The sequence below is a fragment of the Anas acuta genome, chromosome 13, assembly GCF_963932015.1.
Source record: "Anas acuta chromosome 13, bAnaAcu1.1, whole genome shotgun sequence".
In the NCBI taxonomy this organism is placed as follows: Eukaryota; Metazoa; Chordata; class Aves; order Anseriformes; family Anatidae; genus Anas; species Anas acuta.
The window spans coordinates 10144072-10212981 of NC_088991.1; the positions used below are offsets into that span (position 1 = coordinate 10144072).

General features: G+C 35.3%; 1 long non-coding RNA gene across 1 annotated transcript; it reads right to left on the bottom strand.

Annotated features, from left to right (window-relative positions):
• Positions 1-35948: 35948 nt before the first annotated feature.
• LOC137863872 (uncharacterized) lies at positions 35949-44288 on the bottom strand. The gene is made up of 3 exons (XR_011101200.1): positions 43979-44288; positions 37677-37795; positions 35949-36640 (listed from the first exon to the last, which is right to left on the bottom strand). It is a non-coding gene; the product is annotated as an uncharacterized lncRNA (long non-coding RNA).
• Positions 44289-68910: the final 24622 nt, after the last annotated feature.

The window sequence follows — 68910 nt, forward strand, 5'->3', positions numbered from 1 at the left end:
GTTTGTTTTTTTTGTGTGGTTTTTTTTTTTTTTTTTTTTTTTTCTCATTTAAAGTATTGTTCCCTTGTAGGGGTAGGTGTAAACATAATTTAAGGGCAAATGTTGTGAAATCTTATTCTATAGAAAGAGTGTATTACCATACAACAATTACATAATCATGAGCACAAGCATATGACAAATGTCTTGGAATAAATTGTAGGTAGAAACCACTTTCAAATAAAAAATAACCACTCAGGAGTAGCATGTCTAAATGCTTATCTGCCCCACCAATCTCTATGGAATAGATGGATAGAAAAGAATTATGTAGTCTCAGTTCAGTGCAGCTGGTGAAAAGATTAAATGGAAGGCTGAAAATGAGACAGATAAAAACTGAAGTTCAGTGAAAATACTAAAACATTAGTTCACATATTGTTGGTGACTAGATTCTGACATAACTGCATCCTTAGGATTCTGTTGGATTTAGTTGTAGTGCATGATTCTAAACAATTTTGAAGCTACTTAGTAGTACCTAATCTAGAATAAGGAAGTTACAAAAAAAAAAACAAAAAAACAAATGTATTTGAAAATTCAAGATATGAAGGAACATCTTGTTTGTACCAAAGAAGAACTTCTACAAAAAGACTTCTCTGAATAAATTCTTCAGTGGCCCACAGCAAGGTGGTTCCATGCATTCCAAATACTGATTTAAGTTTTTGTTTATGAAGGTATTGTGTTACAAAAAATTCAAAGGTGAAGTTTCCTCCTTTTCGTTCCTGTCTTGAAATGAAAGTTAAATAAGTAGAAATATCCTCATTAACCATTTTCACTGTCTGTATCCTAGCAGGCAGCTTTTTCTCAGCAACATGCCTGGTGAGATGGAAATGACTTTGGAAAATGATAGAAGGATACTTTAGATACAGAAATTATTAGATTTAACAGCTTAATTTCCAGGACTACACATCATGCAGTGCTTGCACAGGAAGCTCTGATTATAATGATAAGAATGGATGAAACATCAGATCCCTGTCTAGAGGAAAAGACTGATCCTAGGTGAGTGCCCAGCCAACTGAGTCTTCTGTGCCAACTGGACAATAGCAGTAACGGCTCTTTCCCAAAAAGTGATATGGTCACTTTCCAATGTTTCAGCCTTTGGCTGTCTCCCTGCGGGGCCAGCCAATTTTTTCCAGCTGGTCACCACATTGTAGTATTGGAAGTGATAGAAAAGCTAATAACAGTCATCTGTACACAGACAATTGTCTTCTGTATTTTTATTTTTCATTGCAATTTCTCAGTGTTAAACCCATAAGCCTTCTACATCCATATCTGAAAATATTAAAAAAGCTTGGCTGTGTAGTATATAAAATGTCAGAGCTAAAAGGAGTACAGATAAACATGAACATACAGAAGGACAAAAAAGTTCAATTTCTTTCAGTCTTTGTAATATTGGATAAAGAAATTTGGAGTGCAACATATGATTGTAACTTTCAGCTTCCTTGGGATTATTAAAAATATCTGCAATGGGATTATTAAAAATATCTGCAAATGTGTGAGATGTATGAAACGTTAGATGACACTGATTTCCCACCCCACCCCCCTTCTTGATTTCAGTACAATATGTTTCAAGATCCCTGGGTTTTGACTTGGTTTTGGAGGTTGCTTGAATACAAAATCACAATGCAAAATCAATGTGACTACTGAGTCTCACCTGGATTACTTTCAGAGCCTTAGGAAATGGCAAATTTAGTATTTAACTTGCAGGAAGTTAAGATGCAGTTAATAATGTCATAACAGTTTAGGATATTTTATTTTATTAAAACATTTCATGTTTTCAAACTGTAACAATAGGCCTATACTAGCCTGGTCTAGGAAAGGCACTTTCAAAATAGATGTCCTTATCCACATGGTTTTAGCTGAAAGGTATAGCAACACCCAGATCAAATACTATGAACTTCTACTCTTCCACGTTTTTGAAGTCTGGGAACAGGCTAGAAGAAAATAAGTGGAGGCAGTGGTGAGATTTTTAGCCTCGTTGTTTTCTTGCTGCTCACTGACTTTGACTATTTTAGGTGCTATTCAAGAGAACGTTTGTACTGTCAGGTACAAGAGGCAGTTTGCTGCAACACTGGCTGCAACCTGCCATTGCACCATTACTACTATGTCAGTTATACAAGGATTTTTTTTGTAAGCAAGCCTGTAAAGAAGAAGATCCTCTTCCTTAAAGAAAAAGATCCTCTTTTCTGAAATTTAACTTTAAGTTTGATTTATGCACCAGATAGCAGAAAAAATATTAACCTTGTGTGTCTTTATTCTGCTGCAAGCTGTGTTTATTTTAATTGATTGTCTCACTGCATCATTCTGTAAGTAGCTGGCAGTTCCTGTACCCAGCTGAGGTAAAGAAGAATTTAAGCCTGCATTTGTCAGACAAGACTACTAGTGTTTTCTTGAGCCTCTTGTGTACACCTCACATCAACTAAACTAATCTCTGTAATGTGATGGAAATTACTTCACCTGACAAAATCTGCTTTTGGCAAGGTTACCAGAATGAAGTGAGTGAATGTGAAAGTATGAATAGAAGCTGAAAACATGCGTCTCTAAATAGTTAAAGGAGGCTGAGCTGTAAAGCAAAATGAAAAGGAAGGACTACGTGATCCACCAGTAAGAGGAAGCTAGGCAATTTTAGATTAGTATTGTGCCAATTTTGGGGGAGCTTCATAGCAAGGTGCTCAGTTGGAAACAATACGTGCCTGATTTCAAGCAGTGTTCTTTCCTCCAGCACTCAGGAGTCCAAATTAATTCTTTGGTGCAGTACCACCAACAAAGCCAGTCAAAACCAGTGTCATTTTGAAACACTGGCTCTAGGTGTTGTTATATAAACAGCTTGTGAATGATGGGTTTCACAAGAATAAAAGAGAGAAAAGAATAAAGGACAAGAATAAAAATGGCTTAGCGCTTCAGGTTTCAATGTACAAAATTACATCTAAATGCCAAATTAATCCCTATTAAGATGCAAATACTGTGTTTGGACAAAGTGAAGCAACTTATGCTTTCTCAGGGGACAATATGGACCACTTCAATCCATACTGCTGGCCAGAGTAGCTTTGCTAACATGAATGTATGTGCTGTTGAAAGGTGTCATCTGCTGAACACCAGAAAGTCTAGGGAATGAGTAAGCCCTGCTAATACTCGCTTCTGTATCTAGCTTTCAGCTGTCCCAGAATATGCAGTATTATAAGTGCTGTGCGGAAGGGAAAAGAAAAAAAAAAAAAAAAAGCTGGGAAAAGTGTCTTTTCTTGGGGAATGGTAGAGGGAATTCCATTTGTCTACAGAATTCTGCATACAGCGATAGTAGCATGGAGTAAATAGCAACAATTCGTGGAAGTTTTTTGAAAAATAGATTTGCTGGAAGTGTCTGAGTATTGGGTTTACAGGATTAGCCAAAAATATGTTTTTTCATTTTGTTTAACCACCCTCTTTTTAAATGTGCCAGTAAGAAAGACAGGTGGGAGACTGAATTTCATGAGGTGCTATAAATACAAATATGAGTCTCCTAAGAATACTTACACAAGAACTGCTCTACTAGTCCAGCCCTGAGCTCCCTTTTATCCAATAAAATATCTGCAGCTGTGGAAGGTAAGAAGCACTAGAAAACAGAATGTCATATATAGACTACGTATGGAGTGGTTCTCTCCTACTTCCAGTTCTTGCATATCAGTGATCTGGGGAGAGGGCTAACATTTCTGATGCTTGTGATAAAGGAAATCTGATACTAGCCTACCTCTTAAGGACCTATGTATTTTCAGCTTGTTTATAATTTTTGGAGGAAAAGTTCAGAGGTTACATATGAATGGAAACTAAAGATTAAAAAACTGACCTTGAATTAAAAAATAAATAAATAAACAAATACCTCTTTACTGATTATTAATCTAACCATACTACATTTCTTTCTGCTGATGTTCTAAATAAAAATATTGTGCAGAGTGCATAATTCATGGTATTTATACTTAGGTTACTTGAAATCTCTAAATTTTCCTATTAATGATGCCGAATTAAAGGTACATGTATACTAGGTCTTTTATAAGTGTTTATAATTTAACATCACTTACATGCTTGATTTCTGGGTCTTGTGTTACCAACAGTTGTTGATGTAAGTCAATTAAACTCATCTTCTTGTGTTGTTGCTGTCCACTCTTTTGTACTTTTTTCCTGTAATGCTCACATGACTTTTCCAATATATTTCTCAGAGCTCCATGATTCTCTGTGTATTTGATAATGCAAATTGGTCACTTATTTGGAAATACATAGTACATGTGTTTTGTAGATCTGTGCTAACATTACACATTATTCATTTGTCAGTAATCCCAAGGTACTTCTGTAGAAGACCAGAGCCTTTCTGATGCTGTATGCTGCAAAAGTTTAGCAAAACCTGTACATATTTCTATTTGCAGAAATAGAAATTATTTCTAGTTGCAGAAATAATTTATTTACCTTTTTGTTGGTGAATGTCTTAAACTGCAAAGGAATAAATTTTAAAGTATTACGTTGTTATATGACTTAGTATTTCTATTTCTCTTTCTGTAGGACTTTCTCATCTTTTTCTTTTTTACTGCCCAATACAATACAATGTACTTAATTTTGAAGATGAACCTAGAAGAACCATAAGTATTATGATATTTTCTTAGCAGTGTTACTGATTCTTTGTTATTAACTTTCCTATTTGGACAATATAGGGAGACTGGCAAGTATTTTTCATTCAACCTGTTTTTCCACTTTGATCCAAAGGCTTGTTATTGTTCAGGAGTCCTATCTTTGTTCCTCTTTTTCTAGAACTGAATGGATTTTCAAGTTGTGGAAACAGAGGTATAGGGAGATAACGTTGAACATGTGTGACTCAGACCATCTGCCATTCTTTTTAGTTATGCCGATGTCCTTTCCTTTTAGAAAGTGAAGCTATGAAAAGAACATGTGGTATCAGAGGAGAAAAAGAAATGTGCAAAAACACATTTTTGTTGTTTTTCTTTTAAAATGTGAAGAACAAATAAAGCTAAAGTGATATTATTACCAGAGTTTTGATCTTGGGAAATCAGCAGTTTGACACATATTTAAATTAGATTAAAGTATCATCTGCCCTACAAGACCCTATATATCTTTGTAAAGTAACTGTAAAGTAGGTGTGAATCTAAGGGATGTTGCAGCCTTGTATTTCTGTTTAACAATACTATAACAGCAATCATTTTGCATAAAACAGCAGGCAGACATATTGTTGCCTTATATCTCCCCTTTTAGATTGACTGTTTTTCTGAGGTTATAAAACTGAAAAAAACAAACCATCAATTGAAAATAAAATTGTCAAAATTTTCTATTTCTAAAACCAGCTCTTAAATATTATGTATAATTATTAGTTCAAGTCAGTGTTTTAATGCAACAGTAATACCTGGTTCAAAGTAATTTAGAACAGTCTACATGAAACATCTGAACAATCACAGAGAGCTGTGCTTGCATAGGGATCATCTAGCTTACCTGTTAAACTCATTAAATTTAGCTTTCATATCAGCTAACTTGAAATACTTAATGAATGTGGTGTTTGTTTAGCTTTATGATAAGGAATGTTACATACCCTTTAATTTCTTGAACATGCACAAAATATTACTCTTAGAAATATTAGAAATAGTAATATGTACAATGTAGAACGTATTATCCCATGTTCACTGTAAGGGAATAAGCTATATAGATAAACACAAAATTATGATGGTATATGTGCTTCCATAATAGGGGAGCTGTACCAATTTAATTCTGCTGCGTATTTTTTTTGCAGCTCAGGCCTGTGCTAGAATTAATTATTAGTCCATTAAACTGATGTTCAAGATGATTCCAAACGCTATCCTATACAAACTACTTGTGTGTTCTGCCAGCATGTCATCCTAAACATTACTATTCAGCAGAACACTAAAGATGGATTAGGATCAGAGGTGTAAATTTCAGAAAGGGTTAGGAGCCTTAAGTCCCTGTCAGAACACCAAACTCTGTATTGCTGCATCTGGCATGGAAAACTGGTAGTGCTCTTCTGGGGCTAGCCATGCACAGCAGTCCCAGCAGTGTTGTAGCACAGGTCCCTGGGAGGCAGCTGGGATGTTTTTACAGAACCTGCAGCATTCATCCCTCTCAAAGAGGAGGTTCTCCTGTCTTGGATAAGGAAAGAAAGTTAACTCAGTCATGTACCTGAACTGACACAAGGACATTTAGCTCTGCTAATGAACTGACAAAGTATCACAAACTTGGTATGTAATGACCATAGCTACTAGGACTTTTCCAGCAGGCTAACTTCCTAACTTTTAGCCTGTCCTTTGGACATGACTTGGAGGAACCATCTCCTGGCCAGACAGTAATAACTGTCCTCCTGTAATGGGTCTGTCAGCAACTTTTCTACATTTGTGAAAGCAAAATCTTTGTTGGAGGGGAAGGTTAGAGTTTAAATGTCAGAGCATCATTCTTAACTCTGTAAAGTGTGCTAGTTTACAACTGTATTTTATAAAGGCATATAAGGAGAGGAATGCATGTCATTTGTCTCTAGCTCCTGATAGAGCCTAGACATGACAATAGCTGAGTGACTCCAGGGTGATGAAGGGGTTTGGGGAATGAATCTAGCCTCGCTTCCTGAGATTGAAGGAGACCACAAAACATGCCTTATCACTTTCTGAGTGATATGATGCCCTAATGTTGTGTTAATATGTAGGAAAGCATTATTATTCAAGTCACAGTGATTTTGCACTTAGCTGGGTGAAGAGGATTTTGAGAAAAGAGTATCTCTGATGAAGGGTTGATAACAAGACCCATTCCTCCAAGTAAAATTCCTATTAATTGAGCAAAAAAAAAAAATAATCAATATCTTTCATTTTAATCATTCTTTCTTTTTTAATTACATACTAAACCAAGGTTAGATTGAGATCTTCTTTGAATACAAGAGTCTGAACTGCTTTATCTTTTTACTATGTAGGAATAAAAATATGTTTTGCCAGAGGTGTTTTTTTCTTCTTTTGGGTAGCAATTCTTAAGCAGGAGAATGAATCTAAATGCTGAGAAATATTAATGATATATACCAGCATTTTAAAGAAATATAAAATCCTTCTTTGGAAGAAGCACAGAGATATCAGTGGAGATTAATTAATTAATAGCAATTATATTTGGACCACTGAATCTGGAGGGAATAAGTATTCAAAAAGAATATTTTAGTAACCTTAATCTAAGTAGATCAGGGTACAAAATTAAGTTTCATTTTTTTTTATTTATTTTTTTTTGTCCTGAGTTAGAATGAAGAACAAACAAAGCAAAATTTTGTAACAAATTTTAACATGCACATGTATCAACTGAAATATTTTGCATGACTAAAACAAAGTATTTAAGTTTTGTTTTTTTCAAGACTTGTTCTCTTAAAAATTCTAAGAGATATGTTTTCTATGAATAATTCAAAATGAGAAATGAAAATGTTCTAAAAGTACCACTTTTTGTTCTAGATACAATTTCAATAGCATTAATGCATATTTTTATGTTTTATTTTTGGTTAAAATACCATTTCTGATTAGTTTTTGCTTTAAGCTTTTAGAGATTTAGTCCCTGGTTTTGATTACAGAAATTAATCAGGTCTGAACTCTGTGTTAAAGCTTTTAGTTCTGTTTATAGAATCTGTCAAAGAAAAAATGCCCATAAAGTCACACTTTTGGAAATAGAACAATTATTTTAGGAGCCTTGACCTTTGAGATAATAGGCCACGTTTTCAGCTGATGTCAACTGATGTTCCTTTACAAAGACTGTGTCTCTGACCCAGAGTTGATTAGGGTTTGGGATCCTGGAATTTCAACTAAATGTTAGTGGATTTTATGATGAAGGCTTTTTATTGCTCAAGAATTGGTTGTAATTCACATAAATATATGTCTGTCAAAAAAATAAAATGAATGAGTTGGCACAGAATTGCTGTTACAGTAATAAATGTCACAGGCTTCATTCTCAGTGTAAATGGAACTGTGCAATCAATAATGTCTACCACAAAAGTTCTCAGGCTGGTCCAAGGAGTCCTTGCCCGTGGTCTAGGGAGAACCGTCTGGTCAAAGGGGGCTGACTCTCTTGGTTTCAAGATGCCAAAAGACATTAAAACATAATAAAAATAAATTACTCTCATTTTGCTTCTAAGCAGTTGCTACAGTTGCCACACGCTTATTATGCAGTCAGAAACATGAAAAGGGAAAAATATCCATGAGCTTGTGTGTCAACGTTGCTGTCTGGAAGAATGTTTGAGGACTTCTGTACTTGTAGGCCACCTTTGTTTATACTGATGAGATTTCACTAACACTGGTACCCCCAAAAGAAACTGCTGTGTGTTTCTATTAGTTCACTTGACTTTCTTAATAAGCTCATTGCAGAATTGGGCTGCAAGATGCTTCATTTATAAATGTGCATATTTTTTCCCCATTACCTTGTTGCCAGTAGTTTAAGGGTATCTAAACACAAAAAGTTTCTTTAACTAATGAGTTATATTCTTAGTCCTTTACTTTCTGTGTTGTCTGTCTACCCTATAAAGAAGTTTACTCCACTAGTGGGTGAACCTAAGTTATTGATAAACCATCCAATGGGAAGAAGATGTGTTGTTGCCAAAGATGACACCACATTTGCTACCACTGAGAGTATTACCCATCTTCACTGCTTCCAGAAAAGAAAGCACTGGTGTGTGTGTTTGTGGGGGGGGGGGGGGGGGGGGGGGATGGAGGGGGAAAGCTATAGAGGGGAACCTTTTTAATAGAAAGCACACATATTCATGGACTTTGCATCCCCACCCAGCAGCCACAGATGGGAGCTTATGTCTGGACTTTTGAATTTCCAGTGAATACTAAATAAAAGAGCTGTGTTCTCAGCATCTTCACTTTCTATACCCAGATGTATGTATACCCAATATTTTGTTATATCTATTTCCCCTATATTAAACATTTTGACTTTGGCTTCTGCATTTGCATCTTCCCTGCTGTTGTTAGCAGGATTCTGTGAGCATTGGATGCTGTGAATCATTAGATGACCTACTTTTTATCAGGCTTTTATCTGGTGCCTTCTGGCTTCTTCAGAGTATGAGCTTCTCTGTGTATGCGAGCACGTGTCTCTCTGCTTAGTTTTCAAAGATATTTTTCTCCAATGTATTAATGGAAACCAAAGGGACAACAACAACATCAAAGTCAGCATATGTTTCTTCTTTGTTTTGCCAGTTTTAGTTGCCCTTGGGTAATGTTTTGAAATGACTATTTGGTAATAAAGGAAGTTATAAGCGAAATATAATAAAGGAAGTTATTTTAGAAATAGAATTAATTGTGGTTTTAATGCTTCATGGAGTGAATCAATGTACAGCTAGGGGTCAGGCTGTGTTGACTTTGTAGTCTTAGAGCTGACAGTTTATGAAGAGGATAGTCCTTATAAGCTGCCTAGATCTGAAAAGTTTTTTTCCTGAAATAAATAGCTCTGTTGGGATACTGTGTTAGTATTGCTCATACGTATGGTTGCCCAATGCATCCCTTGTAAGAACTGGCTGTCAGGATTTCTTAGCTTTTTAAAACTTCAGTCAGTCTGAAAATTGCAATGTCAGGTATCTGCCCAAGGCTGTATTTTTCAAAGTGTCAACCACAATGATTCAGCTATTTCAGAGAACAAATTTGGAAGAAAATATATTTTCTATCTCAGAAACGTATAGGTTAAGACAAGCTAGACCTACAGGCTTCATAGTAGCCAATGAACATTTAGCTAAAGCATTGCCCAGTTGTCAAAGAAGTACCTTCTCTCTAGTTTAAATATATTAAGTTATAAGTCTTGGAAAAACAAATTAGTACATCCTAGCATCTACTCAGCCTACATAGAGCTTGCACTAGCTTAAGGCACCATCAGTACAGGGCATCCTTTCCTCACTTATTGTAACGTGAGGATCATCATCAGTGGAAGATGACAATGGAAAGAGACTTGGCAAAAAGGTTGAGAATAAAACTGAGAGCTGATGAGGGGATAGAATCTTTTTCTACAATCAACAGATCAGGGAGAGAGGCAGCTTAAAAGAGAAACTAGGATGGAAATCAAGGGGAGGGAAATAGGGTTGGAGGCTGAGAATAAAGGTTAGGAGTCAAACAACAACAAAAACATTTAAGGTGTGAATTATAAGGAATTTGATCGCAAACCTAAGGATAATCCACACAGAGTTATTCTGGAGCTAGATCAAGATCTTGGCACTCAATTGTGTCCGGTGTTACACTTCACATCCCGTCTGTAGCAGAATCCATGCTTGGTTTGCTTCTTGGCCACTTTTCTCTGGCAGCAGCTTCTGCCAAAGGCAGTCTCTTGCAACATCAGCTCTCTGACAGGGAGCTGAGCTGTCACAGCTGAATCCCTGCTGGCTGGGGAAGCCAGGCTTCCCTGGCCTCCCATGCTGCTGTCCCTCCTGTAGGGAGCAGGGAAGGTTGTGGCCCCAGCAGCTGCAGCATCTTCCCACCTGTGTTGCTTGGACTCTGGAGGCAGCAACAACCACTGCCACATCTCAGCTGTGGGTGTTACAGAACAGGAGGCAGGAGAAGCCTTTTTGCCTAATTGAGCAATGCTAGCTGCTGAGCAGTCTTGTCTGCTCTAGGGAAAAGGCTGTGGTCTTGATGGAAGCCTCCAGCAGGCTGGATCCAGCGTCCCTGGACACTCTAGAGCAGTGATTTCTCTGCTTTATTTACTGTGCTTTGCTCAAACCTTAGAGTGATTCCAGAACCCTTTATGTCCTCATGGGATTTTTCTCTGGCTCTCAGCATTACTGTGTCTGATTGCTCGAGCAAAAGAAAGTCAAAGTGAGGTTATGCAGGCTACCTTAGAGACAGTATTTCCTAACTTGTGTGTGCTTGACTTTATAACCTTAATGCTCTTGCAACATAGAGGTTTTTGTGTTACATGCCTAGAGCTGTGGCTGTTTCATATTGATAAATCTCCATAAAAATGGGGAACTGAGTTTATAGAGCTCCTCTTGTGGCCTGTTTTTATAGTACATGTGCTACTTACATGAAGACACTGTTTTCTGAACAAAAAGTTGCACATAGTATATGATTATCTTGGGTACATAATTAATATGTCTGGAAACATACTGCAGAGTGATGAATAGTTATAGTTCCCTTAGCACAAATATTTTAAAAGTGAGATTCTTGCATTTTATCCACAAGAAGGATATTATGGTTCAAAAAAAATAAATCACCTACCTAATGCTCAAATTGAGTTAACACAAATGCAAATGAGCCAAGGATTGGCATATCATAACTATATTTTAATTTTTTTTTTCCCTGTGGTATGGCTAGAAATCACATACACCCACTTGGATCTGCTATTTTAGAATTTTATGTTGTTATTTTTATTTATTTATTTATTTTCTAGTTAAAGATCCAAGTGTAGATCTGTCGAATATTCTGTCACTTTGGGGAAAATATGGTTTTAAGAAGACAGTCAGCTCTTTCAAAACTATCAGCTCTCCAGAGATTTCAGCTGAAAAAGGTGACTACAAGGCAGTAAAGTTTTATTAATTAAAATTTGGTGAAGTTTAGAGCACTAGTTGCCACAGAAACTTAATTCCTGCCCCATAATATTCTGTTAGATGAGAAAAGATGAAGAACTTGGGAGGAAATATGCTCTCTAGCAGAGGTACTCCTGTAAGTTCAATAACAAGATTTTTCGATTTATAACACAACAGTAGAACCTATATAATAAAACTAGCATTGGAATCAGTCCTGAAATAGCATCAGTGTCTGGAAACACTTGACTATCCAGATCATGCACAATGATGCATTTTAAATACTTTTTAATCTTTGTGAATAAAAAGTCTTATTTATTAGTTAAATGTTAAATGTCAGTTATTTGAGTTCTATTTCTAAACTTGCCATTCCTAAAAATCAACATTTTGGAAATATCAAACTCTGAGATTGAGTATTTCAATTTATCTGTAGAGATGTTTTTTTGTATAGCTTTACAGAAGGTATCATAGGCTACCCAGAATAAAGCAATTTTAATAAGGTCTTTTATAAAGATCATAAAGTGACTGGTGATGGTAAGTAACTAGGATAAAGGCTCTGCAATGCTGCCCTGCCTTGTCTCTTCAGTCAGTGAAGGGAAAATTGTAATTGATAAGGGTCACAGTCCCTCTTATCCATGAATGTGAGGCAGTGAATAGCTCTTCAGGCTGAGCATACTAAAGATGCAAAGAAAACCAACCATGTCAGAGATAAAGGCATAATTAGCTTTCTGGAGTTGGGAGAAGGTCTTTATAAATGAATTGGAAAGAAAGCTATGATTTTGGGAAAAAGACCAAAAGAAATGCTATGTTCTGTTGGTGAACAGGTCTATTGGGATCCCAGTGCTGTTCATGCTTCTTTCAGTGGCTGTAGGTTTCCCTTGTAATGTATATATCTACATTGGTGCAAGTTCACAGCATTTTCTCTTTTAAAGTTAATAAATAACATTCAGACTTTACGTGAATTTTTCTTGTTCGTACTGAACTTTTCAATGTGAAATAATAAACAATTAAATGAAATAAGTTTTGTGACTTCTCATAGTGGCTGCAAGCTATCTATGGCTACATGTGCAATACATTTCCTATAACAAAAGCAGACATCCAAAGAATTATTTACCCAAATAACGTCATCTGAAGTGTGTTACCTGTAAAACCAAAGAATCTAAGATTAGCTGGCTGTATCATCATATTTCTTTATAGTCCAGTGTGCACAGCACAGTGCTGTGGAAAGTTACCCTTTGTATTTGAAATGATCAATCTTGCACTCTAAAATACATTAGCTGGGTGGTTCCAGTTAAGCTAATTCAGGCAACTTAGTATAGCATTGAACTGTTATATTGTATAGTTTTAAGAAATGAAATAAGTATTGTGCTGAGAGATGATTGTTAGATGGAGATGAATATTTAAGTAGATAATGGATTTTTTCTGAGGGAAAAAAAAGAGTAAAAATGGAACACTATTTTCATTCACATATTTCATTCATTTAGAACAAGCTCATCTTGTTCTAAACACCTGAGATGTATACAGAAGATTAACATCTTCCAATTTTGGCACCCTTGCTAGAAATAGTATTATAATAAATGAGCCTTAATACTATTGATAATCAATATGATTTTTAGAAGCATGGCTTAGAAATGATTAGACCACTTTTTTCAATTAGCTGTAATCTATAAGATATGAAAGGAGGAGGAAAACATAATTAGGCAGCCTGAGATACTTTGTTCAAATGTCATACTTTTTAAATGGATATATTACAAAACTCTATTGTCTAATGTGCTTTGAAGTCTATCATTTTGCTTAAGCAAATATACTCGTAGGAATCTCTTACAAGATCCAACATTTGGAGAGCTGTGCATGCCAATGTAGATAAGGCATGAGGTATACATTGACTAAAAAGTCTGCTGGGAGCTATCCTTACTTGAAATGGTCTAACTGCAGCTAATGCAATGAATGTCATCTCAGTCATCATGGTTAAACTCAAAACTTATATAAAGAACACAAGAACATCTACTCTACCACCATTAATATATATATATATATATAATGATAATAATAATCCAATGCTGTACAATTTTATGCTAATTTTGTCTGGAATGCTTTTTTTTTTTTTTTTTTTTAATAGAGTCAGAGAACGTATGGGTGTTTGAATGTGTGAGATCAATCTCATGCTTGAAGTTCATATAATTTCTCCAGAAGTGTTATTCAGCCCATAGTCTCTGGGCCACTGTTGGACTGTAAGACAACAGAAGACTGTCCACACAGCTAAATACTGACTGTATCAGCTCATTTATAAGTTGTAAGTCCATGGGTTGTGCTAATGTTTTAATAGTGAATAATTTAAATTAAACATTTTTCATACTAATAATGAAATTATTAACTAATAAATAAAAAAGCACAGTTCTATTTTTCTTTTCTCTCTCTCTCTTTTTTTTTTTTTTTAACTTTTAATTAAGTGGACTTTCAGCTAAAGATTGAAGAACATGGTCTGAAGAATAAAAGGATGAGGGAGGTAGTAATAGCATACATTAGTCTATTTCTGTTAAATTATGTTTGCTAAATTAGGTAAATAGATGCTACTTGAAATTTTGTCTGTATAGTTAAATATATAAAGATAAATTAACGTTGCCTTTAATCCAGTAGTCTCAACCACCAAGGGTATGAACAGCCTTACTTCCGCTGCCAGTAAGGGGAGCAAAAGGGTGAAGATAACAACTAAAGAGCCAGGAACAAATCTAAGGATTTTATTTCAATTAGCCCGTTGTTAGGCTCTACCAGGTTCTCCAAAGTGGAGATTTGCCTGTTTTTATCCTTGTGTAATGAAAGTGAAACTCTCATTGAGAGAGAAGCTCAGTGGTGCTAGAAGTCAGCAAAAGATTTATCACTAAGGGGAGCACAAAAGTTTTCCGTTTGTGCTAGGTTGTGCCATGTTTATGCCCACCAAACAACCTTTTACGAGTCCATGTTTAATGTGTGTTTTATATATATATAGGAATTATATGCATTTGGAAGTCTAAAGTTTCTTCTTCATGACAGAAACAGAGCAGCTGAAAAATTTTGTTGTTTCTATATGTCTAGGGTCAACACAGTGCCATCTTACAATGTCAGAAAACAGAAAATCATAATGCACGAAAACATCTTACAGTAGCAGTTCTATTGATTAGTATGAGACTTTGGCAGAGTTTTGTGAGTCCTGCAGTCGGTACTATGTCCCATTCAAGAATTTCTCTTCTATTCATATAACAAAACAGAGAAATGAACGAACACATTACTAATACAATGTATTTAGAGTAATCTGCAGGGAGATAATAAAGCTTATTAACTGTCACCACCTCCTCCAAAGCAGAATTATTCTATATTTATATTGTCATAAATGAGACAGAATTTGACACAATGAATCTGTGTCATTGAAGTGTTGTGAAATCCGCAGGATATTTTTGCTGATTAAGGATGACTGTAAAATAGTTTGCTCTCTCTATGCAAGGCATTGTGGATAAAATATTTGAGTTCAAAATCGTACTGATTTCTCATCAATAAAGTCAGTAATTTTTGCTGTTTGTCAAGCTGAAAAAAAATCTAAAAAGTTACCTTATTTCCCCGTGTGCATGCAATTATAATACATATATCTCCAAAAAAGAGATTGAGAATTTTGCTGATGTGTATATATGCATTTCACTGCTCTTCTTCAATTATGTATGACATTACAACCACCATTTTCAACTAGTTCACTCTGGTAGTTAGAAGCAGCACAATATTACAGTATCCACATTTTACAGAAATAATCCTTTCCCTGTGTTCTTACTGTTTTCCTTGTATGGATTGCTGCTGTAGCATTTCCTAGCCCCCATCAACAAAATTATTATGAGACTAAGCTGAATTTGGATCTTACCTTAGCAACAAAATATACGGACTATCTTTTTTTTTTTTTTTTTTTAATCTTAATTTTTGGATCAACAGTGTTGTAAACTACTTGTAGGTAAATGTTGGAGAAATAAAGAAACAGGTTTTGTAGCAGTGTTTGATAGGGCAAAAATTATTTTCTGACATTTACTCTTTCAAAGTATATTATCTAGCTTGTCATCTCATTGTGCAATTTTCAAGTGCTTTGCTGTAGTGGGAGTGAAAGAAAAATAAAAGTGGGGGAGTGGTGGGTGGAAAAAAGGAAGGTACAATCAAAGAACTTGCAACATGGTAGCAAAAACATACTTCATTTGAACTAAACAGCCTTTGAATTTTAGCCTTACTAAAGCTATTTAGCCTATTCTTATTGCTGCTAAAAAAAAAAAAAGTCCTTATGTTTAATGGAACATTATTCAGACTGAGGAAAGATACTTTTGCTTCTGGTTGTATAACACTAACTTAGCTAAAGAAGAAAGTTGTATTTATTATTTAAATACAGAGAAATTGATATCTGGTGGCACAATTCATATCCATCTAGAACCAAGCAGATATGTAACAAATTAATTTCTCTGCCTGATTGAATAGATTGGCAGTTTCTGGGAACACGGAGCTGATATAAACACTTAATATAAAATGGTCTCTGAGGTTACTCACAATGCAAAACTGTCGTGCATGTCACTTATTCTATTTCAATAATCTAAAACAAGAGCCTATGAGGAAAAAGGAAGAAGAAAAAAAAAAAAAAAAAACAAACACAGGAACTTTACTTTGAATGCATAGGTTAAAGTCACTGTCCTGCTGCTCTAATAAATTATACTGGTACTCTATTAATATTCCTTTGAGTTTAAATGTAACCAAGACCAAGGCCCCTTTCTTATTTGAAATAAATTGACAGGAGATCTTAAAATCTACAGTACAAGAATAAAGCCAGAACTATGGCTTTCCAGGTACCTTGTTCTATACGGCTTCTCTGCATTTTCATAGATAGTAAACTATATGCTAGCAATTGACAGAAGAATCTGCACCTGGTTTCTTCTCAGTTAATTTTCCAATGCTTTATTTTCTCCTCCCACTATGCCTCTCCTTTAAATATCATCCTAAATGCAAATGGAGGTCTGCATGGGTAGCTTTATCAGGATTTTTATTAGTTTGTTATGAAGAGACACTTTAAAGATAGTATGGAGTAGCAGAAGAGTGAAAGCTAGTACTTTCTCAAAGTTATAAAATGGCAGTATGCCTTTTCTCAATACATCTGATGCCATGATTTTAATATATTGTTAATAAATAGTTAACATGATTTCAGATATTGTTGAGTCTGATTGCAAATAAACTTACTGGCTATGTATGGTGGATCTTGGCTTCCAGTTAGCCTGGAATAGTTTAACTTAATTTTTTTTTACAGACTTGAAACTGAGATCGGTATAGAGATAAAGATCTTTAGCTGTTGGACTTGCTATTTTTGCTGCCCCATTTGATACCTTATAACTGGTAGCAATAGCAATAATATGTTTAGTGTTTAGGGAAGAGTTTTTAAAGTCTTTAATATAGCCTGTGGAGTCTTTCTCATCTATGATCTTTGTCACCTGTACTTCGTTATGTTAAAGTATTGTTTCCCTGGCATTTCTTAATTCATAATATAGATATGTTCAAAGTAGTCAAATATTGCCTATAGTTATAGCATGAGCTACTTCTCCCTTCAATCCAGACTATTTAAATTTCCCAATCTCTTTATTTGCATAGTTGCATGCGGCAACATACTCTAGGAGGCTGTACCAGGTGTTGGTCAAAGATAGGTCAGAAGGGTCTGTCTCATGAGGAGATGGTCATTTTGAAATATTAGTGCACTGTGTGTATGAAACAAACTGTGGCCTGTTTTTCATTTCCAGGCAGTAGAGCTGCATGAAAGATGTTAAATGCTATAGGCCATACTCCATCCTTTTGCACGTGAATAATTTTGCACGTGGCAAACTTTGAGAACAATCTGGTATTTCAGCTCTGTGTTTATCTCCAAAATTAATATCAGGTAAATTTGTTCCCTTGATGGCAGATGGTTAGCTAGCATGCGTGCTTTTTCATTTTAATTAATTGCTTCTCATAAAATTTGTTAGCTCCTAGTCTCAATCTCTTTTGTCTTTTCAAAAATTTATAAAATTCTATCATATTTTTATGCCAGCAACACATTTTTCTTTCTTTTTCCATATAAAAGGATACATTTGTATACATAAAGAGAAAAATGCTTTCATATTTCCTGTTCTATGTCTTATGCTGCTTTAAATATATCCTAAAATGAATTTTCCCAGTATATCTGTAACATATTTAAAAGCACATCTTATTTATATTCAGGAAGGTTGAAATTCCTTGTGGTGAAAGGCATTTGTATCAACCTATATCAAGAGCTAGCAGAGAGCCACATCAAAATGTTATGATAGAGGTGTATTGCACCTGAGCAGCAGTTTGGTGTAGCTGTGGTGTAAACCAACTTTTAGGTACTCAGATTATGGCCTTTTTTTTTTTTTTTTAAATATTGGATTTACTTTCCAGTCCAGTTTCACCTTCAGCATTTTAAGCTCCTTGATCATATATACATATGCTTATGTATATATCAATATCAATTTTAATCTATGCAGGACAGGGGCTTCCGAATGAAAACTTTATTCCAACTAGAGTCTTTATCTTTATTCCAACTGTTATTACTTGGCCAGAATCAAGCCCTTCCCTTTTATGAAAATGTTTTTGGTTTTTGTTTTGCTATTGGGACTGCCATGGCCCAGATCTAAGTGGGTAGAGCAGGGACATGGGCAGCCATCCAGATGGCTGCTGAGAGTCCCCTGAGACTGCAGTAAGCAGTACTGTTGGTGTAATGTAAATAAATAATAAAAAGTTATGTCTGATGTTTGGTTTTTAATCATTCATGATTTAATACAATCAGTTATGTGCTACGTTAATTAAATCAGATTCCAGACACACGTATCTCTAAAAGAGAAACATCAATATGACTGAGAATCTTTGTATGGTTTTGATGTTTTTGTTTTGCATTCAAGAGTGAAATCAGTATGTTTTGCAAAAAAAAAGAACAAATCCTACTTTTAGAGAACTGACAATAGGTTAAATTGAAGTGATATCTGGATTATAAAAAATGCAAGCTCATGAATGAGTCTTGAATATTGATTATCCAAAGTGCTCAGCTTAAAACAAGGTAACCAGTTTTACTGTTTTACTCCTTAGTAATATTTTTAAATCAGCCACCATAACTCTTACAATTACCTTGATTTAACTTACAGTTGAAGTTATTTTCTGGAATATAAAGAAATTATGATTCCTCTAGGGTTAGAGCAAAGAGTATATAAAAAACTGCAGGTGGGCTACTGTCTCCAAGATACAGTAGGTTGTCTCTGCAGTACTGCAATAAGTACACCTTTTTCTCATTTTCACCTGTGTTTAAAAGACAATCCTCTAATTAGGCCAGCAGGAACAAATTACAAACATATGCGGCAGCTGTAGTCTGCAAGTTGCTTTATGCATCCCAAAGCAGGCAGTCAATGGTCCAGTTCTGGAGAAGTTAGTCATTTAGTCACTTGTAGCTCATTTTATGATACTATTTTAAATGACCTTCACTGGCTGGAAAGGCTGTTACATTTTTCAAGACATCCGAGATACGCAGTTCCTCTTATTTCCTAAGGAAATATCTAGGCCCATGCTGAATCTGTTACAGAAAAACATCTGAGAACTCAAGCTCGGTTGCGATTCCCATCAGAACAATCTCACAGGGGACTGATTCCCTTGGAAAAAGGGCAGCTAGACCCTTCCCATCAGAACTGATTAGAGGATAACTGATTAGTGTGGCTTCAGTAAGTTGTAAGTATTCTGTTTGCTTGTTCTTTAAACCAGTTCACCATTAATAAAACCACGCTAATTGCAAACGGGTCACTAAGAAAAAAAAAAGACAACAACAAAACCAACAAACTTTACTTTAGGAAAACTGTATGGAATTTGTTGACATTTTCATGAATCGTCCTTTTTTTTTTTTCCTTTTTTTTTTTTTTTTTTAAGTGAGAGACAACTTTCAAGACAAAACACTTTTTTATTATGAAGGGTTTCTGTGAAATTAGAGACCAGAAATTGTGGTATTTTGGGGGGGGACGGGACAACAACAAAGCCATTCCGAAGTGTCTAAATGAAAGATTTTGTGTAGTCACATTATTCATTATTGGGGCTTACAGTTTACAAAACATTCTGAAATTTCAAGATTTAGCCCAGTACAAGATAGGAAATATTCTGAAATATCCCGTAATTCTCTTAGAGAGTTTGGTTAGGGAGCAAGTAGTGAGCCACATGCTCCAAAAAGCTGTTTTTGCTTTAATACCAGCTTCCATCTCCATTCCTGTATTTTCTGTGTTTCTTCCTTGAGATGTTCTTGGAAACATTGTGACAGGACTTCTGAACTTATTCAGGGCTGTCCGATATGGAGTTAAATTTTTTACAGATGGACTTCAGTCTGGAAATAAAATATAAGAAAGTGTTGTAATAGGGATGATCTGATTTCCTTGCATAGTATGGCACTCGTTTACAGTGATGGGTAGTGCTTGCAGTAATGTAGGCATGCAGGAAGGTGTGCATTCCACACAGATGAACTCTTGTTCATTTACAGCAACTTTAATTATGCTAGTAAGAACTCTAAATATATTGTCAGTAATATAGTACTTTAAATCCATAATATATAAAATATATTAATTCCTGTTAATTTGAATTGCATTATCATTTATTATTAGAAGGTATCTTACAGGAAAGTCTCCAGTTAATTTTAGTTCTATGAGAATTTCCTAAAGACTTAAATCCAGTTGGAGATGCAAAGGAGCAACTAACATACTAGTGATACTATACTGATTACTTATTTAAATTTTATTCTCTATGCAATATGTACTTTCATATATTTCTACTATGGTTCCATTGATTTTTTTCATAATAAAATACAATTGAATTACATATATATATATTTTTTTTTCATAAGAGTAAACCTACATAGTCATAAACCATGGAGGTCATAATAAGTGTGTCAGGGATATTCATCAAAGGTCTGGTCATGTTAGAACACCAAAATTCTACGTTTCTAGGTTGTTCCATAAAAGTTTACCAAAAGTTACTCCAGATTATTCTTCCTAGTAGTAAGTTCTTAATAAATACTATTGTGAATTTTTCAGTTGCCTTCATTTTTCAGTAGAAAATTCAGTTCTAGTCAGTGTTTATGGAATAAAATTTTCCTTGGATGAAATTTCACCTTTGTCAGGAAAACTGATTTTTTCACTATGGGAATCAAATAATTCAAAATTAATGCAGTCATTATTCAGCTATTTGTTATGTACTGACCAGAAATTTGGTTTGCCTGAGTTCCACAAAAAGTATAACTTATTTCTTGGATGTATAGGCCTTTGCACAAGTCATTGAAGATGTAGCGGTTTGTAAGATTTGAAGCAGGTAACTCCTAAAGCACCCAAAAAGAATTAGAAAATTAACAGAATGTACAGCTTACCTCAAGTATTTTTTCTACTAAGTACAGTATTCTAATTTGAAAATATATCATTTTGATTGAAAATAGTAAAGCAGCATTCTTTTGAGGTAGTTTCTGTATTGCATGGGAAATTATAAATTGCTAAATGATTTGAGATGAAAATATCAGAATTTGTGCAGCTTGGAAAACTTTGAATATTACTGTTTCAGTAATTCCTTAGGAGTGTTTTATTGGTGGCACCAAGAACACCCATGATTAGAAATACCTTGTTCCCCTGAGAGTGCGAATGCATAATGCACAGTGAATTGAAAGGTGATGTAACTTCTTTTGAATTATGCAGGAAGTTAGACTCAGGGATGTGAAAAGAATCACCATTGTGCTGTTACTAGAGTCCCTTGTTTCTGAAGTTTTACTGTTTCCTGGGATTTATATAGATTTTCATTCTTAATATCTAAGTAGTATCTACTACCAACATATGTGTATATTTACCTAAAAACATATTTTTAAAATCTTCCAGCAATATCTAGTATGGAAAAAAAAAAAAAATGGTGACAGAATTGTTCAAAAAATTACTTCTGACAAAAACTGATTTTCTGAATATAAAGTGAGAATCTCTTTTTCCCTCTGAAACTTACAGGTCAGACGTTCAGCCAGCACTGGCCCAGAAACAAAACCTATCGTATGTCTTCTATGGAAAAAAAAAATAGTTGCAAAGTTGTGTTTTTTTTTTTTTTGTTTTGTTTTTTGTTTTTTTTTTTTAAGATCTTTGTCTAAGCTTATTTCATAGTAAAATTAAAACTATTTTATTTCCATTGTATTTCACATCTATGATTAGAAGAGTTGACTTCACATAACAAAATGGTGCCAACTACATGCAAAATTATTTAATTAGGGATTTTCATTATTACTGTCTTTTTAATAATTGAAACTTTGTGCAGGAGAGAGAGACAACTCTAGGAATCATTAGTTATCTACTTTCTGTCACTTTAGGGGAAAACTGGAATTGCTAATAAACTCAACATTTCCAAATGAAGGGCCCCAGCACTGATGAACTGATTTACGTAGAAAAGGGCACATTTATAGGTGGAAAACTATAATAAAATAGCAGTCTTTTCTTTTTATTACTTCATTTCTTGAGAGCCCTACTGCATGGGGATGATTATGATAATTATCTTTGCATACTTAAGCTTTATTTATATTGATGTTTAGTGAGTTTCATGGAGTTCAGTTCTGTCTTTTGTTCATCCATTATCTGCAAGATGGTTGTAAATGTAACTCTTCATAATGGGAAGTCTGAGGTATCTTATTCATATCTATAAATGCAGAGGAAGGAAGCATCAGTTACAGAGCAAGAGCTGGACCTTATGACAAAGTAAACCTTTTATACTCAATATATTGTTATTTAAATAACCCAATGTTATCATACCTGCAGTAAATGTTGAGAATATCCTGATTCAGAAATATTAGTCAATTAGACTAAAAGACAGTTGGACTATGTCTTGCTATGCATCTTTGAGTGAAACTTACCTCCACCAAAAAAAAAAAAAAAAAAGTTGTTTTAATTAATCTCTTTCTAAAAAGAAATGTGTGCACTCAAAGCCTGGCCTTTTATTTGGAATTAAATAGATAGGATTTGTGGGATAATCAAAAAAAGTTAGCATGCCATTTTTTCTGTTTCACGGGACCACAGTGGGCATTTTTCTAGCCTTCTTAAGAAAGTAAGTCTTCTGGTCCCCTGGCATACGCAACTGAGATTGGTGCCTGAGACTTTATGGGGAAGTATTTTGTTATCATTCTTTGTGCTTTTAACTGCATGCAGTGAAATTATATATATGAAATGAGAAATTCTTGTTCTTATCTCAAAATACATCCAAAGCAGAAAATGAAGATTTTTGCCCTTCAAGGCAGCAAAAGTAAGAATTTGTGACTTTTTAAACGAATAGGCTTTTTATTATTATGTAATTTACTGGTAGACCTTCTATCCATGTAACTCTAATGCTAAGAAGTGTTGCCGACGGAAGGAAGACCCAGCACATCAATATGAGTGAACAGTGAACTTCAACTTTAATGGATAGCTCAGTCGTCTTTTATCTAGTTCGAACATAGCTCAGTCGTCTTTTATCTAGTTTGAACATAATCAACTCATACATATTGCAGAAACTAAGCTCAGGATTGGTTAACACTTCCCGGGCTTTTCAGTCTGGTATACGTGCCAAGGCTCATGTGAGTTGAGTACGGTGCTTCACCAGCCCATTGTCTCCCAACTGCTCAACATTCACATGTCCTGCCTCACTTAACGATTCCTCCACAAAGAAGCATTCTTAGAAGAATAGAATAATTTAGGTTGGAAAAGACCCTTAAGATCAAGTCCAACCATCACCTAACACTACCATAGAACGGTGGAAGAAGTAGAGTTAGCTAAACAGGGTTAATCTAGGGCTAACCCAGAGTTAGCAGGAAAAGAAGAAGCTCTTAATATGGGTATTCTGAGAAAATTCTGAAATTCATATTGTTTGTGTATACTGTCTAGGTGAGGGTCTGAAAAATGAACATGCTGTTATTGGCTAGTTTCTAAAATTCATTTCTGTCTTATTCCCAGTCTCCATGAATTTTCAAAATAAACATTTCTGTTGATCTTAAAAAATAGTTTTTGCTCTCCAAACATTGAATTTATTAAAGGATCAGGAATTTCAGTGACTTCAACAACATAAATCCATTAGGTACTTCTAACATAACATACATAAAAGTGTATAAACAGGTTGAGTTTTATTTCCAGTGGACCATATATTAATTAACTGGAAAGTCACTTTATTTTCTGTAATTTGGTTATCAAATTCTTCTCTCCCACAAGTATTTCTGAAATGCCAGACTCTCTGCCAAACTATTTCTTATGCTTATTGTACTTCTGGCATTCTTTCTTCCCTGTAGGAGGAAAATATTGTCCTAATCAGTATACTTCATAGATACTGTAAAATCAGTAAAGCAAAGCTTGAATTCTGATCAGACTTGTTTTGTTTGTTTGTTTGTTTGTTTTCCATTGAATGTCCTCCATACATGCAGTTACTTCCAATTTTAGGTAAGAAGGCAAAAGGGATTAATTTTACCCTGGAATTTTACCATTTATATTTACAAAACTTATTACCTGGATAATAGAACAAGACAATACTCTCCAGAAATACCTTTATTAAACAGAAGTGGTCCAGTAATGTATGGGTTATGATATAATTTCATGGAATGAATACAGAATCTCTCTGCCTCTTCAGACCTTTATAAATAAATAAATAAACAATTAAGAAGCAATAATTTTGTCTTAATTTTTCTCCATGGAAATTCCAATAATGAATTATTTACCATGACTATTTTGACTTCAAATTTAGCAGAGTAGATAGTGTAAGTATTAAAAGCATCTATAAATGTATTATGAGCTCATCACCTGGACACTGGCAGGATAAATAATAAGAAATATTCGGTGTCAATCTAGTTTAATACGATTTACCTGAAAATGCTATCACGTCATATTTCTAATACATATGAGATGAATTAAACTCAAATAAAGGGTTGTCAGAACTTATAAAAATGAAAATGAAAAAAAAAGGCACCAACATTCAGTCGCAATCTGATAGAACGTAATGGGCACCACATCAGAAATCTCCTTTTTTACAATTAATTAAAATTCCAGGCTTATAACAGAACTAAGAGCTTCTTTTGTTTAAATCATGGTGTGTAGACTGTTTTGTACAGGAGTATTTAAATCTAAATTGTAAATTCAAAGTGATTGTGCCGTGATTCCATAGTTTTTTTCTTAGAGTGAGCAGAAATAAAAGACAGTATTTAATGTTTTTCCTTTTTCTTCAAGGAGCAAAGGTATACAATGGTAAAGGAAAGGATTTTGCAACCTTGGAAGTGGGGTCATATGACTAAAATGCAATTAGTAGAGCTAAACTTAGTTCTTTTCCCTTTAGTAGCAAAACAGTGTTTAGCATTGTCTGCAGTGGGAGCAGCAAGCAGCTGGTGTGTTAAGACCATTGCCAAAGTAGTCAGATGTATGGCATTATTTTTTAATACGTGGTATCAAGAGCTTTGCTTTCTTGGCCTGAAATATGAGTGTTTCACTATTGAAGTCAATCTGAAAAATGGTGTACTTTTGTAGAAAATGTCAACTTTAGGTTAATAACAATGAAAAGAAAACCATCTCTGAAAACCGCAATTGGTAATTTGAAAGTATCAATTGAGGTGTCTCCAAGTTCTGTCAGACTGGTGCCTCCTACTGGTGCCTTAGTCAGTGGTGGGCTAGTCAGTATCTCTGAGAATTGTTCTGACTTCTCTTGCTGATCTGTCTAGTGTTGTGTTGGTTTTTTTTTTTTGTTTGTTTGTTTTTTTTGTTGTTGTTTGTTTGTTTGTTTTTGTTTGTTTGTTTTTTTCCTGGTTATGATCATCATAGAAGATGTAGATCAGACATGGACATAGGACACTGGAGAAGATGAAATCATCTAAGATGAATTCCCATATAATACACCAAGAGATTTTTTAAATGCTTGTTTGAAAGGAATGAGTAGTTAAAAGGGGAGAAATAGAAAAGGTTGGCAGCATAAAATAGTTCATTTACAGTAAAAATTTACATTTTTACAATGTACATTTATTTGACCAAAAGCATACGCCAATTATGAAAAAATAGAGTTAAAATTGAGATTTTTCCATTAAAGTCAGTTTAAATGAGAACTTTCTCATCAGGGTGGTTACTATGTAGTGTTTAATTTGGCTTACAGTGAAACATGCAGCTGTTGTTGGCGAGCCTTTAGAAATGAGTTTTATTTGAAGTGTTCCTTTCCTTAATTACTGGCATACTCTTCCAAGGAAGACTTTCTGGGTGTTTTGCCATTCATGTCTAAGTATATAAAATAATAAAACAAGTAAAATGAAAATACCAAATTAAAACCAAGACATATACAGACTGGAGCTATTGGAGTCCATGTGCTTTTAACAAGTCTCTTGCAGCTTATTTGCTAACAAGGTTTCTGAAAACTACTAGGATCATTTAAGGGTCAAGGTGTCTCTTCATGTTTGTTTGTTCTTGGGCTTTTGTTTGTTTGTTTGTTTGTTTTTAAGTCTTTAAGAAAACTTAAAGAAGCATGCAGAAGGGAATTGCTCTCATCCTTTGCAGTTCTGATGTTGAAATCATTATGGCAAAACTTCTACTTCAAACTTGCACTGAGGAATTACAATATTTCCTGTGCTTTCATTGTAGCATTGAGGCTAGATTAAACAGAAAAAAAGCTGAGTTAATTCTCACTTCTGCATAACTACAAAGGCCAGGAAGAAATCAAGAAAACAAAATACTAATACGAACCAGTATCTATTTTCCACTGCATATTAGATTGCCAAAGACTTTCACTGTTGCAGAATGCTGTCACAAATAACACATTCCAAAAAACATATTCAAGTTTGTTGGGAAATAATGATTCATTTCTTATTGAGATTCAGCCAGTACTTGACAATTAATGAAACTCTAAGCTTATTTAAAAATTGAATACTTCTTAAACCCAATGTGCTTCCAGATTACAAAGTTCATTAATGTACTGGCTCTTGAAAATCAAAAGGGAAAAATGAGATTACAGGCCAGAGGAAATTTAGCTCCATCCCTTGAAGCTCATAGTAGCCATTGGGATTTATTCATATGCGCAATTTTGTTGTTGTTTTGTTTTCAGGTAATATAAATCGTTATCATGGTCTTTGTACTCTGTGCAAAAATACACACTGAATTAACAGTGCATGTCATTAATGGAGAACTAAACTATATGAGAGGGATAAGAAAAAAATGCTTAGGAGTGACAAAAGAAATAAAGGCTGAAAAATTCAAATGCTGAAGTGTATTCTGGCAGCTTCGTAATATGGACTACACACATTTGTTGTAGGAAGCTGAAGATGTGAGCTTGGACACAGGATCACATGGTGAGGCATCTATAGGGAAAGGAATAATTTGAGGTGAACCATCCTCTTTATATGTCCCTGATATGGCATGGGTTCTGTATTCACAAACACTTTTTAGAAATGAGCACAATTATAGATTAATCTCCCAACTATGTCTTCATGGCCCCCAGAAAATCAGAATATCCCAGCTTGAAGCTTTCTGGCTGAAGTGTTTTGGTACATGTTTGTTGTTCTTACATTTGTAGTTCATTCTCTATCCTTCAAATCCTGCTGCAGGCACCTAATACAACTACTTTTTAAAAGACAATGTTTTATGTGTTTCTATTAATCTCTGTCTCTCTGAGACAATTAAAAAGATTTGTGCAAAAATTAAAAATCACTTCTTAAATCATAGAATTACCCTGTGAAGTGCCCAAACTGAAAACAGAATGGTAAATACCCATTTTACAGGGTTATGGAGTGACAAATACCTTTAAGAGGATACTACCTAATTAATATTATTATTCATATTAAAACATGCATCTGGTTCATTACTGATTTTTATGCACAGTATCAACTTTAACAACCATATATTTTAATTCAATGTATTTTTGGTTTACTTAGCATTAGCACTAAGATTCATTGTAGGCACAAAAAAATTAATAGGCACCTAATTAAACATATAATTCATTGAGACTAATTGTGGGAATTAATCTCAGTAAAATTGAACAACCCAAAATAAGATCTTGTCCCACTGAAGATATACACTATGAAGAATGAGGCAATATATCTTCTTTTATCACATCATCAGATAAATGTAAAACATGGTAATTGTTGTTTGCTATAACATGACATAGTGAAATGAATTTAAAGACAGTAGAATTTACATTATCTTAACAGCAGTATAATTTCATGAATATTTTGTGTTTTAAGATTACAAAATAAATCTTATCACATCCCATGTACACTTTCTAGGAAAGAGTTGCATTATATGAAACATTTAAAGTGGGAAATAGACGTTTGTTGAAGGGTAGATAGGTGAGCATAAATGGAACGGAGCAAGACTGTCTTTTAAGATGCTTTGAGTGTCCTGGACAAATAGGCTTGTCATTGACCATATTCATGCTGAAGCTCACAGTGGTTTAATTAGCCAAGTAAGGCTGATCTTTTTGTCTATGGGTGTATTTGTTTCCCAATTTTTGCTGCTGCTATTTTTGTCATTACTTTGCTGTCTTTTGATTCAGGAGTTCTGTACAGATGAAAAATGTTTTTGCAGTAACAACTCATGGTGTGACCTGAAAGGACTTTCAAAATGTTTTATCAAGTTTCTAAAATGATATTCTAGGTTACCCAGAGTTCAGGCTTGCCCTGGGTCAAGATGTATTGATATTAAGAAACCACTCTCAAATCTCCATGGTAGTGCTTTTCACTGTGAGCTGTAGGGATTATTTCAATCCACGCAGTGTGCACTGTTACTAAGTTGGTAATTCTTTAGTAGTGTGCAGCAGTACTCCAGAAAGGGAACTAAGGAATGCAATAGCTACTTGAAATAGCAATGGGAAATTTAAAAACTCAGAGTGCAACTGTTTGTGACAGGAAGCTTAACCTTGCCTTTTTACTACATATTTAGTAACCTCAGCTGCTGTGAGTCTTTTATGTTTCACCCCAAATGTAAGAACAACTTCTCAAATGTAGCACTTCCCTGCTATTTATGCTGGTGGCTGTTAGAGCCTCGAGGTCAAGCATTTTCAAGTTGAATTTGGTCAACACTTTTCAAATGTCAACATTCTGAAATTATTTTTTCCTCTCTTCTTCACATACATTATAAGAGGAAAAATGATAGATTTACTCACAAGGTCATATGAGAAGCTGGGACAGAGAGAGCAACTTGAATTTAGTTTGTGGGCTACTGGTGGCTTCATAACAATGATTATAAAGCTTAGACATGCATCTTTAAAAAAAATAAAAATTTGGGGATTAGGAAAGGCATCCTGAGAGAGAATTTCGGGAAACATTTTGAAACTAAATACTGTGATCTGTTGAGGATTGTGGCAACAGTTAGAATAAAAAAAAAAAATGGAAATTTGCATGACATACGATAGCTTTATCTGATCTAAAATATTGTTTAAGTTTTTGGCTTCTTAAACAAAAGGCTAAATACAGGAGAGATGAGAGTCTGTGTACAACACTGCTTCTTAACTGTACAGTGAAGGATGAAGGCAACATAGAATTAAAATTTGTCTTGGATGGGAAAGAGAACAGATTACAGTATGAATAATGAGTGAAAAATTGAACTTGGGATAGCTTGGGCATTTGACTGAGAATGAAAGTTGTGTGGAGAATTGAGTCACAAATAACATACACTGCTGCTTTGTGTATTGCAGAGCAGGTCTGCTCCTTGGTTGTCCTGGCTCTCGGCCTTTTTGGTGATAAGCACCTGGTTGAGATGTTCCCTGCACAGTCCTTTCTGCACAGACTTGAAAGAAGCATCATCAGTGAGGGGTTCTCAATGTGCTTCAGCAGGTCTTGGATGTCCATGGGCTCAGGATGGCAGGAGAGCCAATTATGTTTTGTTTGATGTTTTAACCAAAAGAACAGCCTCACTGCAATCTTTCAGAGGCTTTTTACCATTTCTCTTTTAACGATATCTTTAACTGTCACTTGTGGAATCAAAATAGTGAAGTACTTCTGTGAATGAATTATTCCTTACTGAAAGCAACATATAGTACTCCTCAGACAAGGCAATAAAGTCCTATTGGGATGCTGTAATTCTCTTCTATAAGACATTGCTGGCTCATTCTGAAATCATTAAAAATCAGCCACCAAATCAATGAATCTCATTAGAAATCTGTCTTTTTGCTTAATGCCATTGATTTAATCTGTTTTAGAAATCCTTATTAATCACTAGTCAATTAAATTCATGACAGTTATATAAATTAGGTAAACCTGAGTACTGTCTCAGGTAAATAGATAAAGTGATTATTTTGTAAGGTTCTGTTAATTAAAAGACATAGTTTAAATACTTTGTACCCTCTATAGCTTAAATATAGTCTTCAACCAACAGTAATAATCTATTAGTAATATATTTATTAATATGCTAAAATTTAAATAAATGCTGGATTGTTTAAAAAAAAAGTTTGTGCAGTTGATATTGTGTATGACCTGCACAAATCTGAAAGGTAATAATTTGCTGAGGAAATTTATTTCTGTGAGACAAATACATTATCCCTGAGCCTAGCAATCAGGCTTAAATAGGTCAATAGCATGGAGGTATAACTGATGGAGCCAGTGCACCCTTGCAGTCTTCTGAACTTTACAGCATCTGCCCACGTCCTCTGCGTTTATCCTAGTACCTCATCTCTTGATGAGGAAGAAAGGTGAACTGGGAATAACTCCTCTCTCTCCTTTGTAAGGTGGTGCAAATGGTTCTTTGCTTTGCAAAAAGCAGAAATAGGGACCAGGCAGTCTATAAATCCCTCCATCTCCTATTCTGAGATGAGAGGAATTTTCTAGTTAAAAACAGCTGCATCTCAGTGATTTTTTTTCAGAATAAGAACTCAGATAATACCAAACCCAGGACAGAACAGATTTTGGGATAAAATCCCAAGTTTTCTAAACAAATTCAGTGCTGTTCCTTAAGAAACCCATTTTTTACTCACATTTTCATCTGTCTTTTAAGAAAAAGAGAGCTGAATATTCTCTTTACATGTATTCAAATATTAAATAGAAGCCCTTTTTTAATACCATCCTCCCATTCTTTTAATTCGTATTTGTAAAGACTGCAAAATAGAGGAAGAAAAATGTCAGTTCTGGCTTATTTGTGTTTACCACATAATTGTGCTTAATTGTTGATGATTCTCTGTGAAATTCTACTGAATGAAATGCCCTCAAATAGTAGTGTTTGCTTTAAATAGGTTTACTTTTGTGTTTCTTGTTCACTAATAATTTGAAAAGAAGATACTTTACTTGTGTGGTAGGCTTCCTTGGTTCTAAATATTCTTTGTTTTCTTGATGAGTGCTTTTCAAATGTGACAGTATGTGTTTCCATTGCTGAACACAGTGTACTGAGATGCACTGCTGGAAATGAATTAATTAAAAAATAATCTGTTTAGGCTCAGTCTACAAAAAGAATTGGGTGTTGTGTTGTTCAGCACCTAAGCTGATATTTAAATGTATTTTTAAATTCTGTCCTTAGCAAAATAAATCAAGAAAATATCCACTGGCTTCCTTCATGAACTGAAGAGTGACTTTCCCAATTCCTCTCTTCTTTTCAAGGCTTTTTTCTTTCACATCACAAATATTTTAAGTGTAACAAAATTATTCTACAATAATCCTGAAATTAGCAATGCTCATCCACTGTTGTTCCACCTATTCTGAACCATCTATTTTCTTCTAATTTGAAGAGTAATATATCAACATATATATCAACAGCATGAAGTTGTCTCAGGGGAGGTTCAACCTGGATGTTATGAAAAGGCTCTTCATTGAGAGAGCAGCTGGGTACTGGAACAGGGGATTTTGGGGTGGTCCTGTGCAGAGGCAAGAGTTGGACTCAATCTTTGTGGGTCCCTTCCAACTCTGGATATTCTATGATTCTATGAGAACCACAGACACTGTTATCACTGTGATTGTGCAAACCCTTACAGAATCTATCTACCGGTCTTCTTTAAGTGAGTATCTACTGTTGTGATGTAGCCTAAAATTTACAGGCATTTCCTTGAAAAAAGAGTTTATGCTAAATTTTATATGCCTATAACATGTGTTTCATATATCTACATCTAAAGATATGTTATATATATATATATATATGTATGCGTATATACATATATACGCATACATATATATATATATAAAAAACATATATATACATTTGCCCCATCCCTGAAGGTGTTCAAGACCAGGTTTGATGAAGCCCTGAGCAACCTGATCTAGTGGGTGGCATCCATGCATATAGCAGGAACTAGGTGATCTTTGAGGTCCCTTCCAACCAGAGAGAATCCAAATACATGATTCTATAAAGCAGTCATCACAACTCCTGTCAGAGAAGGCAGAGTAGAAGTGGGCAATTCCAGGGATGCTTTGTCTCATCTAAAGATACATTACCAAAATAGTTCAGCAAAAACGTGTTTTAGAAGTGCTTTTTCTTTCTGTTACCTATAAAGGGAGTCTATAATTAGATCATAGATGGTAACATCACAGATGTCTAAAGTTAGATGATATAAATCCCACACTAAAATTTGGTGTCTGCAAATTTTAGATCTAATTCTAAGAAGTGCAGCACACATTTATAAAGAACACTTTGAAGGGGGTTGTTGGACCACAGATATCTATATCGCTTTTACTTTTTCCTGGGATTACCAACAGCTTTGATTTCTCAGCCCAGTTCTTGCCCACAGAGAATTTAGCAGCTACCCTGACAAATGAAATGTATTTTTATGCATGTTAATTTAAGAAATTAACTTTAAAACAAGCTTTTAAAAATAAAACCAAGATATACTCTCTACATTAATCAAAGGAAGCTGAAAATTGACATAATGTCAGTACTTACATGTTTACAGGTCTACTTCTAATCATAACCTCATATGGAGGTTAACCTTATATCCCTTTGGTGTTGTATAAGGTGGAAAGAATCTCTTCATGTTAATAAGTACATCAAAGAAAAAAATAATCTCTGATCAGCAGGAATACCACAGCATAAAGATTTTTGTTACATTCACTCTCTTAGCTGGCTGCTATTCCAAGCTATTTGTATCTTTTTTCCTCCCCCACAAACTACTAAGATGATATCCTGGCTCTACTGAAATCTCTGGAAGCCTCAAACAGTGAAGCTCCTACCTAACCCAAGTGGTACAAAGTACTGGAAACTGATGTTCTTTTCTTGAGTTCTGCTTAACAGGAGACTGAAGGGAAGACCTGTATTGTGGGCTTTCTAGATGAGTCAGGAGGAGTTTGAGGCACTTCATGAAAATGCACGTACATCCCTCCAACTAGTTGCTCTAACTTGATCTGGGCATTTTGAAGAATAAAAGTTTTAAGTTTCTTGTGCTTTATAAGTTGACATCTAGGAAATGTGCAAATACATCTAAGAGTCTTTGATCTTAGTCTCATTCACTAGAAAGATGAAATAAAGATTAAAGCTTACTTAAGCTTTACTTCAAAATCTAGATTTTACTTAAAATCTAGAGAAGAACATATTTTTGACTGTGAAAGTAAAATAAAAAATCTAACAAAACCAGACTGTGACCTTTAGGAATACTTTCCATTATTGAGCATGTCAAGGCAGATGGTGAACCAAATTCTGGAGGCCTTTTCTTTTTTTAGTGTATAAACAATGTATTAATTGTTGTTGATTAAGGCATTACCTGTGACCTGAGGGGACAGTATTCTCATGGAAAGGTTCATAATTACAAAGATGCCGAGGGAGTTTGTGCACTGGACTTCAATCTAGGAAATATAGGATCCAGGCACTGTGTTGCTACAGAGTGACTGAGAAGCCTGGAACACACTTAAATCTTGGACTTCAGTGTTATAATACTGGATCTGAGAAACTTTAAATGTTAGCTAAGTAGAATGTAAGGTAATGTAATTACACCCAGAACGTCTTTATGTAGCCCATAGAGATCTCATCCCCAGATGATAACATAAATATAGAGCTCTAAATCATATTTTCTTATTTAAAGTTCCATAAAAACAAATCCCCACCATCCTTTCTTTATGATTGGAAAATTGCTGTAGGAAGATGGGAAGTGCACCCATGCAACAAAGACTAAAGCCCCATGATTCTGGCATTCTGGATCCCAGCTGGATTGTAGGCACCTCATTCCTTGCTGTGAGTCTCTGCATTTAGCTTCAGAAGGTAACAGCACTTCCCTCTGATGTGAAGGGTGAATATATTAAAGATGGACAGAATAGAATGAAGAGAATGGGAACTATATAAATATTGGGTTGTTTTTATGGTAGTGATAGAATATGTAATTGACATTGTTCAAAACTACAAAACTCATTTTATGTGAGGTCTGTATCTTTGATGTTGTAATTAACTTATGTCTTCTGTGTGCCACTCAGATACTCTAAGGCTTTTACAAGTCTTGTTCATACATGAATATGAAATACAGCATTCTATTTGTTCAGTTTAGTGGTTTTGATTACAAACGGATTATTCACAGGTGTGTCTCAAAACTTCTCTAGTGCAAATTACTTTATTTTCAGTTTATTTATACATAAGTCTGAAGTGTTTAGCAAGAAAATAATAAAAAAAATTGAAGTACTGCGTATTCTTCATTTTGATGTAGCTATGCTTACACTTGTCAAAATATTATTCTTTAATCTGTGCTTGAAATAGGCTAGCGATCATTAAATATGAGATCTAGAGAAGTAGTCGTGGTTAATTAGTAAAGAGCAACTTGTTTATGGATGCTAAAAAAATATTTGAATGTCCTACATCTTAAAGATGCTGGGGAATTAACTGTTAATGTGAAATATCTTGTTAATTCTCATGATTCAGAAGTTAAAACTTAGTTCCAGTTCCTTAAAGTATTTGGGCATGCAATTTTCACTCATCTCAGTAGGATCCTGCTAGTAACTCATACACTTCTATGAATTTGCCTTTCTATTGATGAGGCACATATTCTAGAACCTCTGCTGTCCAGCACATACTGGGAGACCTTTGCATGAGGACTGATGCTGTAACATAGTCTGACTAAATTGGCTGTCATGAACCAGGAGTTTGTGTAGAAGGCACTGGAAGAAGTCATGAATTCTCATGACTGACAAAGCCTTTTACTTATGGCTAAGCACTAACCTGGCAATACCTGGCTTGCCCCATGAGTCTGCTGCTAGGAAGAGTACCAAGGTGCTGAGATCCCAGTGTTGGTTCCACAGGGCTTATTCACTCAGGCTTTCATTGTTCAAGAGAACCAAAATGCTTCTGGACCACATCTTGGCTTGAACAATTAAAATTTTAGATAAACCTAGTGCAGTCCCTCACTGAGGGAATCTGGTCTTCACACCAAGATTACATACTGAAAAAATTGCTTATTATTTAAAGAACTGAATCCAAATCAGAAGAGGTGTGGTCCTTAGACTGAAGTCTCTGGCCAACCTCCAAGTTCCATAATGTTCAAGTATAAACGCTTCTTCTGCTGGATAGAAAAGACTTTTCCTAAAGAAGAGTATAATTGAATATTTAGTCCCTACAGTTCAATCATGATTAGACTTTGTATGTCTTAAGAACCAACATTAGGCTGAATTGTTGCTTCCTTTCATTGAACAATATTAGTTTTGCTACAGAAAACAATATGGGAATGGGGTCCTGGGAGTGCTTAAGAGGAGAAGGTTGAAAAAAAATCCAATGTATAGTGTCAAACTGAGATTTGTTCAGTGAAATCATAGAAAAATTATCACAAGGCTAGAGAAAAATGAAACTCCAAGAACACTCACTGAAAAACACAAAATTCTTGTCATTTCAAGAGAAAAAAAAGAATAATGAGCAGGGTTCCACTGTGTAAGAAGAATACTGTTTGACTCAGGAAAATATCCTCCAGTGATTAAGTCACAGTGTTTTCAAAAGAATTCAGTGTTATGTTGGTCTGGTTCCACAAAAACAGAAGTGGGGGAAATAAGCTCAAGAACATTAGCAAAATACAATGTGCGGGTGTTTTAATTTATTTATGGTCCTTGAAAAAAATGGAGATGGCTAAAATACTGAAAAAAAAAAAAAAAAAACACTGAAAGCCATATTTACGGTAGAGGGTCTGAACTGATTTAATACCAAATTTGCCTTTTAAGTACAGCTTTGCACCTTCTGAAATAAAGGATTAGTTGCTAGGTTTACATAAAAATGGGAGAAAACTGGTTTCTGGACTATGTTTAATTTAAACAGAACTTGATTTTCTTGAAGAGTTTGCTGCAAGTTCCAGAAAGAAAAAAACATTGCAAGCATTTCTGAAAATACTTTTTATTATCAAAGAAAATGGGAATAAGAAATCTGGAGAGAGACACTTAACTCGATATTAATAAAAATAAAAAAAAGTTTACATTGTAGTGCTTAGGAGATAGATGAATACATTCATGGTGTTGTAAACTTTCAAAAAATCCTCAACGTAGTAACAGTTTGTAGTCACAGATATTTATTTAGAACACAATGCTGAACATCTTTACAAGTAACAAGCAAATGCTGCGTGAATCTATCAAATGTCTTCAGCCATTATAATGTTACAAGGCTTTCTAACAATTGATTAGGAAGTAATGTAATGAAGCGCTTTGAAGAATTCATATTATTTTTTCTTTTGTTACTAGTAACATTTTTTCATTTAATATGTTGAAATGGCAGATGTGTATTATCCTCTTCAGTTTTTTGTTTGTAAAAAGTAAGATTGATTATTCTAAAATACATCATGTTAGTGAGTGTTTTAGCATTTGACAATTGGATTTTGATAAATGATATCAAACAGAAAGAGGCTGTTCCTGCACTGTAAAATTGAAATCTGAGCTATCCATTTCCACTACAGTAATGCAGATTAAACTTTCTGCTATTTAACTGATATTTATTTCTTAACTGTGACAATAGTATTTGAAATTAATAATAATTTCAAAACAAAACAACCTCTGGAGAGGAACAATAAATATTTTTGCCGTGTTTTCTCTGCTCTGCGGAAGAACCTAATTTTATTTCTTTTCCCCCTCTTCCCATCTGCTGTAGGGTTCTAGAGGTTCATGGGCCTCCTGTTGTCTTCTCCCTTTGAACCCGCTCTGAAATTTAGTTCTTTCTCTCAGTGAAAGCCAGGCAGGTGTCAGCATTGCTTCTGAAGAGAAAAGAACAGAGGAAAGGTATGTTTTTAGTTTATCTGAACTAAACCTACAACTTTCCTGAATAGCTGTTTACTGTAGAAATTGTACCTATTCTCTCCTTATGTCAGACATTTGTATACCACTTTATGAAAATAAAATTACATACCGCTTTATTTACACTGAAAATAGTTTATCACAACGGTTCCGTGATACAAGGAAAATTATCTCCATTTTACATCTAGGGAAACTGAGTGACAGATATCACTGTATTTTTGGTATGGCCTGAGAATCAATTGCAAGTAAAAGTTGGTGACCATTCTTCTGTCCAATGATATATTTATTTCACTGCTGTTAATTATTTAAGCATTTAGGTCATTTTAGGTACTGAAGTCCATGTCAACCTTCCTGCTGATGGGCTTGTTACCTTGTATTAGAAGAGAAATATCTTGTGAAGGAAAGAGAAAAATCATAGGATTTATGCTGCTGCAAATGTTGACAACTCATGGACTTTTTTTTTTTCTTAATAAAATACAGCACTCTAGGAATGCTGGACCACTAACAGTTATGACTAGTAAGCCCTCTAAATCTGTGGTTTAATACTGCGTGTCTTGAGTGGTTCTGAGTTACTTTTACAGAGAAGGGCAATACGATCTGCAGTTTGTTCCATCAGCACTGTGCAGTGTAGCACATGCAGTCCTACTAGTATGATATGGGAATATATTACAACTTTCCTGTTAATCAGGAGTAGAATCTAAAATGGGTAACTGGCTTTAGAGGAGACACTGAGTTTTGTGCAGTTGCTAACCCAAAAGTATTTAAAAGATCAGACTATGGCAAGGAAATGGAAAAAGAGGTACAGGAAAGTGAGGAATAATTTCAGGAATGATGTTATAAAAAGCAAGAAGCAAAGGAGAGAAGATGAATTTAAAAAAAAGATTTTTTTGAAATGCATGGATCAGAACAGAAAATTAAGGTCATGGGCTAAGTGTGCAGTCTTTAAAATATAGCAAGAAATCTTTAACAGATTCTGGAATGAAAAGTGTGCCAAACCTGTCAGAGTCATTCCAAAAAGGCATGTGTACATTACATTAAAACTGCTCTAAGAGGCATTTTAAGCCTGCTTATGCATGGATGGGCATCTTGTTCTTCTCTTTCAGAGACATATGCCACTAAGAAGAAACAGAAATTAAAAGAATTATTTTATAATATAAACAGTCTCTACAAAGCTCATCTTAAAGGTCAACAAATGGAACACTTACAATGCAGAAAGTGCATGTTTTATTTCAGCAGTTCATGACAATAACAATTGATGTTATAGCTTAATGTCAGTTTAAACTTCTAAATGCCTACCCCCATGTTTTTATACACTAATTCCAGCTAAAAAGAATATAGTAATTGGAAGATGATGACAAATTAACTGAATTCCTAAGAAAGCAGTATCTCTTTCTCTAAAGGCTTAGAGCTAGCACCCAGATCAACAATTATGGAGAGGAAGGGTACACACAGAAATCCTTTGGTTTCGTTCAGACACCTGGGGAGCGATCCCAGACACTCAGCACAGTCCTGTGGAGAGGCACCAAAGGAAGCTCTGTTAGAAGCCCACCAGTGTAGCCACAGTAATCAAGTGTTCTGTGGGGTGTAATTAGTTAAGTTGGGTAATCACCCACACAGAGCCTGTCCTGCCATCAAGTGTTGTGTGCACAGAGCATCTCAGCTGGAAGCAACCAGTCTGTTCCTGCTCAGAGTAGCACTGTATGCCTAGATGTCCTGAAAATATCCATTTGTCCTCAGAAACTCCCATTTTCTACATTTCTTTCTAAACCATACAAATTCACTATATTGTTTATTGTATTTGTTTTGTATTGTATTGTATTGAAGAGTTCTCTTTGCTAGCGTGGAATAATATTAGGTATAGCTTTCAAGCATCTCTTAGGTTGCCATCATGTTTTTTGCTGTTTTGTTTTTTTGTTTGTTTGTTTGTTTCCTTTCTCAGTTTGTCAGAGAAGTAAATGTAATTTGCAGACTGAAATAGCAGTTATGATGTGTGCCTTGGAACTGACATATCAAATCTTCTCATTCACACTTTAGCTTGTGAATTCATGGCATGGACTGTGAAATCTTGTTCATTTAAAAAACCACTGCAAATAGCATAGTAAACAAGCAGAACGTGGAGACAGATCCTTTTATTTCCTGTCTTGCTCTAGTGTCAGTGAGATGTGCTTCCAGCCGTTGTCAGTGGGCTTGATGCTCCATAAACAGCACGGAGACCTGCACATAGAAGTTAAAACTTGATGTTTATGGTAGTAGGCAATACAGGAATAGAAATAAGCAGTTAGTACAGGGAATTTGAAAGGGTTATAAAGAGACAGGGGGAACTTACAGCTGCCAGGCAGCTGCCCCCAAATGTGAAAGTATGTGAGTCTTAGAAATAATAAACCAAGAGACTGATTGGAAGGGAAAGTGAGCATTTCAGTAGTAAATGTGAGTGCATTGCTTGTCAAAGACATGGAGAGTGAAGACAAGCCAGACAAGCAGTGTGTATTTAATGCAATAAAGGGGAGCTCGTAGAATTATCTAAAGCATGGTACCAGAGTCAAAGTGACCAGTTAGGAAAGCAGTCATCACAGTGAGTAGGATGTAAATGTAGTTTGTAAGGCTGAAATTGAGACAGAGGTAACAAGAAACTGTTTGAAAGTTTGGATAGGAAAGACCATAGCTACTATGTAGAATGAAGCAGAAAGATTGTAAGATAGCCTTTATTTGGGTCTCTAGAAAGAGAGTTGTACAAATAGTGAGAGGAGAAAAAAGCTCTAGTAGTGATATCTTCACCATGGTAAACCAAGACCTACAGCTAACACTCTGTAACAAGGTGCTTGCTTGGGAGGAAAACCTAGCTGATGAGCTGAGCCTGAAATCTGCATGAGATTTCATCAAGTTTGGTTGATAGGTTTTGTTTGTTTGTGTGGTTTTTTTTTTTTTTTATGTGTTTAATCAACAAATTTCCATAAAATTTTCCCCTCCAGAAAACTATGGTTTCACAATGTGAGCATTTGAGTTTGAATTTCAGCCACTTCTACAGGAACAGAATGCATGACAAGCATCTTTTGCCAGGACACTAGGCTCTATAGAGACAGGCCAAGATAGTGTTTTGGACAAAATAAAAGTTATGAGTATCCTGATTTACTGCAGCTTTGGAAGTAATTCATTAATCCTAGTGGGAAATAAAAGTCATGATATCTCTGAAATATTTATTGGTCTTTTTTCTTGTTCTTTCTTCTTTAATTATACTGAGGTAGTAAACAACTTTACTCACAATTAAGCAGATTAACTAGTATTTCAAATTTAATTCTCCATTCCTTCGCTCTTGCAGATTTCAGCTAATGGTATGTGTTCATATGCGTGCCTGAAGATTAATCATTGTAACTCTCATTAGTTTTAATAGGGGCCATGTGAATAATTTTTCATGTAACATGTTGAAATCTAACTTTCTTATTAATCTTAGAGAGAGTTACGGGGCTAATTGCTGGCAATCATGAAGGAGATGAATCCCAATATGCTGTTTGTGAGTGGGTTCTTTTGATTTCCCAGACATGTACCAGTATTTCCCTTGGCAGTAACCAAAATAATTTCTAATATAGGTGGTAGCTGTGGCAACTGTTTCAAAATATTTAAACACTTCATAGTGTGTAAGTTACTGCTGGCTTGATATTGCAGTGATTTACATATCCTTTAATGAAAAGTCAGGATTCCAGCATTAATATGTAAAGTGTGTAAAAGAGTTCAGGCACTTTCCGATGAGGTTTCCTTTCTATGATCTTTGCTCACACCAGTGGTCATCTACTAGGAAAATTAATTAAGAAGGGGCAACCTGTCTATGATTTCAATATGCCATTTCGATTCTTAAGACTAGAATAGGACTGTGATAACCTCTGGGGCTGCTTTATCTGGGGTAGCAGGAAACAACTGATAAAATCATTCAGAATTTTTTCTTAACCTTGATATTCTACCATTCTACTGTGTGATTGATACCGTTAGCAGAGATCTGGGAGCTGAACTTTGCCCCTGCCTTCATGCTAGCACTGTCTGGGGTGACTCAGCTTCATGGCACAGAAGCTTGAATGCCAGAAAGCACTACAGGACTGTAGGGCAGCAGATAGTTATCTGGGGCAACACTCTCTACGGGCCCAGCAGTTGCAGGGAGTGACCTGCTGCCTTTGAGTAGGGTTGGAAGCATGTTTCACAAGGGATATGAGGGTGATTAAAGGAGGATGTAGATGATACAGCATCAAAAAAAAATATTGCTGGATTTATTGCCTCTGAGAATGGAAAGCAGAATCTCCAGAGTAGAAGAAAGGAAACTGAGGCAGGAGTTCATAGGAATTATATCTTAAAAAATCTTACTCTAACTACTCTTATGGACTTGTTTTCCCCTTTCTGTGAAGATGGCAACCGTTAGAAAAAAAAAAAAAAAAAAAAAAAGATTCTTGTATCAGAGTTCTGTAATCATTACTTTTAAGGTATAGACTCATAAATGGTTGCTTATTTCTTCTCAGTAAGTGTTTATACCAATACAATGAAGGAAAAGACCAATTACAGTTACAGTAGATGATGCAAGAGTAAACGTAGTCAGGGAGAGTGAATAACATTATAGGCAACATGCATGTATGCAATAAGTTTGGATGTCTTCTATAACTCTGATGGTGCTGATGATTAATAAACAAGCAAAAAGGTAGTAATCCTGCAGGTGCTGTTAAGTGTAAGACCAAGAGACTGTTAGGGTATTTCATTCTTCAGAAAAGGCACAAACTCACTGCATTAATGAGTTAGCAAATGAAGTCCAGTCTGCTTAAATACTAAAGTGAAAAATGGAGGCTTTGCAGTTGCACCAAGCAGATTGGGCAGAAATAGAGACCATGTTGATAATCAACACCTTAAATTAACCTCAACCTTTCAAATCCTGTGTAAATGAGATCAAGCCATGTCCTGGAAAGAGATTTTGAAGACATTCAAGCATTAAACATGTGAAGAGAAATACTCCCACAAAATAATTATAAAAAGCTGCCTTTGCAGCTTGCTAATGTCTTTCTAAATTAATTATTTTAAAAACCTGCCTTCTTGATGATGTCCAGAGATTTCAATATGAAATGCTAAGGCTAAATATTCATACAATACTGTTGATTTTCACCATATTTTACAAATATTGAAATTCATCCAAAGTCCTCTGAAACAAGATTTGTTTTAACGTTATCTTTAATCAGGTGAATTTTTCTATTGGGCTAAGGATCATCCTCAATTATTAAAGCAAAATGGGATTCAGACATCCTTCTGTAGTGCTTTTACTATTAAAGAAAAAAAAAAAAAACCTTCAGAGAATTGGTACATATACGAAGATGCCATCTGTAATTTTGTAGTTTGTAGTCCTGTGTCTATTCTGCTTTATTCCTAACAAGGGTAGCTGTGTTTAGAGGTCTGAAGGGCTCACTATTAAAAGACTGTTAAAGAGTTTTTTTTGGGAAACTAAGTGGAACTATGCAATATGCTATGGATCTGAAGTTCAAGAAAGAAGTTAAAATATCAAGGGAGATAGAAGAATGTGTACAGAGTGAGTAAACTGTAGCAATGATAATCTGGGATGGAGTGAAAATGCTCTGTCTCAGGGGATTATGAATTCTGTGACATGCAAAATATGGTTGAGAATGTCTGTAAGTGCAAAGTAAAGGACTGGATTTTTATTTTTTTTTAGATGATTTGTATTGTAGGAATGTAAGTATCTGCAGTTTTTATCATCTGAAATCCCTGAAGGTCCCTCTTGAAATTTCCTGGTGTATATTCCTATAATTCATAGTCTATTCTACAGGTTAGCTCTGAAAGTTTTTCAAAATTCTGATATATTTAGAAACACTTGTAAGATGCATTTTAAGTAGTGCCTCTTCAGCTTCAGCTTGGATAAATAAATATAGCTAGAAAACACAATATATAAAAGGAACTATTCTAACTTTCAAAATATTTCATAATAGATATATAATAGTTTTGTTGTTTTTGTTGTTGTTGCTTTTAATTGGATGTTACATATATTATACATTTTTTATCTTGTGTCAGGAAAGCTTCTGTTCTCCCATCTGGTTTTCTTTACTCAGAGTTGCTCCTATAAATCCTTAATTCAGTATGTCATTTGCACGTATGCTTTACTCTAAGCATGTGACCATTCCCATTTGAGGGGAGATGAAATAGGGAAAAGATTATATACTTTAGCACTGGGCTGGATTGGGACCCCAACAATGCTTTCATAATAGTTGTTTGTGTTTTTTTTTTTTTTCTTTTTTTTTTTCCTTGGATTTTCTGGAATGTATTCTGTGGCTTCTAGAAGAAAATGATTTACATTTAATCTATAGCCTTATTCTCTTTGTACATAACATCTTGTTCTGAATACCTTATGACTGGTAGTAGTTTTTGCTGAAGAGAAAATTTACTATCAGGGAAAACCATTTGTGTATGGGTTTGTTTTTTAGTTCTGTGTTCAGGAAAAGGGACTGCAAATGTGTTTTTTGCAGCTGCGAATATTTGTTTGTGTAAAACCCATTAACAGAAAACAAAATAAATTACATAACCCACATTTTTTTTTTAATATCAGATCATCTCACACTAAACTCACTTTTGCAGTTGATTACACTAAGTGTACATAGGTAAAAATATTGAAGCTAATCCAAGGGAAAGTGTATAACACAACAGTACTTGTCCAAGCAAATGCCTAATCTTAGGTAGTAATTATATATTTATATACCAGTTTTAATTCATTCTCCTCCTACCAGTTGTGTAGAAAATACATGATTTCCTGTTTAGCTTTACTTAAATCAAACATAAGAGGTGGAAAAATAATTGTGAAGTTATTAAATGTTTTTGCAAATCGAAAGCTATCTTTAGGATGCTTTCCCAGTGGGAGACAACTGGAGAAGAACAATTAGAAAAGTGTTTTACTTCTAGTAAATCAAAGTGACTCATTTAGGACTGAGATTACTCCAAGTTTACATCACCAAAAACCTCCCTTACATGTGACTCAAAGTAATCATGGTCAATTCATGTCTGGCCTGTTCTGAGTATTTGTCGTGGTTTAACCCGGCCGGCAGCTAAACACCACGCAGCCGTTCGCTCACCCTCCCCCCTCCCTCTCTGGGACGGGGGAGAGAAATGGAAAGTAAAGCCCGTGAGTTGAGATAAAGACAGTTTAATAAGACAGGAAAATAATAATAACAAAAATAATGATAACAATAATAATAATAATAATAATACAATGGTGATAATAGGAAAGTAATAATAATATGTACAAACAAGTGATGCACAATGCAATTGCTCACCACTCGCTGACCGATGCCCAGCCTAACCCCGAGCAGTCCGGCCCCCTCCCCCCGGCTAGCCACCCCTATATATTGTTTAGCATGACGTCAGATGGTATGGAATACCCCTTTGGCTAGTTTGGGTCACCTGTCCTGGGTCTGTCCCCTCCCAGCTCTTACTGCACCCCCAGCCTGCCCGTTGGCAGGACAGAGCAAAAGGCTGAGATGTCCTTGGCTTAGTATAAGCAGTGCTCTGCAACAATTAAAGCATCGGGGTGTTATCAGCACTCTTCTCATCCTAAGCCAAAACACAGCATTCCACCAGCTACTAGGAAGAAAATTAATTCTGTTCTAACTGAAACCAGGACAGTATTATTTGCTGAACTTAGTGAAGTAAATTGGTATCAAAACAGTTGGTTTGTGTTGGTTCTGATGTCAGTCCTTTAGCATTGAATATCATTTTCTGTATGATAAAAATGTTAGGGCAGCAAAGTGGTGATGGAATTACTGGAGTGCATGTTTGTAATTCTACATGCTGATGTTCAATGAGAAAATCTTATTTTGCTCCCACTTGATGTTGCTGATTCTCTGGATAACTAAGTTTGGACTGGCTTAATTTCTTTGCCAAAATAATAGCTTCAAGGTAAAGTGAGACTATGAAAACACATCGCATGGAATACCTGTTATGATGGTACCCCAAGGGGAAGCAGCTTGAACTACCTGTTGGTGAGTGGGGTCTTCGAAAACAAGAATAAGAAAGGAGCACTGTGCTTGCCTAGGTCTGCAAAGTCACACTACTGAATCCTTTCATTCTTGACATTACAGCCACATAATTAGATTTCTGATCTTCTCCACTGCTGCAGGTTCCTGGAGAAGAAAGTTATTTGCTCTAATAGGATCCTACTGCATGGGTACAAAAAAGCAGTTTCATTAACTTGCATGTTTCCCTACAAAATTTCTGTCTTTTTTAGAAATGATGGTGCTCTGATTCTGTTGTCTTGCAACTTTCAGTGTTCATACTGAGAAGGAAAGAAACAGTCCTGTTCCACTATACAGATGTAATTTCCTCTAAACATGTTCAAGCCAATAACTTGACTAAGACAGAGGGAGAAAATATGTTCAAATGAAAAGCAGAATTGCATTGCATATGTAATGAAGCTGCTGTGCAGAGAACTTTAATTCTTGTGCCTTCTAGAGACTGATATCTTGTGTTTGCAACAGGTTAATAATATTCAGAAGTGTATATAAATCTTAGCTATAAATAACTAAAATCCACATAGCATGATTTCTAGTTGAAAATGTATTCCCTTTTCCAGGTAGCAGAAAAATCTTATTAACCAGCATGGTTGTTTTTTTTAATAGGTTACTGTATACTGACACACATACACATGCATTTTTGTTACCTGGCTTTTTTAATAAATACTTTAAATGAGTGTCTTGTAGACATGAAGAAGACATCAAGTCACTCAGCAACTGTACATTCTAGGCATAAGCTAGATGGCTGTAAATCATCGTGAACTGAGCTTTGCAGCTTTCACCATGAATAGGTCCATGAACTGCAGTTTAGGTTTTGATACAATTTCAGCTACCACATTCCAGTTGGAATGAAGTGAAAACTAGGAGAATGAAACACATAAAACTGATAAAAATCTTCTCACACAACCTTTTATCCAAGCAGACAAATTGGATTTTTCCACCTTAACGCTTGACAAAATCACACACACACACACAAACACACAAAAAAAGCAATTTTTCTGTTTTCATTTGAAAACCAATATGTTTTATTTAGATATATAACTTTAAATATGTCAATTTAAATTTTTAAAAAACATTTTTATTTACAAGGAATCATTTTATTATTGTTGTTGTTATTTATTATTTTATTATTATATATTTATTATTTATTATATATTTATTATTATATATGTATTTTATTATTATTATTGTAGAGCTTAGGGATATGGTTTAGTGGGGACTGTTAGCATTAGGTCAGAGGTTGGACTCGATGATCTTGAGGTCTCTTCCAACCTAGAAATTCTGTGTGATTCTGTGTGTGATTATTTTTTTTTTTTTTTTTTTTGGTATCTGAAAGCTTTTCTATAGAAGGAGATCATTCTCTCCAACAGGTGTGCAGAGAAATCACCTGTAACCACTTGATTCAGCACGAGGTCAGAGTCCTTAAGGACAGATGTCCTTAAGAAGAATATAGTGTATGTCCTTAAGAAGAATATCGTGTATGTAGCTGTGGTATGCTTGCTACTTATTCAGAGAGGTGCTATCTCTTCTTTTTTAGATTAGCCTCCTGCATCCCTGGCTACCATCCCATGTTGCTTTGTTTTTCTAAGTATGTTTTCTTAAGCGTTATGCTGGCTGAATTTAATGTAATTTGGAAATGCAGTGTGCTGTCAGGACTAAGCTCAGCTCTTCCCAGAGAGTTCAGAGTGCTAGCCTCCAGGTAGAGCTGGTTCAACATCCAAAGTACCAGCATTTCTGTCCTCTCTGTATTACTAGTGCTTACAACTGCATGGGACAAATATTCCTATGCACCACACTTGGGAACAAAGCTGAACTTGAGTTGTGTATCAAAGATACTGCAGGAGGTGTCAAAAGGTACCTCCAGTCATCTCTTTACAGGCCGAAGTGTTTGTCATTGCATAGGTTGCAATCAAAAAGTCAGTATGTGGTGAATAAACACAAAATATTTGCAGTCTTGGAAAAAAAAAAAAAAAAAGAAAAAAAAAGATGTATATTTAAAGTCGAACAATTTACATTAAAATTACGGACCTGGCAGTTTAGTGGTATTCCTAATTCTGCTAAATGTGGATATTTTATCCAAATATAGTCATTTTAAGCTCACTGTCAGGAAAACTGTTAGAGTTATTTATATGTATTTTACTTATATTCATAGGAGGGAAAAAAAGTGTTATAAAAGTAATCAGACCTTGTTTAAATTGTCATTAGGATCTTCTGCCTGCCCTCTTTACCACACAGTGCAGGAAAGAAGTGTCTGTTCTATTGTTGCTACATTCAAGTATCCTCACCTCTTATGGGGTTTATCATATTTAATGACTTTACTCAAAACTGTTCCCAGGCTCTTGTTATTTTGAAAGAATCTAAATTTTCATTAAACCAAAGCCCTATAGCATTTTGATGGCAGAGAGAAGCTGTAAGTGTGCACAGTGTAATTCCAAAGGTTTAAAAATAAAAATCTAGTGGAAAGTCCAGCTAAAGCAAATGCCCTGATTTTGTGAGTACCGGACTGACAAGTTTTTGAACAGTTAGCAATTTTTCAGAAGTTAGCAATCCTATATAAACTTAAGATACTGCTGTGAGTACTGGCATATAAGAATCTTGCAATTTCACAGCTGGAAACTTGAGTAGACTCTAAATGAAACACTTCACAATTAGATGATCCTTCAAGCACCCTTCCTCAGCTTACTGAGTTTTAGATTTTCACTGTGAAGCAAAATCCTGCATTTTTCTTGAAAAAGAAATAAAGATGAGGGGGAGGAGAGAAAAATTAAGATTCAGTCATGACAAGAAATTTAGATAAGTAAATGGGCAGCCTCTTTCTCTTTCCTCATCTTAGTACAAATGCTATTTAATAAGGTACCTACAACATTCAATTAGGACCAATCTATGCAAGATGCTCCAAACATTTATATGAGTTCACACTCATCTAAAGTATTAGAGATGTAATTACCAGCCGGGTGCTACAAAATTACGTTGAACGATACATTTATCTCACAAGCATTCAGAAATGCATCAAGAAAATGTTCCCATCTGCTGTATGATCAGGCTAATCTTTCTTCATACCAGCCTACCCATTAAAACAATCACTTTAGATAAGAAAAAGACATTCCTAACTGTTGCCTTTTTTAATTTGCAGCACACATACTCTAGTGTTTGAGTGATGGTCAATGAGTTACAAGTAAGCATTGCTCTGCTATTCTTGGAATTCACATTTGAACTATTTAGTTGCTTCATGGATTTTTAGTGAGGTTGATTTATGCAACACTGGTAATTGAATAGGAAATAGCAGTACCCAGCAGCTTTGGGAAATTTGGGACATCTAATATGTAGTTGATATGATAAGAAAGTTAGATGATTATTCCAGGCTCAAGGAATAATGTACATGTAGTTTATCAAATTGTAGATGCTGTTTCTAGGAATCTTTACTATCAGTTTATTCTGTATTGGAAATATTGAAGTAACCTTATTAATTTATATGAAATACAATATTGTTTGCATTTGAAACACAAGTAAGGTGTTTAAAACTCTAGCAAATCCCTTTTAGCTGTTATAATAATAATAAAATTCTGTGACTTTTCCATGAGACCATCTCTGTCAACAATTCAAATTCCATAAACATCCAAAGCTTTGCCAAGCTTTAGTTGAGAGAAATTGAAGATATCCATTCCATAAAGTTTACCCTAGTCTCTTTGATTACTACACTCCTGTATTGCGTCTGAGACAAATAACTTTGACCAATTTAAAAACACGTGTTGCTTACTCTGAACTTCACCATTTTGGCAAGCTTTTCCCAAATAAATAAATAAATCAAAAGAAAGTAAAAAAAAAAAAAAAAAAAGTGAAGGTTTAAAACAAAAGAAATGACAGCTGCTACATAGAGTAAGCTGTTTATTGGCCCAGGATCACTGGATAGGTATTTTGGTTTTGGTTTTATTTGTTATCGTGCTTTTGATTAAGGATCACATGAGCAGCATCAGGTTTGCTGTGTTATGATCTAGCCAGTGCATACATTTGATTTTGCCTATGTGTACAACCAGCCTCATCTCCATGTTCTCAGCAGTAGCTTAATCTTGCTGTTACCATTGTCAGAAAGTCAGGAGCTATTCATACATGCATATTTGCTGTGCAACATACACATCTTGCCACAGGATGCAGATCTTTTTTGAATACGTAGATTTCTATAGTTCATAAAATAAACTGTCTTAAAAGACAAACTGTGATATATGCCCTATACAAGAAAATTAAATAGTGGCCTCTGTTATCTACTGCATAACAAACCCTCTTGCTCTCTATCTGCTAACATTCTTGGTCATCTGCTGAATCAATTATTTATAAGGAAAGATGCTATAACCTTTACCTCTTGACCTCTGTATCTCCAGGGTATTTTTTCTACTGCCAAAGAAAGTCACCTCCCTTCCTGGATTCCTCTTCTTGCAAACTGAAGATCAGGAAAATCTGCCTATTCTCTGCATCCTGAAGCACCTTTACTCCTTTATATATTTCTTTCCCATTCCAGTTTTAATCTTTTTTTTTTTCTTTATGTATTCATGGGACTTTGAACTCCAAAAGCGAGAAACATCCTTTTTTAATTCTTTGTTAATTATGTTGGAAATGTTCGAAACATTTGTTATTAATTATGACTCATATTCATATATGAAAATATTAGTGAACAGGCTACCATACATACATTACCACATGTATGTATGTGGGTATCATTCTACCTGGGGACCTTATGGCTTTTGAGTAGGAAACCAAGCCAGACTCAAATCCCGTTTATCAACATAAAAATAACCTCTCCTTAAACCGAGACTTGTTTGGCACAGATTGGATAAAAACAAATTAGAAAAATGAATGGGCAGTGCTGAAGCTTTCTAAAGACTTTTACAGCAAAGACTAAAACTTCTCAAAAACAAAAACTGCTTGTAGGAATTTCTATTGGGAAAGTTTCTCAATGTAAGGATGGAATTCTAATGACAAGAGAGGTTCTCCACAACGTGAGAGCTCTGACTGTAAGAAGAGGAGCTTGGCTCCCACACTGGCCAAAACTGAAAATCTGAAAAATTAGGACAAGCATTACAGGTGACAGGTCTTGAACTGACATGAGGTGGGTGGGTAATGTCAGTCAGAAAGACTTTTAGTGATGTGACAACTCTGTGAACACTCTGTGGTTAAGAAGAAGAAGCTGTTGTTGAGTATAAATGAGGAAAAGTGGCCTGTTAGTGAAGGGCTAGAAAAACAACATCTGCAGCAACACACTGAACAATAAGTGAAGGGACACCCACACATTTATTTTTTTTCAAGGCCAAAGGAAAGAACATTGTAATTAATGAGATGCTAAGTGGTCAAATGGAATGTGTAATGATAATAGCACACACATCATTGTATGCTCAAGGTTATGCAGGAAGAAAGTGCAAAAAGTAGGCAGGCTTCTGGGGAGGATCTGAAAGAGCTGAAACTGAGGAGACTTCCTGGGTATAAAGCCAAGGGCTGACATTATTGCTCTAAGTACCATAGAAAACAGGCAGAAATGGAGCCCTTACTTTGCTCTTATTTATCTTATAATGATGACAGGACCACAGAGAGATGAGTAAGGATTTATTTTTGGATCAGCTAAAATTCTATGGCTCACTGAGTGTTGAGTTCAGTTTTATGGACGATGCTTGACTGCTAGTGGAAAAAAAAAAAAAAAAGGGGGTGGGGGGGGAGAAAGAAAGAAAGAAACTACTAAAAAAAAGAGCCTTAAACAAGTCAGATCCTCTTCTTCCATTTACATATTCCTCCCCAAAAGCGGAAGAGGAAAAAAGAACAAAGATTCTCTGAGAGAGAGGTAAAATAACTTGTTAGTTTCTTAGGAATTTAGTCGTTTAAGTACATTTAGTGTGTTTGTTTTTTAATTTGCAACAAGTAAATATGAATGTGCTACACATTTATCATGAATTAAATTACCTCCTCCACAGACGTGTACAAAATATTATATGCTACTAGAAGGCCTAGTAACTGGCAGTGATATATTTGTATCTCCTTTCTCAATAGTAATATTTGTTTGAATTATTTGAAATTTTATGACTTATTCTTTACAAATACAATCAAGAATATATTTGGTATGCTGCCAGATAGCTATTCTAACTCTGTACAACACTGTAAAGACCAAAGAATTACACTTAAATTATATAGATTGTATACCATGATAAGTTTTGTTGCTTATAACGTTGTATGTTGTGATGAATGGGAATCCCTTTCACTAAACGTATTTGAAGTTGAAAAAGAGTATAAAGGTAAACAGGAGAAACTAAATAATGTAACAAAAATCCAGCTGAGATACGTATCATGCACAATCGCCTCAATTACACATCTCAGCCAGGATGCAGTTAATAGTGATTCACATTCAATTTTGTCTGGCAGAGAAGGAAGAAAGAACAAGGATGGATATTTTGATCTGTTGGTGGAACTTGAGGTTGATATTAAGGTACAGGGTAAAGGCAACTCAAAATCAATGTCATACTAAATCTAACCCATTTAACTTCCTTCCAGTATAGAGTATTTGAAATGTACTTTTTCTGGTAGGCATTGTTTTCTCAGTTATGCACTTACAGTAAACTTAGACTGGGCAGTGCACATGCAGCAGGTCCTAGCCAGTGGGTTCACTGTTGAATGCATGGGTATATGTTGGGCATATATGTTTTTTGTCTATAATGTAATGGGTGATATACCTTCAACCTGCTATTATAATAAGACCTATGCAAGTTTGAAAATTCTGCAAGTTTCAGAATTCAGATGGATATTAGTAAAATATGGTAGAATGTTGCTCTGCAGCAATGGACTAATGAGGTGTGTTCACAGAATCTTCTGTTCTAATATGACAATAGAGTGTTGGCTGTTTCTGTTGTACCTTGCTGTACCTGCATTGCCTGGCCAAACCAGGTTGATTACTAAAAGCCAGAGCTGGCAGATTTGTAAATCACACCTTGGGAAAAGAATATCCTGCTCTTTGCCCTAATAACCTCTTCCTTAGTGTTCAGTAGTGGCACTGAAAAGCGATCAGATGATGCAGTGTTTACCTCTAGGAAAGTCCTATTAGAAAATCATTAATGACAGCACTCAAATGTTCAGGCCTATAGGCCTGAGGGCAATTTCTTGTATATCGTTTATGCTAATAGAGGAAGAAATAAAAAATGTAAGCCAGCTACTTCTTTATCAAGTTTCTCTGCATATTCTGCAGTTAACTGTATTTCAGCATGCAATTCAGCAAAACATAGACACCTTATTTATTGTAATATCTATTAATAGTAGAGACAGATGTCTGAAGCAGAAAGTAAAATATGAATTTGGAATTATTTTAGGTCTACAGTAGACGTAACTGTGAAGTACCCTGTTCAGCAGAACAGATAAAATAGGAAAGAAAAATCCCGAACATTCATTGTCTTTTTATCCATCTTCCTACAGTTATGATTATTTCCTACCCAGCTGCTATACAAACAGCTTCTCCCTTTGTCAGTGATCCGTGGCTTATGCCTACAAATTTCAAAGGAAAAGTGTGAAAAAAAAAGTGAGATCATTATTCTTAGCAGTGTAGTTTGAAATAAAGAATATAATTTCCCACAGCACTGGGGGAGGGTTTTGTTCACTGAGCAAATACCTGTTTGAAAGTAAACCCAAGTTGTTCTTTTACTGGCTAGTGTGCAAAATGGGAGATAAGGTTAATCACCCCTCAGTAAGCCTTTACCTTTGTAGTTCAGGCATCACAAATTTCAAGCATAAATAAACAGTATTCTACATACTTCAGGAACATACAGTAAAATGGAGAAAGACCAAAATAAGTAGGTTTTATTCTCATATTTATATTAGATTGAATCCTGGCTTATTTTCTAGTGGACATGGGACGGTTCTTAACTGCAGTGGATCTTTCTTGTACGTAGAAGTAAATTCTGCAAAGAGAAACATTGCATTACTAACAGATAATAGATATGACAGGGATGGAGGAAGAGGGGGAAACCTGTGTTGGATGGACTTTTTGTGTCCATACCTATATATAGAAATATATCTCATTTGTTGTCAGTTATGGTGCTTATCTTGAAGCCATTTGTATTGTCTGTTGGAAGGGGGCATCCCGAGTAAGAAAGGATCATACAAAAAAAAAAAAAAACCACAGAAGGGAATAAGGAGGTCTAGGGAATGGAAGTGGCAAAGTAGCACAGGTTAAAATATATGAGCTAGGGATGAAAATATGAGTAGCTGTTTTTCCAATCTCTTGAAGGCTGTCACTGATGATGAGTCCCTACTAACCCCTAAATTAAATCTCTCTACATTTGATTCTCCTCCTTTTGTCTGATGTCATGTTAGAGGTTACAGTCATTGGACAGCTTGTTTTCATTTCTTATATGAAATGAAGTTGGGAGTTATGACCTTTTCATTTAAACTTTATATTTAATTTGCTGGCTTATTATGAGCTGGCAGAAAGCATTGTAGTAATTTCCTAGCATCTTGATCACACTTGCAAGCTTTATTTTATAGCAAAATAACCGCAAATGTCCCTGAAGCAGGAAGAAGAATATTTCTTTAAAATATTGAATATGGTTCTTAGACATGTACTCTTTTCTCAATTGAACAATACTTCCCTTTTTATTCTACAAACAACCTCCAGGGGATTTTGAAAACAAACAAACAAAAAAAAAAAAAAAACAATCAGCTTAGTATCCATAAACTCAGCAATCCATCATTGTTTGTGGATTAACCGACCTGCATTATTCTACCTGCATGTTCTTTGAAATGGTCAGTGCTTAAGCATCCTTAGCTCTGGCTATTCATGCTGACATTTAAGTTTTTGTCCTGGTTTAACCCGGCCGGCAGCTAAACACCACGCAGCCGTTCACTCACCCTCCCCCCTCCCTCTCTGGGACGGGGAAGAGAAATGGAAAGTGAAGCCCATGAGTTGAGATAAAGACAGTTTAATAAGACAGGAAAATAATAATAACAAAAAATAATAATAACAATAATAATAATAATAATACAATGGTGATAATAGGAAAGTAATAATAATATGTACAGACAAGTGATGCACAATGCAATTGCTCACCACTCGCTGACCGATGCCCAGCCTAACCCCGAGCAGTCCGGCCCCCTCCCCCCGGCTAGCCACCCCTATATATTGTTTAGCATGACGTCAGATGGTATGGAATACCCCTTTGGCTAGTTTGGGTCACCTGTCCTGGGTCTGTCCCCTCCCAGCTCTTACTGCACCCCCAGCCTGCCCGTTGGCAGGACAGAGCAAAAGGCTGAGATGTCCTTGGCTTAGTATAAGCAGTGCTCTGCAACAATTAAAGCATCGGGGTGTTATCAGCACTCTTCTCATCCTAAGCCAAAACACAGCATTCCACCAGCTACTAGGAAGAAAATTAATTCTGTTCTAACTGAAACCAGGACAGTTTTCAGTTGTAATTGTTTTAGGACAGGCTTTTAAAGAGTTCCAGACTAAACAAACTCAAATAAAAAGAAATAATTGTTCAGCATAGTATTGCAAAGACTTGATTATAAATTTATAAATTAACATGCAGAAAATGAAACATTTATGTTATATGTGTGTCAAGCAACAGCCTGTATCAATTAAAACACTGAAGTGAACAAATAATTTGCCATTTTCCAATTTCACTGAATGTGTTAATTTCTTTTGTACACCTTATTTTGTTGCTTAAGCTCGCTACGTGGTGCAACACTGCCTATTTATTTATTTATTTTTATCCTAACCAAAAGTTTATGAAATTTTCTACCTAATTCTAGCAAAGGTGATTCATAAGCATTTTGTGTTCACTTACTAACTTAAGTCTAAGAGTATAAAGGTAAATTCAAGTGAAGGTTAGTGGAAAAAACCCTACTATCCTTCCACAGTTGTCATGTAGTTTTTCCCGGTGTGATCCTGATCATGCCGATTTAGAGCAAAAGCTGCAATGAAATTGCCACACCAAGTGAGCTAAAAGTACAACACATTAGGTTGTCAAGCACCATGCAAAAAAGATTTTCAACAGATGCCATACTGATCAGTCTTCCCAAAAAGAAAATAATTTCATGCTCAAGAAAAATGGCTACATAAAATCTCTTATGTTTCCCTGGAGGGGCACCATTTCACACATTGAAGTATCACAAATGCAGGCTCCTGCATCAACAAAGGCAGGTTTGCTGACTACAGAGGTGCTAGCTGCACCTTCTGGGCAGTGTGATCGCACTGAAAACAATAGGAGACGTAATACCATTGGCATCTATGAACAGAATAATTTCATTCTACAATGAGACTCTAGAATTTGTTGGTGGTGGGAGAATCTGAAAGAAAGCTTTGCAGAAGAATTGTTCCAACCGAGGCCTCTGCAAGGGAGGCTTTGGACTAGAGTAATGCTGAAAGCCTTGAAAAACATTATTGAGCCTGCGATCTCTGCATTTGAAAGCACGAGTAACTACAGCATTAAGTAAAGCAGCAACACGATAAGGACTATAATCTGACCACTGAAAAGTAAATGAATTTTCCTGTGTACCCAGAACTTTGTTCTGTGACAATCTTTAAGTCAAGCTGACATATTACATCAGGTAGGGCATTGATTCCAAAACGACCACAAACTACACAGTAAAAGAAATTACAGTAGGCTAGATTTTCACAGCTGCATGCAGAAACAGAGCAACACAGCCACTCCAGTTCAAACTGAGACAAAATCTATTTGGGGAAGAGCAGGGAGTACTAATACAGGGTAATTTGCAAAGCTACAAATTGCAGGCTGCTAATTGGGAGCACCTGAAGACATTCTCCAGGAAGTGACAGTAGAGGGAAAAGCAGAAAGTTTAAGAAGTAGGAAACACATCAATTGTAGAATAATTTATTTATTTATTTATTTATTAACCAAATGCAGATAAATGAAAGATAATTGTTGGAGGTAAGTTGTCCAAGGGCAGTTCTTCTTGCTGTGTGGTAAGTTTTTCCTCTTTGGAATTGGTCTCACTCTAGGCTGTAATAGCATACTTAAAGCACAGCACAAATAATTGCTGTAGAGTAAAGCAACACTGTTAGCTAGCAGTATCACACTGCATCAAGGCTGCTGACATAGGCACACTACATACTTTCTTTTCAGCATCAGTCTTTGGGTTAGAGACCATGTGGATAGAAAGGAACATGCATTGTACTAATTTTCTTGGCAAATGTACAACCTGTCTATAACTAATGGAATTAGAGAAAAAATACTGTAGGGAAAAAATAGATTTAGGTGTTTATTATGTATAAAAATAGAGTGATGCTTCCTATCTGTCTGCCTCCTGGGCTCCCAAATTAATGTGCGGCAGGATTAGGGGAAGACAGTGAAAGATTTTAGTGTTCCTTCAGCTTGAACAGTTAAACAGAATCAAAAAGGATCTTCTCTGACTTATTCAAAATCTTTCCTAGATTCCACATCTTCAGTAGTTGTCTGGCCTCTTCTTGGGGGAAGAAAGTGAGTCCCATAAGTCATATATTCATTCAGAATGAGGGGGAGACCCCCAAATGACAATGCTGGCAGAAATGTTTCCACTTCTTGTGACCTACATTTCACTTCAGCAATATAATGAGTATAGCTTTGGGCCTGGAAATGGTTCCTTATCTCATGGGTAGGAATATGTACAGTGGTTTCACTGATTTCCTTGGGATTATTCTTAGAAGTGAAGTTACTCATGCAAATGATTGAAAGCTTATGGTTTGGGGGTCCGTTTTCACACTTTAATGAATCACTGACTGGATTATTTTATCATCATCTTCCTATACTTGAACACATTTTTAGGGCTGTGGCATTGTTTAGGGTGTAAACTCTGTGCATTATGCTCATGTGCTAATGAAGAGTTGATGTTTGTTACTTATACTCTATGTTCCACTTTCACACATTTAATACATAGCTGAACATTCCTGTTGCAGTATAAATATACTACTGATGTGCTTCAGTAGGGATTTCCATGGATCAGCTGTTTTATAGGTCACTGCAAATAAGCATAAAAAAAATTCCTATACTCTACCACACCTATACGCATCCCTCTATGTGACAGTAACTATTTAAATTGTACAGAGCTTTGTTATCCAGCCTGAATTTATTACTTGATCTTCTATGTTAAAACTAGAACATTTCTCTGAAAGACATGTTAGAAAATGTAAACATCGGCCTAGAAATGGTCTTTCAATGACCTTCCAATCATTAACTACATAAACTTATGTAACGTGGTCAGACAGTAGAATAATAATTTTTGAATTCAGAACAAGCAGGAAAAGGCCTTTGGTATTTTCTCTGTTGTGGTATCTGTAAGACTAGTTCTTCAAACCCAGTGGCTTCAGAATACTTCAGGTCCAGTGCCCAAGAATGCCTTTTGGTGGAGATTTTTGAGAATAAAGTTAGAAGATACTCTGTTTAGAAATACAGAGGTGGTATGTTTTTTTGTTGTTGTTGTTGTTTCTTTGTTTTCCCAAGGCTTTGTTTAAATGTGGAGAGTGAGGATTTTCTGGCAAAAGTGGCACTGAGGAATGTAGTTGGTCAAGAAGTAAAATGGCTAAATGTGTTTTGGTGCCACATTAAAAATTGAGTAAAGCTCATTTTTCTATCATGTTATGCTATTACATTTTCTTTCAAAGTCTTCTGCTGTAAAAAGAAAAAAAAAAAAGTAATCCCTTTCATTTTATAATCTCAGATGTTTGGCTTGCTGCATTGCTTTGATTTGGGATGCAATTTTATTTATTTATTAACCTACTGGTCCTTTTAAGTTTTCCAGTTCTCATTTGTTAAAGGTTTGATTTAACTGCATGTTCTGGGGAGGATATCTGAACCCCAGAGTCTTTTGTGTTTAACAAGATTCAAAGCACAGTAAACTGGCATATGTCTCTCTTTTAAAGTGCACTATGTAGTTGCTTGTAATCAAGGCCATCTGTCATTTAATGCGTGCCAAGTACCAGCTGCAACTGTGGCACTGGTTCAGTAGCCTTCAGTACAGTACCTGCTGTGGACAGCTTTGCAGCCATATCTGAGGTCAGAGTTGGGATTGGCAGTCATGAAACACAGAAGGGATGGTATATAGAACCTTTCAGAAGCTCTTTTCTGTCTGTGTTGTCACTAGAGAGACACCTAACAGGCTCAAGTCCTGTAGGGTCAAAATCTTCATCAAAATATCATGTTTCTGAAGAAGTGGAGCTCTTTCTTGACAGTTGGTACACATGTTCAAAGTGTCAGCAGTGTCTATAAGCTGCATAGAAATTTTTTCACTTTTTTTCTCAGACAGCAGACCCAGTTCAGTTGGTATCACAAACTTTTACATTATCTAATAATAAAAAGAGATTGCTTCAACTTGCAAAATAGGTTATAAAGAGTCACACAATATCACAAGCTATGCAGCTCTTGCGATGCTTTAGATGATTTTGTCACTCATAACAACTGTATGTGTATCCTAGAGAGCTCTCTCAGCTGGAGTTGGTAGTAAATTTTGACAGCTATTTTTCTTTTAACAAATATAATCTTTTTTCCATCAGGCCTTGAATAAAAGCATACTAGACAGTGAAAAAGGATGAATAAATAAATAAATAAAAAGCTATCTCAAAAGCTACTGGAGAGGTACCTTTTTTCAAATAGTGGTCAGTTTCTTTGAACTGCTCTGTAAGTGGGGCCTTTCCTCCCCATGACTTTTCCCTTAAAAAATCGTGGTCTTAAAAGTCTTTGCAAACGCCCTGTTCACTTTGGGAAAGATTTTGATATTCAGGGTGGGACTCTGAGAGAGCTCACTGGGACCACGATCTTAGAGGTACCAGCAACCCGCAGGAATTCATCCAGGATGTGGGATAGCTGGATTAACATCATTGCTGTGTCATTTGCCAATTTCAGTTGGGGTCCAGTTGCTCCAATCCATGGGCTAAATTGAATATTCTCTCTACCTCTTGATTCTTCACAGATATCTTCATAGAGTTCTACTTTTACCCTTAGTCAAAGTGGGATGACTTCTTGAAATGTCAATTTCAAATTAAAGCTACTTCTCAGCTAGGTCTAGTTCGAACAACATATAATATTATGTGGTAGAGTTGTCACAAATGGGCACAAATTTAATTTGTTAGTCTATAGCAGCAAACCTTGCACTCATTTTTATGGCAGTTTTGGCTGTAGCCTCCTGAGAGGTAAGTGCAATGATCTGTTAAACTGTGTTGAAATATTCCAGTCATTGTTCTGACTCACAAAAGTAAAACTCTTGCTGTTTTCATGGTACAAAAGATTTCATAATATTCTTGGAGCTTTTATCCTTCCATGGTTCACAGTCTTCAAAATAATCCTAAATGAATGTTTGACTGTGAGAGTTTGACTTACTCTTTCAGAAATTTACCTCATAGTGGATCTTTAGGAAGCTCTTGCTAAGACATCGTCTCATACGTTCTTAACATCAGTAGTGCAAAGACATAGTTTTCAAGCCATCTGGGTGAAAGTCTCTATGTCACTACTGAAATATCCTTTTCAAGATCTAGTCAAATGGGAAGAGTTGAAAGTTGTGACTAAATTGTCTTGTGAAAGCAAAACCAGAGTCTAGCAGGGTCTGAGCATCAGGTAGAAAGTTACATTTTAGAAAAAGGAAATGATGAGGCAGCTTTTAGCTGAACAATTTCACAACTATGACATTTGTTTTTATGACTTCTGGTCCATTGCTAATTTTAAGGACAACCAATAGTGACACTCAAGGCTGCAAGGTATGCTGGAGTGCGTGAAATTAGCTTAGTGTCTGAAAGTGTTTGAATGGTGGCATTCTAAGTCCCTGATCTGAAGTTAGATGCTAAGGACTCAGACACCTAATTGACCTAAATGGATGCAAACTAATGTACCCACAGTATTTGATCCTGGGAGAATCTTGCCCTGTAACTTAATGAAGTGTTTAAGACTAAGTTTTGTTGGACCATAAGTACATAAAAGTTCATAATCTGTACCATGGCAAACTGCTAGCTGTGACCAGCAATATTTAATAAAAATATCTTCTGGGAATAATGACCATGATATCTACCTCCTGTGCAGTCTTCTACAGGGCGCCTCTTGTACTAATTCCTACCAGGCTAGAGAACATATTTTATTTTATATGGCTGATATCATTTAATACTCCAAAGTAGCTATTTGTATCTATACTTATATGTGCGCATTGCAAATTCAGAAAAACATGTTAAGTGCAGTAAGTTGAATTCAAATTGCTATAGAAATGAAGCATTCAGGTTAGATATAAATAGTCCTGTACTATTATTATTGGATGTAGTGTTGTCTGACTTTTAGTTTCCCAATTTGCATTTTTCTCAAATGGTAAAATGCAGGTGAAGTGCTCTATTTGAAGGAATGAGGTCTTTGTTGAGTGTTCTGTAAAACTGGGCATTTCTTTGGATAAATGGCTTAGATATAATGCATATTAAACTGTCTGTAGGAGTTTGATTCAAAGCCTGTTGAAATAATGCTTTTATATGCAGCTCTGTATTCTGTTAGAAATTTGTTTATCTGTTTAATCCCTTTATCATTCAAGGCTGTGAGGTGCAGAGAGGGCAAGGCAGGTGGAAATCATAGACTTTTCTTTCCATTTCCTCTTTTTTCCTTTCCTACAGTTACTCTTGAATATGTGATTAGGTTCAACAATATTTATCATCAGGTAAAATCTTAAGGACAATTATTTCCACAAGACCTGAAGAACATTGATTAGTGGTTTAGATAAAAGGAAGATAACTGCTATGGATAGCGGTGATCTCAGCCGTATACACAGTGCTGACCTATCAGTGTGTTCATGTAGGTTGGTCAGCTGAGTTTTTATGACACAGCCTAGTTTGAAGCTATCCACACAGAAGTTGAAGGATACAGATGGAGAATACAGATGGAGTTTCTGTAAGATTAAAGGTTTATGTTTCAATTAATGCCTTCATTTAGTCATGGATCACGTGTTTTAACTATCTTAAGCCTTGAATATCCCATAGTTTCTTCTGTCCAGGGAACTAGGGAAATTCTGCCTGCAGAATTCTTAGCAGCTAGAAATTCAATGATTTTATGTATTCTATATATTTATATATTTATTTTTTTATTTATTCTATATATTTATATATTCTAATCTCCAACCTTACAGTATTTATCTTTCATCGGATCTAGTATAAAGTTTTTTTCTTTGTTTGTTTTCAAATCCTCTCCTTCCCCACACCAAAAGCACCTCCTAAAATGCACACTTGAAATAACGATGTACGACTGGAAATGCTGATGCTTTATTTACATATATGATTATTTTCTTGTTTTAAATAAAGAAGATAATATGAAGATTCTAACTGATAGGATCATTCAAAGAGCAAAATGACTGCAATTTAACATAAAAGAAAATGCTTTGGCATTTCTTAAGCAAACTGCTATGATATACAGCAAGTTACATTGACGACTTGTGTTTACACACACTTGTGTTTGTGAATACAGTGATTGTGTCAATAGACAGATAAACAAGTAGTGAAAACCTATAATTGAATTTCCATGAAGTAGGGTGCAAAGGCATTGTGTTTTTCTTCAAAATCTTAAAAAAAATAAATAAATAAAAAATTGGCATTGCATTCTTGATGTGCTTATTTTAGACTAAATATTTTTGATACAGTGGTTTTCAAAAAGTTTCAACCAACCTGCAAGCTGCTTGGAAGCACACTGCAGAAATTTAATATTCAAATGTTTGCTTCCTGTGGGTAAAATAAGCTATTAATTGAAATGTAAACCTTTTGACAGGTTTTAAGGCAAAAGACTTTTACATTATTCGAGGATAATAGGCCTGAGGAGAAAACCACAACAGTATGTGTCTGAAAATATGCAAGTTACTTAATGTTATAAAATATACTTGAAAACTTAATACTGCAACTCTTTCTGAGGGCTAATTTTTCCTAATAAAAATAAGCCTCTTTCTGTGAATATTAGTAGAGTGTAAAGCATGATAACATGGAGGGAATGTGTTGGATTTTACAGCTGTGACATTGCTAACTTTTTTTTAATATTATTATTTTTTTTACTGAGTAATAACATCCCTGCTTATGAAGTCTTAAGTTTAATAGAGATCTTTGTGGTGTTTTTTCCTGACCTGCACCTGGAAGTTTTGGCCTTTTGCTTCTTGCCCATAATTATTTCTGCATTATTTGAGAAGCTTTGAACCAGATGATTGGATTCACAAACAGCAATTAGATCAAAAACTTCTGAATGGATGATTTTTATGGCGCTTGGGGATCCCAATTTACAGAGGCAGTAGAATTGTTGTGCCCATGACAGCAACACTTGTTCTTGCTGTGAAGGTTCAGTCTGCATTACCAGTTGCCATTGGCTTAGTAGGTTTTAAGTTATCAGAGTATGTTATCCTGACCTTGGTATGTTTATTCTTCAGCTGACTTGTCTGTGCTACATGCATGGACTTGTTTGCCACTAGAAACAATGACCTGTAGTGGGACTTTACTGGAGCAATCATTAGAAGGGGTCTTTTTTGTTGTAATGCTTTGCTTAGCAAGGGGGAAGAAAGTTTATGTAATCCCTCCTTAGAATCTCTTATTGCTAAAGTATTGTTGGTTATAATTAGCAATGATGGTTTAAAAATAGCTCAGATAGTTTAGATAAGTTTGCTTAAGGGGTCTTTCTCCATTTTTCCCCTATTACATATTTAAGAAACTGCTTTCATCATAGATATGATTCTTAGAAAAGCTTTTAAAAGTTTTAAAGAGTTCTCAATATAGAACATCTGACAGTAAAATTTTTATTTTTTTTTTTTTTGCCAACCTATCTTTTCAATACTTCTATATAATAAATATTCGTCACTTACATGCTCTTTCTTGCATCTGAAGGGACCATGCTTAAATCCTGAGGGACCACTGTCAGGATCTTCTTCCTCATATTCTTCTCCGTTTCTTTTTCTGAATTTCCTTCAGTACCTCACGTCTTCCATCCTTATCCCTAAGAATTTTTCTTATATTATTTTTACATATTATATTTAGCATATCTATATAAATGCCTAATATATGTTCTAACATGTATTCTGTGCATCTTGTACACACTGTGTGAAGTGTACTGCTCAGACGCTGCATTCAGCTTTCATAAAACAAATCGTTTCACAGATAATCAAATAAAATAGATGTCAGGGAGGAAAAGGTATGCCATCACAGATGGGAGTATAAGCATTAAAATGTGAGGAACACTTCTGGACAGGATTTTAGTGCCTTCCGTATGTGGTGGAGAACAGACTGGATTTCTTGTTGGAAGCAGATTGTGAATCTCATTCCATACATGCAGCCCCCAGGGGGTAAGATGCACGTACCTGTGGGAGGGGAAAATGGATATAAATCTCAAACTGTGGGCAGAGGATTGGGTATCATAGAAAATTTTCTGAACTTAGTTATTATACCTTTTCAAAGACTGTTTTGTTCTTTCTGTTTTGCTTATTTTTTGTTTTAATGAAGATCTCAGGCTAAAGAATGATGAACAGAGATCATGCTCATGGCTATGCTGGCGGAAGAAAACTATGTAGAGGAAAAAAAAAAAAGGACAATTCAGGCTTCTGGAAACAAGCTTATGTTTCCAACTGTATGGGAACTGGTCTGAGAATTGTGTATGACAAATTCTGCCAAAAATATGCTTAGTCTTTACTCATTTTAAAGATGTGTGCAGCAAACTGATGGGGGGGGGGGGGGGGGGAAAAAGAGATCACCCGGTAATAAAAAAGATGTACTATACTGAAATTTCTCCTGGAAGAAGAAGAAAAATATGTTATTTTCTTTACCAGTATTTTTAAAATATAGCTTCATGTATATTGATATAGGTGTTTATAAATCACACACAAAAAAATAATGTGATCAGTGTAATTCACTTCTAAGTACAAGATATCTGTGAATGCTGGGTCTAGTCATAGGTACAATTCATTCTTTTCTATTTTTTGTCAAATACAGAGTGTTCATAAACCTTCTCAGTCACCACTCCACAAGAAATGTTTTAGAGGGAAACTTGTTTTGAAAATGGGGAAATGTTAATTATAAATAAATTCCTATACTATTCTATTTATTAGAAAATGGTTTAAAATAAATCTAATTTGAAATTATTAGCTTATTTCCCCATAAATTGTTTCACTTTCAGAAAGGAGATGTCCTTACCTTAACCTTTTTCAGTCCACTGTTTTCTGTTGTCATTGGGCATGCAGATATTGTGAGAAATGCAGTGTTCATAATTTAATACAAAAACACATAGCAATTCACGTAACTTTGGTGCAGGCTGTAATGAAGTTCTAATTCTGCAGTTTACCGCAACTTTAAAAACAATAAATATTAACATTTACCTCTTGAACATCAAATGTCCTCTTATCAGGCTAAACTATAATTATGCTTTCTAGGAATGTCATTTTCCTTCTGATAGATGGACTTATTTGCTTATTTGAAAAACCTGCCTGTAGTCAAATCTGAACTTTGGGAGTTAATACGTAACTTCTGGCAACCTCTTGACCTGAATGCTACTTGTGTACCACAAAGTATGAGAGAAAGGAGACCCTGTTAACATAAATCTTACTTAATTTTTCTACAATATTAAAATTTTTCCAAAGACTGTAAGTAGAAAAAAAAAATTTACATCCAGATTCTGCACTGAACAATAGAGTCTTTGTAAACAGCATCCAAAAGTATTTTTACTTTTAAATATACTTTTAAAAGTATATTTAGAGGCCATTATTTTTCAGCTAGAATATCTGTCCAATAAATTGCACTTAACTGGTAGTAGCTGGTGGAGTAAAGCTACTACCATAGTTGTATGTATGTTGGGCTAGGGCATGCAAAAGATAAGACCAGCTTTTTTTTATATCTGAAAAATTCTTAGGCCCTGGATTAGGATTCTCACAGGTCCTGTCTACATTAAGGTGGACAGATAAATTACAGTAATCTTGACGCTACTTCCATGTAGCCTAAAATCTGGATTAGATCTGAGCTTGCAGGAAAGCCATATGAAGAGGAACTAGATCATTAGACTAGCATGTGGGAAATGTGGGTTTAGGTCCTGTTTAGGTCCCCGTTCTAGCATACTAAATGCCAGTAAGTAAATCTGTTCCTTCACATTGTCTCTATTTTCTCATCTGTAAAGTCCGGATTTCTCTTGTGGAGTGCTTTGAGATCCAGAGATGATACCTAGTATTTAGACTGAGGTAACTATTACTAGCCTTAATTAACAGTCCTGGATTGCTTGTCCAAAGAGTAGGAACTGAGTAATATTTGGCCTGTGATTTTTTATGTCTTGAAAAAACTGTGATCTTTTCCTGCTATTGAAAGAGTAATTGAGGTTAGGACCTAGCTGTCACATACTGCTTGTGATAATTTTCAATATCTGTGTCTGACTTGTAAAATTTTTCTGAAAATGATATGCAGTATATTTAAATGAGCTCCAATCAAAAGCTTCACTTACAACTAATGCTCCTTCAGCATGAGGGATACTCATTTCAAAGTCTTTAAATAATATTCATGCCATTAGGAATTGTAAAGGGAATGGACATCCATATTATTTAAATTGTTGTGTTTTTCTCTGCTATGCCTCTGTGGGAGTGTTGAATGCCACACAAGAGCTATAATTGAGAAATCCCTTGCTCTCTGTGACTCTGATTGCTATTATAATTGGAATAATTTGCATTTTTATGAAGACACCATTCTGTCTTCAGGCATCCATGACAATGTTTTGTGTTTTGAAGATCATTTTGAAATATACACAGAAATTATTTGTTTTTAGTAGAATGGCTCTTAACTTGCAAGCAAATGCAAATTATTTGGGGCCAAAGGAAATAAAAAAGTCATAAGTATCTGAAGAAGAAGCTGTTAATAAACAATATCTCCAGAAATTGACTCAACTGCCTTGTTATGCAAGGACACTTTACTAAAACATGTTCTTACAGACACAGTGAGAAGATTTCTTGTAATCTTACCAATATATAAAATTACTGCTAGGGTTAAACCTCCCAGCAGGTCACTTCATTTTCCCTGCAAATGCCTATCACAGAACTTGTTGGTTTTTTCACTGTGGGAGCCTGAGGATCTTACTATGTGTCTTCCAGTTCATTTGAATGCTTGCTTAGTCTCTGGCATAGTAGAATCAATGAATAAGTGGTACCATATTAAGAAAATTACATTTTAAGAAAGTAGAATGAAAACATGCAGCTGAGGCCCTGGTACCACTTTCACCTACACCACATTAACTGCAAGCAATGTTTTGTTCTGCAGTTAAACTGTGTTGAAGTGGGAGTGACTAAACTTGTGGGAAATTATTGCCTGTAATTAAGAGTTTGAACAGTTCTCCCTTATCCTGCTAAATGCAACTGTACCTACACGTAAGGAGGAAATGCATGTGTAAATGAAAATTACGTGCCTGTGACTAACATTGAACATATCTTAATAGGAAGTCTTACTTAAAGAATTTTTCAGTTCACAAAAAATTTCACAATTGAATTTACCATCTCTGAAGCCTGTGGAATACCAGAGGCAAAACAATCAATGTAGATCGGCTGCACTTATCTAGCATCTTTAAGCTAATGCTAGAGATCTAAAAAATGTCCAGTTATGCACAATGATCATAGGTTCTCTCCAAGCTGCAACCTGTAACTCAAGCTATTTTAACCATCAGTTGATGGCAGATTCAGAAATACTCATGTGAAATAATGTTTAATTCATGATCCTAGTAATTTCAGTTGTGCCCCTCTCTTTCTCTACTCAGATGAAGGAAGCAAAGACCTCACCCCTCTAGGAAGACCTCCATTTGTAGTACTCTCTTTCTAAATGAAATATACGTGTCACAAGCGAATGTCTTAACCATATTGCTTTGCACAAGGTAACTTGTGAATTAAGTGTATAAATTACAGAGAATTAGTTAAAATTACCTGCAGTGTCCAAATGCTGCTTTCTGATGCTTTTATCCCATTAAATGCCTCTTCCATATTGATTTTAGTTGGACTAATTAGGCAGCATGACACTGCTCAGTGAAGTATGTTGGGATTGGGTCCAGAGATATCTAGCAAAGGAGATTAAAATGCTTCCAATACTGGCATGTTAACATCTATTATATATTCTGCATATATAGGTATTAATATGTTGCTGTATACTTTCTAAAATATACCTACTTGTAATATAGATTTGCAGGCAGGGCTCAGAGGGTTGTAATCAGCACTGCAGTCTAGTTGAAGACCTGTAGGTGTCCCCCAGGGGTCAGTTCATCAACGACCTCAATGAAGGGATAGAGCACACCCTCAGCAAGTTTGCTGATGACACATAACTAGCCTGCTTATCCTAGAAGAGAAGACTGAGGCAATCTTATCAATGTACATAGATATCTTAAGGAGGGTGTCACAAGAGTCAGGACAGATTCTTTTTGGTGGTGCCCAGCAACAGGATGAGAAGCAATAGGCATGAACTGAAACAGAGGAAGTTCCATCTGAATATGAGGAAAAAACTTATTTTACTGTGAGGGTGACAGAGCACTGGTACAGGCTGCCCGGAGAGGTTGTGGAGTCTTCTGAAGATATTCAATATATTATATATTCTATATAATACATATATGTGTGTGTGTATATATATAATATATTATATATCCAATGTATTACATATTCAATATATTGAGTATCTTCTTCTGAAGATATTCGAGTCTTATTCTGAAGATATTCAAAACGTACCTGGACATGATCCTGTGCAATGTGCTTGTGGTGACCCTGCTAGAGCCAGGGGGTTGGACTAGATGATCTCCAGAGGTTCTTTCGTACCTCAACCATTCTTCTATTCTGTTTGTATTAAATCTCCAGCTAACCTGGGGGGTGGGGGGGTGGAAATAATAATTAAAATGCACAAATGTAAGCACATCTTAATATTTTAAGTATTTTAATATTTAAAACAATATTTAAAACATTTTAATGTTTAAAACAAGAATCAATACCTATCATTTATAATAATTTTAAGTTCAGATTGCATTTTAAGAATGGAAACATCAGAAAACATTTGTTAGTTTAGGTTAAAGGTTGTCTTCTGTGTACAGTTTTTAAAAGTTGTACATGTTTTTACAAATCTGACCTTCCTACCTGTTTCAGATTGGAGTGTTGTTAGTGTAATAACAGTTTGCATTACATTATTGATCTGCATTTGAAATCCTTTTCAGATTCAAAACCTTGTGTTTCTTGTGTTATCTTATTTGGGGGTCTGTAATGCACACATTTCTGAACAGCAATATTCCCTCTAAAACTAAGAATTTTAGGCTGAAGTAGATAGTAGTTGTAGGCTTGTATTTGTTAGTGTTCTTCTAAAAAGAAGCCAATCCTGTGAGTAACTCACAACTACATTACATACTGCAAATAGGAAGTTCATACTTAATGGAGATTATGCTGCCATAACAAGTGTTCAGAGATTCATATCAAAGAAAACATGGTGAGATTGTTATAAAACCCCTTAAATCTTAAAATAAGTAAAAATAATTTAAAAAAATACTACTGAAGAATTATTTTCTTAAATTCTTTAAAGCTTTCATGAGTTTTCTTCAATGCTTGGCCATAGAATCCAGGTCTTTGAGAAAACAAACAAGTTCCTTAAGAGCCCCACTAACTATCTGACTATGATAAATCCTTGGCTTACAGTTCTTTTTTGGCTGGAAGTGGCAGTGCAGTTTTGAGGTATACTTTCCAACCAGCCCCTTTTACCACATGTTTTCTTTCACATGGTACTTTTGGGATTTCTGAACTATACTTCTTTAGGGAGAAAGTAAATTTGCAACACATTTCGTTTATTAACAGTGCCTGTTGGACCATATTACTCGCTAGTATGGACAAAACCAGAGCATTCAAATGCTGGTGTTCTAAGGTAGAAGCTTATATCTTGATACTGATCATTCAGCAATTTGGTGCTTGCATTGAAACTTAGCCTGCTGAAATCAGGTGCTAATGTTGGAGTGTCCATTCATTCTTTGGCTTCATCAGATTAGACAAACAGCATAATAAACAGCATAAATCAGCAATCAGCGATATTTATTATCCTTAGTTCTCTCACAGAGGCACTCCAAATCAGGCATAATCAAAACCTATGTGTGGATTTAAGGTACAAAGCCTTTTCACACTTAAAGGCCCTAAGATAACAAACTTCTGAGCAGCTAGAACCAAGCACATTGGTTCACCCATAGTGGAAAAGTCTTCAAGCACATACTTGACCAAATGGCACATGATTT